The sequence below is a fragment of the Ptychodera flava genome, chromosome 11, assembly GCF_041260155.1.
Source record: "Ptychodera flava strain L36383 chromosome 11, AS_Pfla_20210202, whole genome shotgun sequence".
Taxonomy (NCBI): Eukaryota; Metazoa; Hemichordata; class Enteropneusta; family Ptychoderidae; genus Ptychodera; species Ptychodera flava.
Window position 1 is genome coordinate 1,107,621 of NC_091938.1, and position 72,089 is coordinate 1,179,709.

The window sequence follows — 72,089 nt, forward strand, 5'->3', positions numbered from 1 at the left end:
GAAGTGACAATGCTGTCAAAATTTCTTTATAACTTTATCTCAATAAGACAATTCCTCATTTAATAGTCATCTTACAAGTATAAATCGTCTAGGTTTCTGCCAAAAGATACCGGATACGTGATTATGATTTTCTTTGTATTCTGCCTTTTTGACTCATAGTCTACAAGGCAACAACGACCATGCGCATTACAGATGACAACAATGGAATTTAACAAATTTTGTAAGTGATTTTCTTCAACGTTGGATGAAATGCTTTCACACACGTCAAAATCGTAGAAGCACGAATTGCAAGGAAATGCTTTCCTTTTCCAATTTCGCCTTAAAACTCTACCGTTCACGGATGGCAAACCACTTACAATACAATTAAGAAACATTATTAAGTAATGTTGTGTTCAGAGGCTTACATTATGATGGTTAATCTGGCCCAGTGACCATATCAACTGAGAGAAACACATTTGCTTGGTTCATGAAGAAATTACTAGAGGATACACACAGAAGGGCCATCCTTTACCTCTGATGAGAGGTAAGACTAAGACAACGTTGACGTACCCGGCTTAAAGAGAAACGTGTCGAATCAAAGAAATAAATGAGACCAATTAGATAATTAGCCGCAAATGTAGCCCATTGGCAAATCTTTCACATTTGCCCTGCCCACACGTAAGTTATTCATTTATTCATTAAATTAAATCGCGAGCATTATATTGGATAAAATTTTAATATCCTTGTCATTTGCTGATCGGACTTTATGTACAGCTGCAAATATGACTCCTACTGGTATATTAACAAAGGTGTTCATAATGACTATGTGTATGTATGAATGTACGCACTCTCTCAATCAGGGTAAGTTGTATCATATTTCTCAAGCACGTTTTCCTTGTATTTCATTAAATTAAATTAATAATAATAATAATAACACTTTATTACCATATGTATAAAAACGAAAATACAATGGAATTCTGAGTGGATCTGCAGAGCTCAGGCTAGAAATAAAACAACAAATAACATAATATCACACAGACAAGTTAAAAAAGACACCAAAAGTAACACAAAAAGCTGACGCAGAGTTCACGTAGATGAACACCAAGACGTACAAAATCACGAGAGCTCGCAGAACCATGTCGCCATGTGCCGGCGCCATAATGATATTTAAACGGTGTTATGTTTATCTTTAAAATGTGTTACTTTATTACAACATAAAATAGTGAATGTTGATTAGTTTTTCCGTCTCTCTCATCGGACTCCGATCTTTGAACTAGAGGAGGAAAGGTTTCGAGTAAGTTGTGATTTTGCACTTGATCAGAATTGCAGTAAAATGTTACACACAGTTAGGCCTAAGCTGCCGGGGCAATTATCCGACGACTCCATGGAAGCATTTTTTCTATTGAGATACAGTGAGAAGTTAGTCCTATTTAGGCGACAAAACTATGGGTAACTTTATCAAGTTAAATTTGAACTGTTTTGAACAATTTCACATATTGCATTTTTCTGCTCACATGTCGATAGTATTCAATTTTCTGGAACGTACAAAATTTGTTCAGTGAGTGTATGAATTCCTTCCAGTCAATTTTCATACGACCGTATGATACTTTACAGAAGTTTCTTTCATCAAAACTGTTTATAAAATATGAAGTTCCCTGTACCTTTATCAAAAGCGATCTGCACGAAAAAGAAACACTTAACCAACGATGACCAGTTTAAATTTGAAAACAACGGAAAAGCCTGAGTGCGCGACATTTTCACCGGTCAACATCAGTCCGAATTTTAAGAAAAAAAATCAAAGTAGAGGGCGTAATTATTTTTTCAGGTAAAAAAATTAGTAATATGCCAGCGACAACGGGAGAAACCAATAAACCTGACAACATTCTAAATGCGACTATGATTCAGAAAATAAATGTTCTCAGTCGTCACTTTCTTTTCAAAGTCAAGAGAAGAGTATAACATTTCAGTAATGATTTTTATTTTCACAGGTTATTCTACTCTAGACTTCCTATTTAAATTATTGAATTGTGCAAATACTGAAACTACTTCATTTAAACTCGAAAAACTTACGCGACTTCATTGTTATAATTGCATTTGAATTCTTATACGATTATAATTACTGAACAGGCATTCGACGTTCATATACCATGCATATATACTTTGATAATTTTCATTCCAGATAATAATGTCCTTGAATTAAAAAGCACAAAGACCAACATCAGTGTTTCTGTACATTTTCCTGATATGTCTGCTTTAACTGCCTGCATTTGGGTGAAGAGTGGAGAGACGAGAAGCGCAGGGGCGCTGGTATCCTATGCAGTCGCTGAATCCCATAATCAGTTCCTGATGTTCTATGAAAATGACATTTTCAAAACTTTTATCAAGGGTTCGGATTATTCATATGGTGCATATACATTACATGATGGTTCATGGCATCATGTTTGTACAACATGGTCATCAAATTATGGAAGACTGGTATTTTATCATAATGGATCTATCGCAAAGGAAACAAATTCTGTTAAGGCTGGGGAGATGGTACGAGGTGGAGGAGTCCTAGTTCTTGGACAAGATCAGGACAGCGTAGGAGGAGGCTTCCAGGAACACCAAGCTTTCATTGGTAATTTGACAGACTTCAACATGTGGTCAACAGCACTGAATGCCAGTCAGATTGCTAGAGTCACATCAGATTGTTCCATCGGTGGAGATGTGTTCACTTGGAATGTTGCTTATCTTCAGATAGAGGGTGACGTCTCCCAGACAAACACCAGTGGCTGTGGTAAGTAGCTTATTTCTTGCTCTGGTTCGTATGATAATGCCGTCATCATAAGACATTGAATGTTAACACAATCTCTTGTCTACCCTCTTATCTTCGAGAAAAGGACTATAAACATGAATGGTGATACTAATGCACTACTCAATTTTACGTATTAAACGCCCTATGATCGAAAACTATAGTATAGTTTTCTGTTTTTAGTTTGTGTGTGTGAACAATGTATTTCCTAGTACAATTTTTCTATATTTTACGTCTATGGGCCAAAAGCCTGATTTAAATGAATAAAATAAATAAATAAAGCATTGCTAGTTTGATTAGTTTTGCTAAAACGTGACGTCCTCACACAACAGACATGATTACCAGTTTACAATCCATTCACGTGGAAATGACAGCAAATTATTTTAGCCTTTAATCGCCCGCAAACAACTGAAACACAAAATATTATCACAGCGTTTATTTCACTATCTTCTCAGGATTTGTTTTGAGTCCATTTATTAAATAAACAACGAACTGTTTTGTTGAGATTTTTGCAATATGTTGTGGTATAGCTCACCTGTTTTTACTATTTCGGCTGTTGTTTGATAAAGTAGAACATTTAAATCCTTTCCTGCCCTCCTGATCGACAGATTATAGATATGGCTTTCTTTTTTTGTGCAAGTTGAAATGAGAGATAAAGTATAGGGGACAAAGTCGGCCATTTTTCATGAATTTTGTTTGATACAAGATACTACTTATATTGTTTGACATGTTGAAAGATACTGAATGAACTGGTAACCATGCATATATTCGACCCCGGTTTTAGACACGATAAGCGAAACCATCATTCATTTTCGTGATGTTTTCATTGAATTTGTGTCTAAAACTAGCGCAGTGTATCGTGTTTCTCTTGGATAAAGGGTAATTACGCATTGCTTCAACGTATTTATCTTCGTTCGAGTAAGAACAAACTAATGATCGATTGTCTTGTCGAATTGAAGATGAGTGCTAGCACTGTCATTATAAAGTGGAGAGAATTTTAAATACGTACACCGATCAAATGCATGAGCCAAGAATTTCGTCAACTTAAAAATGTAGTTCACTGACACAGTGTTCGGTTTGAATCTCTGAATGTTGTGATGATATCCATACGCCAAGGGAAGTTGTCAATCTTTTAATGTGTCTACGTGAGCGGGCCAGGTGAAACTCGTGCACGGCAAGACAGTCGATCAGTCAATGTCTGTATCAAGTCGACTTTTGAATAATGTCGAAGCTAGATGTAAATATAGAAGTTCGCCCAGGCTAATTAAAAAAAACCAATAAAACAAAATAATTGAATGTTTATGACACAGACTTTGTCGTATTTGTTCCAGTCGACCACAAAGTTGCAGCCAAGTTGCAATACGTGCGAAACCCAATGTTTACTGTATTCACATTTAGGCAAAATGTGACCGGTGGTATGTTATTTGGAAAGAAAGAAATAATGCGAGATTGCTTTCCTTTTTTAAATATATAGTCTCTCAATCCTATATTGTTTCAGCTGCATTATCATTGTCGTCATCTAAAACCATGTTAATCGCATGACCGTGACGAGTTAGCCGGCTGAGCTTACGGTCCAGACATGTTCTTGCAGGGGTTACACGATTAGGCTGTCGGGTCAAGGCAGTCTATCTTCCATACGAGTAACTCAAACGATAATACAAAAAACAGAATCCGAACTAATTTCGGAATTCCAAAGTCCGAAAAATAACACCACTCTTCCTTGTATGCATTAAGTGTATGTTTGTAGGAGGTTTACAAATATGACACTATATTTAAATTTGTAACCCCAGAATTGGGCCACGTCGTTCCAAAAGCATGTGATCAGCGTAAAATTCAGCTGAACTTTCTGGGGATCACATTAATCTGTCAAAAATGAGCAGATTTTTTTCAGCTGTTTTTCCACGGCTGAAAAATTCTGGCGAATATATCTTTGTTAACAGAACAATCGGCTTGGTTTTTAGATATCATGTGAAAAATCAGCTGCATATCTTGTTTTTAGACAAAAATTTAGCTGATTTTTAGAAATTATTAGAACATTCCATTCAGCTGAAAATGTCAGCTGATTTGCAAAAATTCAGCTGATTTTTTACTGAATTACTGTGCTTTTCTAAAAATTCAGTTTAACTTTATACTGAACAATGTGTTCCTCCAAAAAATCAGTTGAATTTCTTACTGAGTATGAATTTTAAAATGGCATTTTTGGGTTGTTAAATATCTTAACTGGAAAGTTATGGTACAATTATATTCAGTATATTATATTTACATTAATGTCTGGTGAGAAAATTTGACATTAAAAGAAAATTCCGAAATGTGTTCGAAGATTCCGAAATTAGTTCGGAACGCGTTAAAGGCAATTTAGTTAGCAAGTTGAATACCCTTGATGAGATTTTTATTATGACCGATCATGCTGTACTTATGAACGTGCAAGAAATAGCCACGACTGTGTTGTTGCTTTAGAAAGAGCTTTACGGGGTCCTATAGCCACTAAAACGTTTCCACTCAAGAACATTGGTAGCAAAGACCCTTATGGTATGAACATAGGCGGCCCAGACGTTATTAATATTATTGAGTTTTCACACTGTTTTCTCTATAAGTTCCTCTCCTATTCTTCATGCTCTGACTGATCGGAGTAAACAAAATAAATGATTATATAACATAACCTAGCCTCTTGACTCTTTATTTATTTTACACCCCATTACAAGGACGCTTATCTCTTCATATAGACATCTTTTAATTAATGAGTCACACAACTAACTATATAGGTGGGTTTACACGTGTATTTTTTTAAACCTGAGGGAATCTGATTAGTTTCTCTGTAAATATTCCTTATCAGCGATCTAAGCGATCTCACGTTTACACGTCATGCACAAGGTATAAATTTAGTTCGGGTCAAGCGACCTCAGCGATATCTGGGCTAGAGAACAATCGCGTGCTTGCAATGGCGCACCCACACATCGTGCAGCTGCTGTCTACGCTCTTTTTGTGTTCTGTCAACCAATCGAGACGCCTTCGACGAAGAAATTTACTAGGAGAGAATATTGATGGCCTCGCCCCGTCTGATGTCGGTATCTATTTCATGTTAAGATCAGACTAGTACTCTTATACGGAAAAATGAGACAATCAAAGTTCCGGCCAATGTAACACTAGTAACAGGGGATGTAATTCCATGTACACGAATACACCACGTAATGAGGCAATTGAATCAGTCGACAGAGCATTAAATCAGGAAAGATCATCAAACAATTACATAATCAAGCAACCACCAACGAAGTACATGATAGCTCCGCTAGAAATAATCTTAAAAAATAAGACATTTGAATTAAACGATGAATTATACCGGCAAATATGGGAATGCTCGATAGCATCTCCTCGATGGGATCGCCTTCTTCGCCAGAAATTGCAGATATTACATTTCACGAGACAGAAATGAGAATAACACAGAAACACAAACAACAAATACCGACCTGGCTGAGGTTCAGGGACGATGTTTTTCTGATTTTATCAGAACACAACACGAACTCAATGAATTAATATGAAACATCAACAAAATGCATCCTACTTTCAAATTTTCGTTCGAAAGCTCCTCTCAAGAAATCACATATTTAGACCTGACTATCTACAAAGGTCGTTGATACAACAAAGAGATATTCTCGACATCAAGACACACACAAAGCCAACAGATACGTTCCAATTCTTACAAAGAAACTCATGCCATCCTGCAACAACATTCAATGGTCTGATCAAAGGTGAAACATTACCATACATCAGAACACGTAACAACGAAACCGATTTTACACAGAAAGTCACACAATTTAGTGAAAAAAAATTTTGTGAAAAATTACAAGACCGACAATATAAAAAAATGAAATAGAACGCATTATCAGAGAGACAGATCATAAAAACAGGAAAAGACTGCTTGAACAACAAAAAGAAAGAAATAACGCCACCAACAATACAGTAGTCTTCATAACAACGTATAGTCCCTACATCGAAACAACAAAAATCAAGCAAGCCCTGACAGAAAACCGGAGTGAACGTGAAAAAGACGAAACACTAAAAAAACTGTTCCAAAACCAACCAATAATCGCATATAGAAGGAACAGAAATATAGGCGACACACTTATAAGCGCCAGACTTCACAAAAACTACAATAGCTCAAACTCAGGTTCACACGAACCTACACAAACACAACGAGATCAAACAGAAGACATTCTAGCTTACCTACTTGAACAACAAACGTAAGTGGAACAACATATTACCAAATAAAAACAATCAACCATTCAACACGTCTCACCAATCAAAAACGAATTTTAAGTGACTGATGAAGAAAACTATGCATGTTTTCGAAGCTTAGCGCCAAAGGATCGCAGTGTCACAGTAGTCTCTCCGCTCCAGTGCGGATTAACACAAGACACGTAGATTACGGGTACGTCTCGCCATGGCTAAGCAACACTTTACATGAAACAGCCAAACATGATTTACACTTATATTATACACAATATCATACACAAAGCGCAAACAACCCAAATATGAACGATGTGTGGAGTTGCTTTCCCTTTACTACCAGTTGCTTTCCCTTTACTACCTACAACTCATCGTAAAATGGCATAGTTTTTCTAGCTCTGCCATCACGACGGTTGTTGTCGGACACGGACTTGAACTGAGCTCGCAACCGTTTGATTTTGTTGTGGCATTGTTCGGCTGTCCTCTCGAGTCCCTTCTCCCTGACTTCATACACTTGCCGATCCCTCGACGTGCCGTCTTTCATACGGATGACGTTTTCGTCTCTCCAGATTGAAATTAGTAGCCTGATCTCTTCCTGTGACCAATTGTTGCCGCGATCGCGAGAGCTTCTTACTTGAACCATGGAGGTACTTTCTACCTCCATGCTTGAACACCGTCCATTGCGGTAATGACCGCAAGCCCGAAGGCAGGATATAGTTCGGCGTTCAGTTTGGTGTTCTGGTCACACATGTAAATACTTAGTAGGCCATTGTTTAGTACGGAGCACCGAGCCTGGACCAGCCCTCCGACACCGAATTAATTTAGTTCTTCGTTAGTTCGGTGTTGTCTGTTCACAGGTTCAACTGACACAGGTTTAAAGTTATTCCGATGTCAACTCCGGACTAACTCACACGTGTAAACCCCCCCCTATGCTAACCCGTGGACTTATCAGGGATTTTATGGGTTTGTCAACATTGCGAAAGATAGGAAAAGTTCCTTTTCATTTACATCTCTATCTTTCGCCATGTTGACCAACCCATAAAATCCCTGATAAGTCCACGGATTAGCATAATTAGTTGTGTTGACTTATTAATTACAAGATGTGTATATGAGAGATAAACGTCCTTGTAATGGAGGGTAAAATAAATAAAGAGTCAAGAGGCTAGGTAAGGTTATATAGTCATTTATTTTATTCACTCCGATCAGTCAAAGCATGAAGAAAAGGAGAGGAGACTATAGAGAAATCAGTGAGAAAAACTCAATAATATTAACAACCTCAACCAAATTTTGAATTCACAAAGACGAATTAAGAAAACTTTCTTGCATACTAGGGTACTATTCAATCGACAAAGAGTGCCAAAGAATCTTAATTTGCATAGATCTAAATATGCTTCAATGGAATATAAACCAAGCGTGCTTAGAGCAATGTCTGACGAAGTTCTCGTGGGCAAACCTTGTATCAACTTTGCTGCATAACGTTGACATCTTTCAAGCATTAGAAGTTCTGTGTCGGAGATGGTCCAAAGTTCACATGTATGAAAAACTGCCGGAATACACATCCTTTTCCAAACATCTGCGCTGATAATAGGAATGAGACCGTTTGGGCCGATACCGAGCTACGAAGAGATTTGATGATTGCTCTAGCTTTTTTACAGGCAGTAACAGTTCTCTCCATTGAAGATAAAGAGCTGGTCAATTTCATGCCAACGATTGTAATGGAGTCCGTTTCGGTGACTGCTGTATTGTTCAGGAGTAAGGTTGAATGGGTTTGCCTAGATTTGCGCTCAACGTTCGATTCTCCAAAAACAATTAAGCTGCATTTGCTTGTGGAAAGTTTTAGTCTCCATAGTGAGCAGAATTCACTGACACAATCTACATGTTTTTGACAGCTAGACAGGGTAGGTGCAAGAATTGATATGTCATCTGCTAGTGCGGGTGCACCAGCAAACGATGATCCAACAAAGCAGCCAATTTCATTAGATTCTAGTTCGTTAAATAAATCGTTAATATAAACAAGGAAGAGCACTGTAGAAAGTACACTTCCCTGTCTGATTCCCTGAAATATAGCAAAATCTTTCGAAGTATATCTGCCAATGGCGATTCGGCAATTTTGGCCGTGGAACATTGTGCGTAGGAACCTCCAAAGTTTTGAATTTATGCCCAGTCTATAAAGTTTCGTAAAAAGTCCATTCCACCAAATTGTGTCAAAGGCTTTGTGTATATCTAAGCTGCACATGAAGACTTTATTACGACGTTCAATGTGATAGTTGATAGTCTCTTGGATGCCGAAAGCCGTTGTGACGTTGCTTTGCCCTGGTTGAAATCCCGCTTGGAGTGGGTGAGGGATGTGAAAACTGGATAGCCATGGCTGTAGGCGTTGAAAAATACACAGTTCGAAGAGTTTTTGTAGAGATGGCAGTAAAGAAATACCTCAGATTGTTAACATTTAATTTGTCTTTGTTGCCACCTTTAAATACTGGTACTAGGTATGCTGATTTAAAGGCATATGGAGAATACTCTACATCAACCATTGCATTAAATAAATGCGTAAGACAATTGATGAGAACTGGCCCACCAAATATAATATGCTCATAAGTGATTGAATCTGGACCACCAGCTTTTTTGCGTTTTAATTTCCTTACGGCACACGAGATTTCTTCGTCAGTGAAAGGAGTAGACACAATCTGTTCCCGATTCAAATAACTCTCGGTAACTAGTAAGTTAATGTTGAGTGAGAAAAACTCAATAATATTAACAACCTCTGGGCCGCCTGTGGTGTGACGCCTGCGCATGTGATAAAACCACGAAAATGTTGCTTCGTCGATAAGATGTTTTAAGAAAATATTATCGTGCGAGTGAACAACAATCGGTCACATTCATGTTACACTTTATACTTCTTCAAGGTTGTCTTCAAGTTAATGTTGAGTGAGAAAAACTCAATAATATTAACAACCTCTGGGCCGCCTGTGGTGTGACGCCTGCGCATGTGATAAAACCACGAAAATGTTGCTTCGTCGATAAGATGTTTTAAGAAAATATTATCGTGCGAGTGAACAACAATCGGTCGCATTCATGTTACACTTTATACTTCTTCAAGGTTGTCTTCAGTAAATGCTGACCGTTTTAACGTGGGCGAGCTTCCATCTTTTGGAAGAGATACAAACCCTATAGCATCTTTTGCAACGAAGAAGACATCATAGCACACTTTTCAACAATTAGATATTATTCCCTAATATTTTTCTTCGTTCTGCGAAGGAAAATACGAGTGACGTAATGACAGTGTCACCACGAGTCGAAGACGAGTGGTGACACGGTCATTACGTCACGAGTATTTTCCGAGCTGAATGAAGAAAAATATTAGGGAATAATATACTTATCACATGCGCAAGCCAATAATTCGTTATTTTTTGCGAAATAAAATAAGTTTTCCATGACGATTCCGCGTTTAAACTTTTGAACTACTTTAGGAATAAATATCAGTTCGCCGTGCACAAATTGTCAATCATTTCCAGTCCGAAGGTCCGTCGTGTGCATTTGCGCTCACGTTCGTTCATGTGTGGATCAAATGACAGCTCTCAGTCTACATGTAGGCTACCTTCCGCAAAGTTATACTCTATTTCAAAGATAACATAGTCCTAGAAATTTATCACAGACGAAGATACGCTATTTTTCGGGAACAAATATGGACTGAATCTCGACAGCGCGAACACTGTAAACGTCGCGCCTGACCCTGTTTGCAATGCGTACGGAACCCACGGTATACACGACCAGCTTCGAGTTCGTTATTTCCGCAAATTATTCACGTAATTCCTTCGGAATATACAGGCGGTACCCTCTTGTGTTTACATTGTTCGGATTAGTAATGTCATAGTCTGTGAAAATATCGATTTCATTACATGACTTTTGATCGTGGGAGAAACATCCGCCACCAAGTTGTTTGTTTACATATTTACGAGCACACTGAAGATCGACAAAAAAAAGGTCCGACGCACCAAAATTGATGACATAGACGCGGGTTGTCATGACGTAGAACGACCAGAGAATAAATCCCGTATTTTTTGTTTGGAGACGACAAACTTGGCTTGTGCATGTGATAAACGCATGTTATCTCAGCAATTAGTTTAGTTTATCACAGTTCGTTCTTTGGTATCCTGTGTATCTATCTAATATCACAACAATACAAAATTATACCTATTATAGTGAATATAGATCATAACTACAGGTTATTTCTGCACAGTACATTACATTACATTACATTACATTACAGTACAGCCATTATAGTACAGTACAGTACGGTACAGTACAGTACATTACACTACATTACAGTACAGCCATCACAGTACAGTTCAGTACGGTACAGTACAGTACAGTACAGTACAGCACAGTACAGTACAGTACAGTACAGTACAATACAATACAGTACAGTGCAGTACAGTGCAGTGCAGTACAGCGCAGCGCAGCGCGGTACAGCACAGCACAGCACAGCACAGTACAGTACAGTACAGTACAGTACAGTACAGTACAGTACAGTACAGCACAGCACAGCACAGCACAGCACAGCACAGCACAGCACAGTACAGTACAGTACAGTACACCAAGTACAGTACAGTACAGTACAGTACAGTACAGTACAGTACAGTACAGTACAGTACAGTACAGTACAATACAGTACAGTGCAGTACAGCGCAGCGCAGCGCAGCACAGCGCAGCACAGCACAGCACAGCACAGTACAGTACAGTACAGTACAGTACAGTACATTACAGTACAGTACATTACAGTACAGTACAGTACAGTCCAGTGCAGTGCAGCGCAGCACAGCACAGCACAGCACAGCACAGCACAGCGCAGTGCAGTGCAGTGCAGTGAAGTGCAGTGCAGTGCAGCGCAGCACAGCACAGCACAGTACAGTACAGCACAATACAGTACAGTACAGTACAGTACAGTACAGTACAGTACAGTACAGTACAGTACAGTACAGTACAGTACAGTACAGTACAGTACAGTATCAGTATCAGTACAGTATCAGTACAGTACAGTACAGTACACCAAGTACAGTACAGTACAGTATCAGTATCAGTACAGTACAGTACAGTACAGTACAGTACAGTACAGTACAGTACAGTGCAGTGCAGTGCAGTGCAGTGCAGTACAGTACAGTACAGTACAGTACAGTACAGTACAGTACAGTACAGTAGAGTAGAGTACAGTATCAGTACATTACAGTTCAGTACAGTACAGTACAGTACAGTACGAATATATCGTGTTCCTTTTTATGCCGAATCTTCACAACGGTTTCTACGTATGTGCAATCTTTCAGACGCAGTGCTCTTATTCGCGCCATTGATTTCCTAATCACTTTTCTTTGTTATATATACGTGTCAGCCTTGCCAATCTTCTAAACTTGGAAGATTCAGTGTCCGTGAAAGAAACATCACTAAATTTGATATAACGATCCGATTCCACACATTTTCATCGTGCATGACCTTCACCTGATTACTGTAATGAACTTTGTAGTGTACTCTCTTCATGGCAGATTTTTTTTATTTACAGGTAAAAGACAAATGTTCACATTTTTAAAGAATGTATCCGCTACATCATATGCACAGTTCATTGGTTCGATTCCCGACATGTCCGACATGTCCATGTGTCTTTGGGTCAGGATACCAGACCCGGAAGTGGGACATATCTACACATTTGTGTCCTATGCTATTAAAACCAACGGAAACGAAATTACCATGGAAAATCCGTACAAGAGAGATGGAACTGATACGTTCAGGTTGCTTGCTACGATAGCCAAGAGAATGTATTGGTATGTAGAAGATGTTGGTTTCGAGGACTGGACATTTTGGTGTTTTACTCTGAATTTTACAGGGGACAAATACTTGCTCTATCTCAACGGACATAAAATCAAACAGGAATCAGAACATGAGAAGAGTAAAAACGTCAACAAAAGAGTTCAAGGCGGTGGAATTCTGATTCTGGGTCAAGATCAAGACAGCCTTGGAGGAGGCTTCCAGGACAGCCAAGCCTTTCAAGGACATTTAACTGAATTTAACTTGTGGAATCAATTTGTCGACGAACGAGAAATACAGTTACTGATGTGTGGCCTTGAATACCATTCTGCGATTGTATCGTGGGCGTACTCACGTTTCCAATTATTTGAGATTCAGAAAATTTCGGATACAACACGTAAGTTCTCTTCATTTTCGTACCTCATCGGGCTTTCAATGTTTGCAATGAAAAACCATGATTTTAAGTAAAATGAAAGAAACCCGACGTACACAACAATATGTTAGCAAATACTACGCATAGTGTGTAAACCAATAATAACATTAGCTTACTATGACTCGACCCAATAGGAAAAGTAAAATATTTTCAACAGGATACAACTGGTATTTTCATTTGCTACATCGTGATGATTAATTCTACAATATTCATCAGCGGAAAGTATAACGAGAGAGTTTGGCAAATAGCACACGATTAACAACATGTAAGGATGTAAGAGGAATGCTCGTATCATCCAAGCATTTAACAAATATCCAAAAATGTAATACTAAACTTATTTGTAAGAAATTTGACCTGATATGTTAAGAACACTAAACTAGGCATATCATTCTACCAAATGACAAATTTGCCCAGCAACCATGGCCAAGCTCTCTGCCACTACAAACATTTTGATTTTTCGGTGAAGGTAAAGATGTCAGTACATTTGTCCAACAAAGAACCAAAAAACCCAGATGATTGTGCTTTCGGCAACTACGTGTGATCTTGCCCTGAGCAACCGATAATTTTGGAATTAACATGGAGTAACATGATCATTATTGTTTGGGTGATTACACGAACCAAATAAAATAGAACACAAATATGGCTAGAAAAAGTATGACTATACCCTTAACAACCAACATGATTCTTGCATTGTGGGCCAAAGAATAATGCTGACGATGCTTAATGTCCTGAAACTTATAACTGTCTTTAAATTTCACTATCTGATTGAACTCATTTGTTTCAACATGTTTCCGGCCGCAAGTAAGCCGAGAATTAGTGAAAATTTATGCCACGTTATCTGTCGGACAAAATAAACTTTTGTAAAATAAGATATATGATGCTTTCATCGTGAAAAAACGTGGACACATTTTTGTCGTCAAGAATACAAGTACGTCAGTTAACAGATTAGCCAATTAAAGTCATCTAGTGTGTCAATAGTCGCTAGTTTTTTGTTCATCTCCTTTGTTTTTAAACGATACTTTTCTGTCATTGAGTATACGGATACTGCTTATGCCTTCTTAGGACCTGTCAATTTACAATAAATGAGTAGGAAAATAAAATATGAAACATGAAGAAAAGATTAACACAAAATACATTTTCAATATTCTTAATGGAGTAAAGATGGTTATTGGATCAAAATATATACGAAAAAAATACATCGAATTAGTAATGATAAATTGTTGAATATGATACGTAGAGTATTCAGTTTTGTCTTTGACTACTACTGTTTTCAGCTAATACTTGTACGAAAAATGTTTCCTAGATTCTATTCGGAAACTGTTCGTACTCTAGATTCCAAGCAATATAAACAGATAGACTACCAAATACTTCTTCCATCGGCTCTTGAGCGGAGTAAACAAGTGCAATTCTGTGATACTGAACGTTCGGGGCATGTCATTATGCTCAGTGGAATCGTATTATCGTGTAGTGCTCTGCGATACGGAGAAAACAATTGAGATCATTGTTATCGCGTTATTTTACAACATTATCTAAGTTAAAATGCCATGAAAGAGAATTAAATAATGAACGTCAGAGAGAGATAGAAAATCAATTTAATATTTTTTGCATTTTGTTGAGGCGATGTTTCAGTCTATGGCAGGTAAAATCTTTTACGCAGCTGTGTATAAACAACGTATACATGCACAAGTATTCAGTGATAAAAATTGCTTCTTTCTTATCCCTAGACTACATCATCAATGATAGTAACTGAGTAAAAATTTAATCGTTCGCCTCGATTTAAGTTATGGTTTATGACTAAATTGACGACCGCGACGACAATTATGTCTTCTTAATCACATACAATCACCATAGCGACAGCCCGTAATGTTTCTGAACATGAAAGATTGCCGGGCATCGCGAAAATGTTTTGAGCTCATTCTGATATAATCGATATTATTTTTAAACGGATGCCATTCATTTATTGGAAGATTGCCTATATATTTTAATCTAGGTGAGAAGAACATCGCCATTAAACCTGGAGTGGTAGTATCTTCTAAGGGAGTCAACAACACGGAACACTTTGTTGATGGAGATAAGGACACATGTTGTCTCACACAACATCAAGGGAAATGGACAGTAACTGTCAAGTTAGGGCAAATTTTCTATGCTATACGCTATGTTGCTGTGTTAATAACATCACAAGACGACGCAGGTGGGTCATTTATTGTAAACTGTCACATCCATGTAGGGATATTCTTGGTCTTTTCCCTTGTAAAGAAAATGTTATTTCAACAGAAGATAGTTCATACTCATTTGATATGGATGACAGATCAGTTTGCAAAATTGTATGAGCCGGTTCACGATATTAGTTGCCGTCTTCACGATCACACACTTTTTCGCAACAAACTACCAATGGCACACCATAAGATGCTGAATGAAGTAAACACATTGAATTGTTCGGCACTATCGACACTCGTCAAAGGTGAGGGCGCTCTACAAGTGACATCACTAACAACGAGGGCGTTTTTTTGCAGGCCGCGCACAAGAATAAATGGGAACAGGTTGTCACATGGCCATGGCCAAATTGCCCTCTACACAAACAGCTATTTAACCCCAGAACGTTAACAATTTCTGCCCGAAATCAGCTCGCTGTGACGACAAATGACCATATATCAAAATCGAGGTTACCCTGTGTCAGTTACTTTCAATGTCGGGCGATCACTTTTGTTCAGACATCGTACCGGATGCCGGGACCGGATGATACTCTATTGCTCAGACTCGGTCGGTTCTATTTCACCAAAAGTAATTTTTATAGTAGTTGGTTGGATCGTGCAATTAAGTGATTAATGTACATTGCAAACTTATAAGAAATCGTCTCTAAAATCTTGCCACGTATATTGTTTTTACATGGAAATGCTGTGTTCGGCTCACAGATCAACTGACACGCTCCACAAACCAAAAGTTGAATGGCGGATACACGATAAGACATGTCTTCGCAGCGTGCTGTTGTTTATCAAAGTAAACTATTAACAGAGATGCACACCGAACAGTCTATCTGAATAAATAAATTCAAAAAACGGCACTATTTTTCTAAATGCGAGGGAAGAATTCACTTGATGATGAAGTAAAGTCAATTCTGCTGTACAATAGTTCGTTTTATTCTCTCTTCTCAGTTACAAACGCAGTGATAAGAGTCAAAGGGAAAACGCCTGAAATGTCCAATTGTGATGACGGAAGACAGGATGCATTTGGCACTGGGTATTTTATATCTCACTGTAATACAATCGGCCAGAAAATCAAGATTACATCCAAAGGACCTGTTCGACTATGTGATCTGATTGTCGTAGGGGGTAAGCTTACAATTTGACCGAGTTTAATTTGACATGGATTCATAAGCGAAATTAAGGCATTTATTTTTGTTGTAAATAATTCATTCGTTTAACAATGAAGCCATAAATTCTAACTTTGCCAAAAAATGACGGAAGCTTTTTGATTAGCAGAAATGCTACCTCATATTTTGTATTCTTACCCAATGTCGCCCGTTCCTGTGTCATATCAGCATGAGTGCCATTTGTGCTGCGTCCGAACACAAGACGAAGTCGAGTGTCTGACGCAGCACAAATGACGTGAATGCTTATGAGAATGCTGATACGACAACAGGCAATATTGGGTAATAATCGATTGATCATATGCCCCTGTCCAGAATTTCACAAATGATAGGAACACCCTTAAATTTGGTGGAATTTACTTTTATTTTTCTACGCGCAAACATATATAAATAATTTGTGCAAACCGGCTTCATTCATAAACTGGAGGACTCTTTCCACAGAAGTCAACGCCGAGCGCGACAATTCTTCCGTATCTCGATGAACACCGTAAGGAAAGCATGGGAAGAACGTGTCATGGTTCAAGATATCATTACCATCTGTACCAATCCAAAGTCTCCTCGGTTTCAATACTCTCCCTGTTTCGATTGCGCTCAATCGTCGTTAGCATATGTAGCAGAGAGAGAGGTGGCTATCTTTTTGTGTACACTGCGAACTGCCATGTAAAAGTGCAGCGTGCTGGACGTCACAATCATGCCATGTGCCCATTGCCTGTTCGTTGCGTGCCATTAAAACAGCAGAATGTTGCTAAAGCTTGTCTAAAAAGGACAGGAACTTCAATACAATAACAATGGGATAACATTACTCATTTGGGTGTCCTGTTAATATCATGAGGAAATCGAAAATTAATGATAATAATACTGCTATTCATTTCTGAAAAACGTAGTGGTGCGAGCTCCATGTTTATCATCAAACAAATAAATAATTTTAATGCCTTGCTGAGACTATTTCCGTTATTGACGGTAAACAATGATCATTGAAATGAAAATGAGTTCAAAGATAATATGCACTCCTTAGCGGGCGGCGTTATTTTGTGTTACATTTATGTTTAGACCCTGTAAATTCCTGTGAGCCATCAGCAGAAGTTGTAACAAACACAACTTCACCAGATGAAGGTTATGGCGAGGTGTGGTGGGATTTAGTGCCAGTACCAGAGAACAGGGAGTTGAAGTTACTGGATATTGTGCAGTGTGACTATCCGCTTGGAAGTCATTTCAAAATTGGCAAGACACTTATAACATGCACATCAAATACCACCAATGTTACAGCAGCATACGGGTGCTCCTTTGACGTTATTGTGATAGGTAAGTGATGATGATTCATAACTAAATTACGTTGCGCAAGGGGCTAATATATTGTGCAAAGGACTAATGTAGGAGGAGTGAGAAAGTACAAGAGAAAGTCACATAGCGGTATGTAAGTAAAGTAGGCATGTGTAATATCAAATTCATGTGAATGAGTATTCAACATGTTTTGGGAGCTTTCATTCTGTACGAGAGGCGGCGATGGGTTGATTTTACGAAATGGAGAGGTCAAATTCAATGGACAGTTTTGAGGGGATTGTATTTGGCACAGGATAACATTCACGTGGTTGTCATATCATCCGTCCGTGTCGTTGATTTTGTAAATTTGTGGGGGGGGGGGATCTAATTTTCGCCCATATATTTCTCAGAAAAGGTCTTTATTGTTAAACGTCCATGAAAGGGAATTCTTTAAATTTGCGGTGACAAGCATAAATGCATCCTTGGAGCGCCACCACTGGTCGTCAAGTGCTTTATTTATGCTGAATTTTAAGTTATCCAAATTAATTTGAACGCATAGTAGTTTATATAGTTAAGTATACTACGTAGATAGTCACACGTAAGATACAGTTACAGCATTGACATTGCCCATTAACAGAACAATATTGCGGGCATACCACTATTACGATAGGATTCTACTGTTATAATTTTCTTGTTGATTGTCTCAATGGAATGATATAAGAAGGTCATACTTTTTATACAGGGGTGTCAACTTTTACATTTAACGCGCATCTCAATTCTACCTTTCCCTCTCCGTGGAAAAGATGGTTTCATCACACACGTGCACTGGACGATTTTTCGTAATTTACGTACTTGTATTTACTTGTATTATATCAGGATGTGTCTGTGACATACAGACTGTATGAAACGAATTGATCATCATGTTTAGAAACTGATCGAAGATCTCTAGGATAATTTTAGATTGTGTTTATTTTATCATTATTTCTTCATTTGCTCTTTTGTTTAAGTATTTGTTTACCGTCTTAAATGTAATCGTTAAATGCTAGATATGGAAAATCCGAAGATCATCTCACCTTGTTGTGACATGGAAGTGAAGTTACCTGCTAAAAAGATGGACTGCGTTAATACAACTTGGCAAGAGCCTACAGCAACAGACAACTCGGGTGCCATTTTCCAAAACAAGACCCATGAACCAGGACATTGCTTTACCCTTGGTACAACGGAAGTGACGTATGAATTTTGGGACCCGTCAGACAATAGAGTGACTTGTTCGTTCAATGTTACCGTTAGAGGTAATTGGAGGATACTTTTAACATGTTATCATCGGAAAGCTTAAATGATGTAGAAGATCCTAAGATGCTCTAATGGCTTCAATACAGACCTAATCCCGACATGACAAGTAATAATGAAATGGCTTCAATACAGACCTAATCCCGACATGACAAGTAATAATGAAAATTGAACGTTAATATATTTTAGACTTTTTTATATCGTGAATTACGTTTATATCTTACAGAGACAATATTGATTTGAGAGTACAATAATACCATGGAAATCTCGTTGATGGAGTTTAGCATAGACATGAACTTTGTTTACTGTATTCATTCTTCACTTTGGAAATATTTTTGCCTATGCCTAGATTGCAGGTATTCGACTGGTGTCTATTTATCTCACTTTCTGTCCTTTGATAGGAAATTGCCCTGTGCAGCTCAAGCGTGCTAATGCTGTACTTAATGGAATCATTCTGCACGGTGAATCTTTGCGTATAACATGTCGGCGTGGTAAGAAACCACACAGAAGCCCAATAGTTAAATGCAACGACGGAGTTTTAGATGCAATGCCTGTCTGTGTTGGTAAGTAATGAGCATTTGAAATGATCGTTGCTGGTGTGTTCTGCGCAGGTGACATAATTCTGTTGATAAAACTCATCCGTTCAGTTTGTCACCACCCAAGATTTGTGTTCTTTATTAGTAATTTCATTAATGAGCTATCGATCTTTACTTCTTGTAGTACCATGGACCCCCCCCCCCCCAGCCCCTCATGGTCCATCCAGGGGTACTCCCAATATTGTCGGGGTTGTGCTGCTAGAGTTATTGCAATTATTGAGTCATTACATGTATGGGATATTTCTAGTCAAATTAGAGCCCAAGTTTTGAGTTTCAACGGCCGTATGAAATCAAATTGCCTAAAAAGTTGCTGATCTAGGGTGGCTTTTGGCATCAAATCGTACAAATTCCTCAGAGTTAAATGGCACCAGGCCACAGTCGCTCGTGGGCTTCAAGTCTGCTCTTCACTTACTTTCTAATAGGTCGTGGCTGTAGGCATCCTTACAGTAGCGATCTACTTGAATTTACGCACAAAGTAGATTTGCAACAAGCCCTAGACCCATGACACAATATATGCATGACCCCATTTCAGATGTTGATGAATGCTCCAATGGTGAACATGACTGTGACATCGCTAACGGGGCAGAGTACTGTGAAAATACCATCGGAGGCTATGAATGCAAATGTATGACACGTTACAAAAGGATGAAAGGAAGATGCCTACCAAAGATTTCAAGCGAGGAGACGACCAGTGGTTCCGAATGTACCAATGGTAAATAGCAATTATGCTGTCCACTACATTTCCGTTTGATCATGTAGTTCCACGACAAAGTCTATGTGTGACATGATTGATGAAAGACAAAAAAAAATTGAATCAGTAATTGAGACATAATTGGTCATGTATTTCTGAGGTCTGGTGGTATTGCTAATGAAATTTATAGCAGCGAAATGCAATTTCTTCAACCTCCTTCCTATTTCAATGGGTCATTTTACTGGTCAACTAGTTCCAGTATGTTTAATATTCGTTACACATGACTCTACATATACCTTAATAACGTCACGTGTGCATTATGCATTATGTTATGTTGCATTCAAGCAGTCCACTACTATTCTCACATTCCTGGCCGCTGGGAGTGTGGGATCGACAGTGTGGGAAAAAATCGATCCCACACACTCAGCAACCGTCCCACACTATGCAGTATATATTACACGAGCTCTGATTGAATGATAGACTGCCTTTCGTTCAACGCGCAAAATATCATCCAATGGCACGATGAGTAACACATGGAGTAAACAAAGTAAGCAGGTCATTGTACGGGGCAGACGACAGCATTGTAACGATATTAGATCATGTTGTACGTCCTTGGTGACAGACTCACAAAAACGGCCGAATTTTCCAAATAACTGGTGGACATAGGACACTTGGAACATATAGCAATTTTTGTCGGACATCTTGTCTGTAGCAGAAGTTGAAGTATCAGCAGTGGAACAAGCCACGGAGTTGGCGTTAGTGACACGGAATACTAAGCTTAGATGGCCACGAAGTAGGATAGTCGCTGATACAGATAAGCATTCAATGTCTCCGGTGTGAATTTAAAGCATTTTGTGGTCATGTGAGAAAAAGAATCTCACACACCAAGGACCTAGGATCAGATTTCTCACACTCGTTGGACAAAATATCCCCAACTCGTGTGAGAAATCTGATCCCATGTCTTTGGGGGTGTGAGATTCTATTATTCCCTATTTGTGTTGTTAAGGTAGCAACATACCAAATAGACACTTTCAGATTTTTATTTTTTTCTCAGTTATAAAAGTTCCAAACCCCAATAAAGTATATATATTTTTGAAAGCACTGATATTAGTACATCCGACCGTGCATGCGCTGAGTTATAATTTGCATAATAGTCACCTGACAAGCGTTTTGCTCAACCTTCCAAATATCAGTTTTTCCCTCCCTTAAGCGCACACGCTGCAAGATTTCTGGTTGAAATGTGCGCACTTACAACACTTGGTAATATCCTTCTAGGATTTCCTTTGTACGCCTTTGTTTTTTTTTATGCACTATTGAAGGTGTTAGATTAAGGTGCTGTTCAAGGAATTGTAATTTTCCCGCCATATAATTTAAATGGAGACTCGGAGAAAAAATCGCAGACACGGATTTTAAGGGTATTGCTAAGGCTTGTCAATTCATAAATTTCAACCGGAAATCTGGCAGGGTGTTCGCTAAAGGGAGGAAAAACGAAATTTTGGAAAGTTCAGCAAAACGCTTGTCACGTGCTATTATGCAAATAATAACTGTAAATTGTGCATGATCGGATTACCCAATATCAGGGATTTTAGAAAATATATACTTTATTGGGGTTTGGGACTTCTATAACCGAGAAAAAATAAAAATAATAAAGTGTCTATTTTGCATGTGGCTACATTAAGTATGTTCAGATCAGCAGTTCTCTTTCCATTTAAAAAGGGAAACAGATGTATCTCCGTGGAAACTAACGAGTTTATTTTTACATGCATACTGGACGGTCCCTAAAAGGGTGATTTACATTGACAATAAATCAATCGTGGGTTATTCAAACAAATATTGTAAACATATACTGAATTTTATTCTGTACAATGATTCACTCTTCGAAAAAAAAACTGTGTTAAAGTACTCAATGTGTTCTCTTTGCATGGCTGATATTTGTATTTCAAATAATTTATAGTGATAAAGAGAAGAGTATTCTTTTCAAGAACAAATAAAGATGTCAAAATTGAAAGCCATGTGTGGTTCTCCCGTCGCCCACAATCAGATGCTACATATGTCGTGTGAGCCTGAGTTCAACAAAAATTTGACACACAGTTTGAAATATCCGAACTTGTGTTATTGTTAGAAGTTACTCAATCTAATATATCCACAAGTACATGAATCAACTTTTCGTTGTTACTCTTAAATTCAACTTTATTTTTGGTGATAACTCTTGATATTTACGCCTTACGATTAACTTCTGACATTAACATCCAGATTTAATACCCTCAATCACAAGCTTTTCACAACCATCGTAAAAATCAAATGCAAAGATGAAACTCCAACGAGTCATGGTATGGAATATTCTCTAGTGTTTTCTTTGTTGGAACTTTATGCTCACCAGTCTTTCAATATGTAAATAATACTTTATAAACATATTTTGACAGGAGATTCACAGATATACTGTCCACAGCACACGGACCAACTTGGTGTTTTCTGGCCAAAAACCGTAGCTGGCTGTACTACGGACTGGCAGCGTTGTCCGAATGGTACACAAGGTGGGTGTGTTTTTGAAAATAATCACATATCAACATGGACGACAGTTTTCGTGACGATCATTATAAGGGGATAGATTTTTTTTTCAAAAATCAACAATAAAGAGTATCAGCTACATACAGTTTGCTGTTTACAAGAGATGACCATTTTTCTCTGCATTCACATTTTTAGGTTAAATTATTTCTATTCTTGTATCCTGCCATCTAAAGATCAATTCGAGATACTAACAAACCCAAATAAATGTACAATAGGAAATGTGAAGTTGGAACTGTAGTAGTGCTACATTGTTGACATACATTTAGTTGTGACATCACTGTTTTCTAGGACTCTTTCGGCGGAAATGTGATACCTTTGGTCATTGGATGCCAGCTGAATCAGAATATTGTCAATCCGACGTCTTGGCAGGAATTTCACACAAGGTAAATCTTATTCTGATTAAGATAATATGCACCTCGGAAGTGAAAGATTTAAAGTTTTGCTCAAACTTCCTCAATGAAACTTTAGACTATTCTCTTACCAAATCAAGACTAAAAAATCAAGGGTCAAAGTGCAAACTTTGGTATAGAGAGACAAATTACCTAAGATTTCCCAACATTTGAAATTCAAAATGGCCGCCATCCCTGTGTGAACTTTACATGGGAAAAGTAAAATTTTCGATTTCCAAAATACTAAGACGCTGAAAACTTTTGTTACAGTTATACCAAAAGCTTTAAAATGAGCCCCCCCCCACAAGTGGTAGGTCAGAAAAGACTTATGAAAGTTTGCGAGTCCGAATATCTGTCCCGAGGCGCGTTCTACCTTAAAGCTCCGTAAGCTGTATCTTTTGGCTATTCAGAACTTTTGTTTTGCGGTTTCCCTACACTTTCTGCATTGAATCCCTAAACTGTAATGTAATGCTAAGTATTTAGCATATCAACACAACCTATATGAGTATAATCTCCATTGTTATTGTTGAAAATTGTATTCAAGTCCGGACTAGAATTCATTTGTAAACAATAAACAATGATCACTACACACATAAAAGCTGTATTGACAAAAAAAATACTCGAAATTTCAGCATGAAAAATGGATTAGGGTAAGACACGGTAGTAGATATACTGAAGCAGAATACTGAAAAACTTGCCACAAGTTACAGCTTAATAATCTTATGCTGGAATTTCTGTCAACGTCTGGTCTCGTTAAAGTTGTAACATACCTTATAATGATGAAGTGAATAATTATGACGAGACGTTGACCAGAAATTCCAGCATGCATTTATGAATCGATTCGAAGACACTTTATTTATAGCTTTAGTACCGTTGATAACATTTCAGTGAAATGTTGATTCTTATCCAACAGAGTCAGAATATCACGTCAATTTCAGAAGCGATTGAACTGCTGCGCGCAGTCGCAAAGTTCTTATCAAGCCCGAACGTAACACTTAGCGGTGATTTGCTGGTAGCTGTAGACGTACTGCACAATGTTGAAGACAGCGATCCACTGGCAATGAGTGGCATATCTGCGAGGAAGGACGAATATACGGAGGTGAGCAACAGCACACTGTGCACATTTCTTTTCAGTACCCGTCAAAACACAGTGCTTAACCTTAAACTTGAATCGTCAATTTCAGCATACAAGTATTCCGGATGGTACTTCCAGATAAAATTTCGATACTTGGGAAGGGTGCAATATTTCACGAAAAGAGGCTTGATGTACATTACTTGCTTCTTACTGAGACAACACTTAAACAGAGCGATGCAGATTGCTCAGCTATACCCATGATTGCCGAAATTTTCTCTTGTCAATAGTTTTCAAAACATATGTTTCTGCAATAAGTCAATTTTCTTTTCCATAGAATCACCGTAATATCAATATAACCCTATTATTTAATTACCTCATTCTTGTTTGACCAGGAATACGTGAAAGTTGCAAACCGTCTGCTGGACGCTGACATGGAAAATCACTGGCGAGCTGTTCATCAGGTAAGACATAAATGCCAGTCACAGCAGCTGGGAAGGTGCCTGTTAAGAGAGTAAGTTGGGTAGTTAGATGGTTTGTTAATTTCAACAGAAAAGCACGACTTTCGCAGTTGAAAGTTTCATGCAATGATTACAATCGTCAGTTGAATACATTGGGTTCGATAGGGCTGATTGGACCTCAACATATATGTTGAATGACTTGCGAGCAAATTTTGAAAATTCATTTACCCTTATTGTTGTTGGTATTAATTCATCACTTTGATAGATCGGTATGAGGCAGCTTACTATAATACCCACGTAATGTCTTACTGAATTTCGAGTTTCCCCGTTTTCAAGCAAATAATTTCCATTATTCACGACACGAAATGTTCAATGCGGTACATACATTAAAGATGTACGGTCAAGCAGGTCACAGTTACGTGGAGTGCATTCCTTGAGTACGAACAGGAGGCAGAAAAACACAGCGCAGCGAGTTGAGCGATTGAGGAAGGCGAAATTTTCTTTACATGCGCGCTCATCTTGTTTACAAAAGTACCATCATGTATAAATAAGTTAGCTCTCAGGGCACTTATGTAGCACAGTCACATGTAAAACCTTTGCGAAATTCTGTAATAGTTTTGGTGCGGATGCCAAATATACCGTCACAGCTTCGTTTAACTTGATTCTACATCTGCTACGCTCCATTATTGAAAATTCCAAACCGTTGTCACGCTAAGCATACAAGCAGACTGACAGTGGTGCAAGGGTCGTGAAAGTGACCAAATATTGTCGTCTTTCCTGACATGTCCTGTCCGGTGAAAGGTTCACTTAATTAACATTAACTGACGTAAAAGCTCCCCATACCAAATTTTCACAAATTTAGATTGATAAATAAACGATCTTAATTGGTTTCCAAAGTTAAAAGTGACGTCTGAACAACTTATTTTTTATCATAGAGCAATTTGCCATGCAGATGTAGAATGGTATATTTGCTCTTCTGATGCCTGTTATCAGTGCAAGGAACTTAAAGTCATCGAACACTGTGGAATCTGCTGGACAATATTTTGTTACACTGCTTCGTAATTTCCTTAAAAGTACGTAGGCTGAGGTAACTTCTCTCGATTTGGAAAATTCAATGGATTCCTACTTAATTGACTTCAGTATGTTATTGTTTCTCAGACACAAGAATTAAGAAAGGGATCCGTCAGGGTGTTCGACGCGCTTCAGAAATTTGCTGACAGCATGAATAATCACTTACAAATGGAAGACACTGGCGTTTACCTGAATTATGAAAACATAGGTAAAGTAAAGGAAATTTTCAGTTTTGCTAATTCGAAGAATTTTACATTTGTCCAATGACCAGATTGTTTTATAGATGTTAACAAACAAGGAACTTCAGGAAATATCTGAGCAATCCATTTTCTTGTGATGTTTCATTTCTTTGGAAATTGCAGTATCCAATGAAGCTATTGTTTCAAATAGTAAACAACCTAGGGATATGCGCTGTTTCAATAAATGTGTTCGCATATCTTTTCACCATTATAGAGAATTCAATTTTTATTTTCACCTGCCGTAGAGTACCAAGCCTTGACAACGAACATGATGGTTATGAAAATGAAATCATTGACGTTTACTGGATCAAAGAGACAAAAGAGAAGTACCGGAGAATCAAAGGAGGTACTAAATACTAAGTTAACAGTTAACCAAGATGTCCTCAGAGGCAGATCAGGTAAGCAATATAATGCTTTAATAAATGGCCAATCAAACTGTTCATTTTTACACCATCATCATCACCATCGTCATCGTTTTCGCGTCGTCGTCGTCATCATCATCATTATCATCATCGTCGTTGTCGTCGTCGTTGTCGTCATCATCATCATCATCATTATCATCATCATCATCATCGTCGTCGTCGTCGTCGTCAACGTCCTCACTACAGGCGTAAATATCATACCGATAATTACAATCATCGTCGTTATAGTTAGTATTGACGCTATTATCACCGTCTAGTTTTCCATCACTTTCGTCTTGGAGCGCTACAGGTGTGCATTCTACCAATGGCCCGTCCCTTTCAGTTAGCTATATGGCCGCATAAATTTATTTATTCTCGCAATCTTATCCTGACCATTATTAGTATTATTAGTATTTATGCAATGTTTTGAAAGACAATCACATCCACAAAACTTTTAAGAAATATCTTTGCAGCCCTCCTATTGAAACTGCATTTTGATAATAATTGTTTAGAGATTTTACAGGTGAACACTGTTCAAGATATACTTCAAGATATAGAGAAAAATGATTTAATTTCCCATCCCTTTATTTGATGCATAGCAAAAATTATATGACGTCAAAAATACATTCATATGTTCAAAGTACAATAATCGAGTGATAAAACTTAAACTGTTCGTTTGCAAAATAAAGTAATTAAATAAATAAATAAATTAAAAACTGTTTTCGATTAGCAAAATCCAAAACTTTATTGAATGAGAAACACATTGAATGATCATAATCTCACGCAAAAGAAATTATTGTTAAATTTCAAGAAGTCAGGTACGTTTACGTGGTCTATATTTCTTGTACAGATGTTTCACTCATCATTGCGTATGTATATCATAACCCTGGTGACATTCTCCCCGTCAAGAAGAAACGGTAAGTCTATACCTAGCTTTATAAAACAAACTCAAGTAAAAAATTCGGATGATGTGACGATACTTTTTGAGCCAAAATGCAAAGTGACAACGGAAACGAATGCATTTGGCTTTTGCATACCTTTGCTCTAGGAAATGTACGATAATTTGATTTTTATTGAATGTAAGCATTATATCTTCTCTTATCTCCACCTTGCAGGTCCCCGAGTGATGAGATTGTGAAGTCAATCACTGCCACTAAGAAATTACAAAAGGTTAACAGTCCTGTTGTCGCTGTGAAGATGTACAGTGGAAACAGCGTCTATCAATATCCAGAGTCAGTAATTCTTAAATTCCCTCACAAGGAGGTATGTCACACTTCGATCAATGGCTCACTGTCCGGCTATTGTTACGTTGTACTAAAAAATAATTCGTCGAACACTTTGAGATGAGAATCACCTTACTTTGAATACCTGGGACACTATAAGATGCGTGCATATGCCGATTTGCTCAACTTCTTGCATGTTCATCATCTTTACCGACAATGTAAAGGAAGCAGCAGTGAATTTTATGTGCTATCTTTTCGTAATAACATGGCGGTCTGAGCTGTATTTATCCCATCTGATCTATCAAATAGCTCTTAAGTTACAAATGTTGTGATACTTTGTATTGCATTGTCATTTTTGCTTACCTGTTGTTAATTTTATGACAATATAATTATTTTTTCTCTCAGCCTGGGTATGGTCCAAAGTGTGTGGCAATGCAGTTCAATAAAGCTTCAGGGTGAGTATGTTCGCAATCATTCTGCCTAACACAACACAGCACCCTTCAGTCGGTCAACTCAAAGTACTCGCTAGACACAATTATTACTAATTAATTAATTAATTAATCTATTAACCGTACACAGGTTTCCGGCCTTAGGTAATATGGCGGAAGTGGAAGCATGCATGGTCCATCGTAAAAGAGGGCCAGAAAAGCCGTATACGTTCCATGAATGTGTTATCATATACCTCATCAGGCTGAAAAAAATCATTTGAGTGATATAATTGTTTCAGAACTAATTTAAGTTGGCTTGAAAGAGGAAATTGTAAGCGAGAATTTATCGTATAGTGAGAGTATTTCTGGTTTTTGGAGCCTCTTTACTTTTGCACGAATGTGGAGCTCATTCATTCAAATGATTGGCTCTGCAATATGTGGCAGCTAGCTGTGCGCGACCATGTCACCAAGTCACCCGTACGTCCCCATGGACTTGTATATGTATATGTATAGACGGACAACTAGCATTTGTTTTTGCATTATGAGTGTGTTTAAATGAACAGCATAATTTGTAAAAAAAAAGTTTTTTACCGACAAATTCTGCAATCCACTGAATATATCACGCTATTCTTTTTGAAATAAACAAAAAGTAAATCCGTTACTGGTCGCGTTTATCCAAATTGGGGCAGCCGAGCCAGGGCATAATACGTGGGAGAGTGCATTGTTCATAGCGTTTCGTGAGTGAACGATACGAGGGATATGGTGATACATTTAAAATATGTTTGATACATTTGGCATGCTACGTGATCAGCTTTTTGTCTTGTTTGTGTACTCTCTGTTTCTTGCCTTTAACAGAAGTCGTGAAATGATGACTTGCGTAAGTTATGTGAAATGGTTTCGAAATAAAATGCTTTCGTATCACAGTTAATTGGCACTACAAAATGTCACTATAACGTGTGTTCCATTGACGCTTGACATTTTTGAAATATTCCTTGGTTTGTTATGTGACGTCTTTCTTGAACACTTTCTTAATCATTACCACACTCTGGAATTAATTGCAATATCTCACTTTTACTTCATGATAAACCTTCACGTTAATTCTTATAGGATTTGGAAAACCCGCGAATGTTTGCTCCTTAAGTCAGAATCTGGTAAAAACTACACATCTTGTAAGTGTCCTCAGCCAACTATTGCAGCAGTTGTCATGACAATGGGAACCAGGTCACAGGTCAGTTCTCTCTCTCTCTCTCTCTCTCTCTCTCTCTCTCTCTCTCTCTCTCTCTCTCTCTCTCTATATATATCTCAAAAGCTACTCTAAACGGTATGTGTGTACACAAGTACCAAGTACACAGTTTTATACTAGATATAAGTCATAGATTTCATACACAGACACAACGCTGTCATTTGAAGTTGGCGTGATTCACACTTTTGGAAAGTCATTGGTACATTTAGTAATTCTCGAGAGGTCTTACAGATTAAGGAAAAAGTGAAGTAATTTTAGAACTTGCAGTAATTATAGAACTTTTACCATTGTGTATAGTCCATTAAAGATCAATAGCGACTGATCAGGCACAAACTCGTCACGAACTCGTAATGAGTCACGTAACGGTGCCGATTACTTCGATGAAATACGACCGTAGATTAATTGATGCATTTTGTGTTTAATGTCAACTAGTATTACGTGTTCTACTCCCTAGAGCATGTTGACGTACAGCATTCATCTTGCATTTCAGTCAGTAGAAGTGAAAACTCAATTATTCCTGTTTTACAAGTGAATTCTTGTCGAGACCAGAATTCGAACAACGATTATAGTGCATTTTTATACGTATAGACGCTGTGTTAACAAGCCAAGTGGTAGGTGATTCAACATGCTTTGGGAAGTAGAACAAGAACTTGCAATGACATACAAAGTCAAAATTAGTCAAAACATCTTCGAAAGTTACAACTACCGGCCTTTTAACCAATGGCTTTCTTATTTGGCAGATTGTGTATCCCAACGTTCAGTAGCTATGGTCTTCTAAATATTCTGTTCATTTGCATATTTACAGCCATTTCTCGTCGCCGCAAGAGACGTCATAATCACAATCACAAACGGCCTGTCATTTCTGCTGATATTAATCACTGCTGTATTCATCATTTTATCAAGGTAAGGTTCTTCCACAATAGGATTAATGATGCAAGAAAAAATGAGCAGATATTGAAGAACAATGAATTAAAAATCACCCTTATATCATCATGATTTGCATTTAACTTTAAGCCTTCTTTTCAGTGTCATGTCAGCCATATAGTAAAGCTGTACTTTATCCCTTCATATTTTCAATACCAGGTTGGACACAGAACAATACTATGTGATCAGACATTATACCATGGCCTTTCTGCCGATGCCTTTCCTCATTTTCCTTGGAGGACTAACAAGCGATAGCATGGTTAGTCGAGATGTTTCCGTATTTTGCGCATCCTTAGTCTTTTCGAGATATGTCTTTTTAAGACTTTCATCGTGAGATTCATGCAGATTTTCATACTCTCGTAAAAGTACCAACATTACATACTTTTATTGTAAGTTTAAAACTAGCTCTCGGCATACATCGTACAGAATTACGGTATTTGATGGATTTTTATAAACTTTTAAACTGTCACTTGATCTGCTTTTATGATTCACACGAATACTACGCATTCAGGTCTTAATTTACTCCATATTTACCACCACCGATGTAAACACACCTCCGTTTCTTTAAATAGGTCAAGAATGTCTCCACTGCTGTGATTCAATACTCATTTCTCAGTACCACTGCGTGGACCCTGAATCTATCCATTGAGGCCTACAGACGACTGGCTTGCTTTATTCATACCAGCAAGCATGGGAAGTGAGTGTCAAATTTCAATTCAATTGAATTTTAAACGATCGTTTCTAAACTTATTTTTTTGAAAAACCGTGACGTTGACATGGGTATAGTGTAACCTCCCTAGAATGAAAGAGCAATGTCGAAGAGATGAAAAGTGTTACAGTGCAAAGGACTACACAATTCATTTGTTTTTGAATGCATCGCTTTGATGCAACTATAATTACACAGAGTTTTCTTCTTCATAAACTTTGAAATCATAAATATTTTTAATTATCAGATTTGCATACACGTTGAATGGATGGATCCTGCCTTTGGTCGTTGTGTTGCTGTCACTGTGGTGTAAATTTGAAATCTATCGTGACAGGCACAGGTATCTTAACACTCTACTTTTGATTATCAACATGCTTTTATTTCCTTGAATGCAAACAGATTCTTGATGAGAGGCTGGTAGATGTTATCAAAAGTGTACCACCATATTGAATTTGCGTAAAGAAAATTATATTTTGTACTGAAAGTAATATCTTTAATTAGAAATAGTCTGGTCATGAAATGAAATGAATTCTTCTCGTTGGAGATTGCTCAAACATTAGATGTTTCTCCCGTTCAAAGTGAAATTACAATTTAAAATTTCATCTACATCTAATCGGCATCCGAAGCGGTCATTCTTTGCGTTTCATCCATGTCAACCAACAAATCCATGAGAAAGCAGATTGTTTCAGTGAAGGAATATTTTATACATGGTACAGGGCTGTTCTATTGAATCACCGTCTACAAAATTGCATTGCTGTATTGCGATAGTCACAATAATTATGGTTATTAATTCTGGCAAAAACAAAAACAAAAAACAAAAAACAAAACAAAACAAAACACATCATGGCATTCTCGCTGCTCGCACTTCAATATTTCTTCAATCTAATTATAACGCGAATTACAATTTTTAATGAAATAATGTTTATCTTATGACATTGCAGTCTATGGTTTCCGTTGGCTCCTGTTATTGTAGTGCCCTGTGTCCTTGTCGTGGCAACAATGAATCTGGTAATTTATGACAAAATGTTAACATCCGTACAGCTGAGCATGCTCTCTTAAAGTTTGTACGTCTGTTCAAGAGGTGGATGCATTATGCAACAGACGGACAAATGAATGAATGAACAGATGAAGAGATTGATGGTTGGTTGCTGTGTTTGACGGATCATGTGAAAGATGAATGGAAGATGGGTGTTTGAATGGTGGGACAAATTGATTGATTGAACTAAAATTGCTTTAATGTAGAAGGCATCAAAAGCATTTCCATCCATGTCCTAATATCATCTCAGGAGCAGACCCTACAAAATTTGACTTTACAATACTCTGGGCAAAGTTGTGAACTAACAAACTACCCATTTCGCCATGTACTCTGCAATCCTTCTAAAATTAGATTAACCAAGAGTATCACACACCTTCCTAACACTGACCAAATCCAAGTGACTATCACGTCTTCATACATAATACCAATTTGAAAGGAACAACTCTTTTACTTTCCAGACCAGTGTCGTATTGCTTGTACTCACAAAGCGGCAGTTCGACAGCGAACGGCGCCTTGGATATTATGAATTCGAAGAGTGGCAGAAATTCTGGTAGGTTGATTTCTTTTATCTTACTCACGAAATCTGGGTTCTTTGACAGGGCGCATCGGAACCCCTAGTAATCCCCCTTCCGAAAAACTACTTCTACTCAAACACGAAACCTCAAATTATCAAAGGTAAAGCCTTGCTAAGGAATTGTGATAGTTGGCGCTCCAATACAGTGAACTTTGCGTATAACACCACATTTCATAAAAAACTTAATTATCATAAAACAAACCAACTATTTCTCATCTTTTCATCGTAGATGTTGCAAAAAATAATCTTCTTAAACTTTTAATTGCAGATTGAAACATGTGCGCATGATTCCTTTCGTGATACTTAGTGAATGCAATGCTGACTGAATATCACTTACAGTATTTAAGAAAATAAATATCACTTGTACTTTCCTTGAAATTAGGGGAGATCTTCGAGCCATAATGTTGATGTTGCCTGTTACGGCGTTGACTTGGCTGGTAGGAACATTTGCTATCGACACTACGGATCTGACTTCCGGATATGTCTTTGCTGGATTTTCGTTTAGTTTGGTATGTCACTACATTTTATGTAATTTCATAAGAACGCCGCTTTTGAGATTTTGATGTTTCTAATCTAGGATTATAGTAATAAACTACGTTTACTGGAGTTTAAACGAACCTGAATTCGAGGCTGAGACGAGGCCACGTCGTGGATTCATCATTATTGACTTCGACCCGTGAATCCTCCCCCTTGAACCACAAGTTCCTGGTTTTTCCGTCTTTTAGTCTTGTATGTCGGCAAATATTATGCACCGCCAGTCAGTATTGTAAAGACGTTGTGGACCTTGACCCTCCCAAGATGTCTGTCTGTCTGTACTAATATTAGTGGTGTAAGCAAAATTTAAATTTTAAATTCTTGCGATAAGTATTTGTAGAGAGGAAGTCGGTTATTTGTAATTCAATTAAAACAGCTTTAAAAGTCTTTACTACCATTTATCATTAAAAGTCTTCACTGGCACTCATCAATATTTCCAGTTATACCACTCTCCGCCTCGTGCCCATTGTTCTAACCATGCTCTCTAATTTCCATAACCGAATATTTTATTATATACGGCCATCTGGCTTTCTTTTGTTTAAAAAGTGTCCGATTTACAAGTTCTTTTGTTTCAAAGTGTCCGATTTACTAGTAAATCGGACAGTTCTTTTGTTAAAAACTGTCCGGTTTACTAGTAAATCGGACACTTTTAAACAAAAGAACTTGTAAAATGGACACTTTTTAAACAAAAGAAAGTCACGTGGCGACGAGTAAAAATAACAAATGCGAGACATTATACCATAAGAAATTTATTTCACGATTAAGTAAAGAGTAAAGACACTTTAAAAGAATCACCGGACTGAATTAATTTTGCACGACTGTACATCTCAAAATCAATTACAGGTCACCGTGAAATAACGGTATTGATTGCAAATATCACTTCTGTGTTAAGGTTATTGTTATCACGATCATTCGAAGCTGAAATTTAAGATTTCAAAGTCAGTTATCAAACACTGAATGTAGAGGTTTCAGTCGCCTTTGGTAAAGTTAAATCTAGCTATAGGCAAACACAAAACGCGTCAATGTTTTCCTGCCAAAGTTTCAACTTGCACTGCACTAAAATTACAAATAAAAACTTTCGGCGCGCAAACAAGGCTCTAAAACTCGGCAAATTCGTGGTATAACACGGTCAGCGAACTCGTAGTCGGCGGTTTACGAAATTTAACGGTACAGTTTGCCATAAAACTCCTCGGCGCTGCGGGCCTCGGAGTTTTACTGGCAAACTGTACCGTTAAATTCCGTAAACCGCCTCCTACTCGTCCGCTTACCTATAGTAAAATGATTAAGCCAAAACATCAGCGACAAAGTGATGAAGCAAAAATATTAGTGACCGTTTTTGTTATAACCTAAAGAAGTTTTAAAACAGTAAATAAGGGAGCATTTTCTTGAAGATTTTAGATATATTACGATATCACTGTCTTCCAATGCTATCTCTATAAGTCGTGACGGTAAAAAAATTCCAGGACATTTCCATTATTGTATATGAATTGCAGTGGACAAACAGTCAGATGCATGGTACCCAGTACAAAGTAGTCATTTTACACTGTACATCTGCGGTTAAGAATTCATGAATATCCTTGAATGAGTAGCTGTCAAATGGCGATTATTTATGGCTTTTTAATTTTATGCTTCTAATTGTTATTCTTCATGAAGTTTCGCGCTTCCGTGTAGACTTAAAGTTACTCGCCCAATACTTTGTAATTTGCATATAACCATACATGATAACAGAGACGTGTCAGCCATGTTTACCCCTAGAACATCTATGTAACCACTCTATACAGCATTTCTTACGCAGTTGTTTTTGGATTACATAGCCAACTAACAGAAATGCGTAATCGGCTAGGAGAGATACATGTGACAGAATTCCTTGAAATCGCAAAAGTACATCCTTACTATTTTGTATGTCTCTAATTTTAGGGATCCCAGATATTTTTGACGTTGTTTGCAACTAATGTCGAGGTAAGATTCCACAGTAATATTTTGTCACAGCAAAATCGATGTCAGTTAAACGCAAGGAAATTAAAATATGTTTCTTCTATTAATGCAGTTTCTGCACGCGCGCGAGAGAGCTGACGAATTCGAATTAACCATAAGATATAGGCTTATAGATTCCAGGGTAGAAGGATTATTAAATAATTGCTGTGGTACGTCCATACATATGGAACATTGAAAACGATCATAGGCAAACGTGTGTCCAATTGAAGAATGCCATTAGCTGTATCTTCTTGCGATTTTTCCGTTAGTTTTGATTGAAATGATCACTGGCTCATGTTGAATAGCCTGTCAAATAACAGAGAATCGCATGTTATTCGGAAACATTACGTGCCCTACAACTAAATAACATGTGATTTTACAACGAAAATTTCAATTTTTGTCCGGACAGAAATACAAACTCTGTTGACACGCGGATTGCAACGTAGGCATTCTTCTGCACCTGCGCGAGCCATTTACAGCAATTTCAAAATAAATATTTATTACTTATGCCCAGCACTAACGTCGTAGTCCATTGTCCGAGCACGTTGCGTAGCCAGATATCTGGCAATCCTCGACGCAATGTTGTTTTGATCCCGCAATAAACGTGAACTTGTACATCTGGCGTGATCGCAGCGTCACCATATCTGCCTTCTCCCCAGCACGCTGAGCATGCCAGACGTCAAAAAATGAGCTCGGAAGGGCAACACGTTTGAACAAAAATTAGCAGTTTTATGTGGCTGTAACATCACTAATCATGTTTGTTTCTTCGTAAAACAACATTTTGCAACAAATATGAGCCTCCAACTTGGAATTTTCCGAGGTAAAAAATGGTCAAAAGTTACAAATAATGGCCCTTTAAGAAAGTCATAAGTCGTTCCTTCTGTTCCTCAGACAAAATCAATTGATATTATTGCGTAATTTAAAAGAAAAGTATGCCATTCACTTGCAGTCTCGTCACATTCGTTTAATTATGGAATCACAGTACTGGCTTTGGAAATACTCTTCACAGAGAATGAGTTAAAACTAGGTATTCTTATGAAAGAAGAAAATATCAGTTTTCAAAGTGGAACATACATGTTGCCCAATAATAAAATAAATTAAATTAGATATTCCATCTGCTTAGGTTTTGGTTGCTGTTCGGGTTCGCTTTGGAGACGACGACGATGAAAAAGAAGCTCTGAAGGAGTACAAACAGACGGAACACGATAGAATTGATGCAAGAAGATCCATACAGGCGGAACGTATGGAGATACTTAAGGAGAAACGACAAGAAGAAATTAAACAGAAAAAGAGAAAGGATTTAATGGAAAACCTGTTTCTTGGGGTGAGTCTTCATTAATAAACACAACCAAAGGTACTTTTCAGTGAAACGAAAAGCCACCTGCTGCATCATGTCGGGTACGAACTCTGGTCACATCCATAGGTTATGGACTATCAGACAACTAAAAACTTATTTGTATTATTTCAGTGCAACCTCAACGTAAGCAGCATTTATGGTTTATAACTATCAATTAGGTGGGCGACTTTTTATATGTTAGTACGTGTCTCCATTCCTTTTTCGTCTCTTCTTACACGACACTTATATTCTAAAGCCGATAATTACAAATAATTTACGTAAAATTCAAGCTTAACAGTCGGCTTTTCCTGTTTTCTCTACAGGGAAAGAAGACAAAATGATAGCTCCGCTAAAGTTGAAAAAACCTGCTTACTGTAGATGTTATAAACTACTCGAAGTTGAACACTACATAGGATGTATGCACATACTGTCGCATGTAATTTTACATTGTTGAAAGTAGAAAATTAATTCAGCTAATTCGTCACTTTAATCAAAAGTATGCAGATCATATAAATGAACATCTTTTTTGAAACCTTGATGTACTTAAAGGCACATGAGCTGTAACTTTTTGCATTATTTCCATGATTTTACATTCAAATTAGAATTAGTTCATGTGTATTAACTAACTGATGGGTGTGCAAAGACGTGTTATTGGCCACGTACTCAAATCGCACGTGTAACTTTGAACGAGTCAAATAATAAAACGGTGCCGCACCAGATTATGGCGGCGCCCATGGCTTGAGTTCGCAAGAGTACACATAAAGTGTGAGTTGCGCATGCGCATTAGATTCCTCACAAAAAATGGCGTCTCACAGTGGAAACGTACGCCCGGTCATATCGGATTCTGACAAGGAATGGAGACAACAGCGCAGTAATGCGTCTAAACGCCTTAGCAAACTAGACATCGAAAACCAGATCGGGAGATGGCTTCAGTTAGAGGAAAAAACAGGGCTTGCAAATCCCGATTTGGCGGAGGAGTTAATTGATTGGTAAGTATAGGACCGGACAGCGAGTGACTGTACACAATATACCGTGTCGAATAGTGCGTGCGAGTGCTTGACGCACCATGGGTTGTCAAAGAAGGTCACGTTTTAGCCTTTGAAAGATCGACTTTTGACTCTCCAAATGCTAGGAAACACCATAGCTTAAATAGAAATCACAACAAAATCTCATACTCGCGTACGGTAAGCTTTTACAACACAGTGAGTTACGTACTGAATCGTTTCACACATCTTGTCGCAGTTACAACAAGAATCGAAGTAAACAGTCACTGTCCTCCCCGGACCAAGCGACTGCTATTGCTACTATTTTTAATACCGCCAGTTCTAAGCGCATGTTACGAGTTGGCAAACATCGGCTCTCGTAACATGTGGTGACAGGTGCAGCTAACGGAGCTACAGCAATATTTGAGGGCAGGGGAACTATTAATTTTGCTTGGGTAGGGGACATATTTTTAGCTGGCAGGGGAGCAAATTTTATTTTTATTGTCGGGCAGGGCAGATATCGGTTGGTTGTCCCGGGGACAGGGCTTTGCGAAAAACGAGGAGAGGGGGAGCTACTTTTAAAACGGGGACGGGAAGTTGAGCCATTATGTTTTAAGGGGAAATTTTTTCACAGGGCTGGGGAAAATCAACAGTTTTTCATCACAGGGTAGGGTAGCTCCATGTCTGCAGGGAAATGGAATGACGAAATTTAGGGGGAATTTTTTGCAGGGCAGGGGAAATAGGCAAGTTTTTTCCGCCACAGGGCAGGGGAGCTTCAAAATTGACAGTGGGGAGGGGAAACAGGCAAAAATAAGTGGGGAGAGGGTAAAAATGAAGTTTGAGTGCGGGAGAGCAAGTCGAAAAATTTTCAGTGACAGGGCAAATTATGAACAACTAATTAATTACTCTCATGACTTAAAATTAGTCAGTTCACATTACTTGTAATGCACAATATATCTTGTCATAGTGTTACGTGCAGAGAAAACGAACAAAAGGGTGAACTCAGCAGTTAACGTTTAAACAAAATTTATTACAAAAATAAACTAATTGCTAAGTCAGGGATAGAGTACAAGCTTTAAGAGTGTACAGACTACTTATCTCAGCTGGGACGGCAAAGCTCCAGTCTCAGAGTTGTAACAGTCAGTTGGATGAATGAACAGTCCTTGCAGGCTTGCAGCTGCACAAAGTCCACAGTATAAATCCAGCGTTGACAGTGAAGGTCTTGAAAAGTCTTGAGAATGACTACTACTGGAGTTTAGTAACACACAAGAGACACGATCCCAAAAAGTCTGACTGGAAGCTGTGCACGTCCCTTTTATAAAGGCATATAAGAACAATCTAGAACTTTTATTGACATTCTAATTACTGTTCTAAAATTATCTCCCTTACACAACTAATCAACTTTCCAGAACATTCCAACATGACTAATTGAATTCAAGGTTGTGAGGTCATTAAGGGCAGTGACCTTGAGAATGTTCTAGACTAATTGAACTCAGGTCATGATGAGTGTGGGGGAAATGACCTACATGACACACCCCCTCTTCAAAAAAGAAAATTTTTCAAAGAAAAATCTTTCTTCTACAAATGTAATCTTAAAAGTGTTAACAACAATAAGCTCTAAATACGAGAGAGACAGTCTGCAATTAAATTGTCTCTGCCTTTGATATTCTAATGTCAAGATTAAACTCCTGTAACATTAAACTCCATCTTAGCAATCTCTAATTTTTGCCTTTAAATTTCTGCAGAAAAACAAGAGGGTTGTGATCAATATAAACCACTATTGGCTGATTTGAAGAAGTAACATAAACTTCAAAATGCTGTAAAGCTAATATCAAAGATAAACACTCTTTTTCAATTGTAGAGTAGTTTCTCTGGGATTTGTTAAATTTGCGTGAAAAATAGCAAACAGGATGATCTACACCATGACTATCCTCTTGCAATAAAACAGCACCAGCAGCCGTATCACTAGCGTCCACAGCTAATTTGAATGGCAAAGTGAAATCTGGTGCAGACAACACTGGAGCACTTTGCAGTATGGCTTTAAGTGTATCAAATGCCTGTTGGCATTGCTCTGACCAAACGAACTTTACTTTCTTTTAAGTAAGTTAGTCAAAGGCTCAGTAATTGTGGAGAAATTTGGACAGAATTTTCTGTAGTAACCAGCCATACCGAGAAAGCGCATCAGTTGTCGTTTGCAGTTTGGTATGGGAAAACTTGAAATGGCACTGATTTTGGCATCAACAGGTTTTACCTCACCCTGTCCTACAGTATGTCCAAGGTAAGTTACCCTTGCCCAACCAAACTCAGATTTGGCAAGGTTGACAGTCAACATTGCTTTGCTCAGTCTCTCAAAGAACTTCCGCATGAGCTTGATGTGTTCCTCCCAGGTGTCACTATACAGAATGACGTCGTCAACGTAAGCTGCACACCCGTCTAGCCCGGATATGACGTCGTTGATCATCCGTTGGAACGTTGCCGGAGAGTTCTTCATTCCAAATGGCATCACCCTGTACTGGAACAATCCGTCTGGTGTAACAAAGGCGGATATTTCACGAGCACGATCTGTCAGAGGGACTTGCCAAAATCCCTTCAGTAGGTCAAATTTTGTCACATACTTGGCTTTTCCCACTCGGTCGATGCAGTCATCAATCCTCGGGATTGGGAAAGTGTCTGTCTTTGTTAAAGTGTTGACCTTCCTAAAGTCCGTGCACATACGATAACTGTGATCTGATTTGGGAACAAGTATGCACGGCGAACTCCAGTTACTTTTACTGGGTTCAATAAAGTCATTGTCCAGCAGGTATTTGACTTCTTCCTGGAGATATTTCGCTTTTGTTGGATTCAGTCTGTATGGATGTTGTTTTACAGGCTTACTGTCCCCAACATCAACATCGTGATAGATGACGTTCGTCCTCGTTGGAACATCTTGAAATAGGTGTTTATGTTCGTGGAGCAGTTCTTTCACCTGTTGTTGTTGTTCTGGCTGGAGGTGTGCCAACTTTGTAGACTCCAGCTTCTCCAGGATTTCTGAGTTCTGAAGCTTGACCGAGCCCAGCTTTGAGTTTAGAGTATTTTCACTCAAGTCAGTTTCAGTATCACTATCTTCATAATGGTTTGAACTGACTGCACTGACAGGCTGAGTTATAGTAGGATTATCCCTATCAAAATATGGCTTAAGCATATTTATGTGACATAGCTGTTTTTGTTTTCGCCTGTCAGGTGTTGTTATGATGTAATTTAAATCACTCAATTTCTTATCAATTAGATATGGCCCAAAGTAACGAGCATGGAGTGGTTTGCCAGGAATTGGAAGTAGAACAAGAACTTTTTGACCGGGTTCAAACTTCCGTTTTGAGGTGTTTTTATCGTATTTGGTTTTCATTGACTGCTGAGATGACTCAAGATTTTCTCTGGCTAATTCACATGCTTTAGAGAGTTTTGTACGAAAATCTGACACATATTGCAAAATATTCAGACAATCATCATCGTCTGATAGGAATTTCTCTTTAACGAGCTTAAGTGGGCCACGGACTGTATGTCCAAATACAAGCTCAAATGGGCTAAAACCAAGAGACTCCTGAATTGACTCTCTAACAGCAAAGAGCAGAAAATGAATTCCTTCATCCCACTGCTTCTCTGTGTCAAAACAGTAGGTCGTAATCATGTTTTTCAAAGTTTGATGAAATCGCTCAAGAGCACCCTGACTTTCTGGATGATAGGCGGAGGACCTATACTGTTTAATGCCTAGCTGATCCATTACTTGTTGAAAAATACCAGACATAAAGTTGGAGCCTTGATCGGACTGGACACATTTAGGGAGGCCAAATAAAGTGAAAAATTTGACTAAAGCTCTCACTATAGTCTTTGTCTTTATGTTTCTCAGTGGTATGGCTTCTGGGAACCGGGTTGATGTACACATAATTGTCAACATATACTCATTTCCTGATCTTGTTTTTGGTAGGGGCCCAACACAGTCTATTAGTATCCTACTAAATGGTTCTTGAAATGCAGGAATTGGCTGTAAAGGGGCCTTTGGAATGGTCTGATTTGGCTTTCCTACCATTTGACATGTGTGACAAGTTTTACAGAAATGTGCTACATCCTGCCTGAGATTAGGCCAATAAAAGTGACTGAGAATTTTATGATAAGTTTTCCTGACTCCTAAGTGACCAGCCCAGGGGGTTTCATGGGCCAGGCGCAATATTTCAGCACGATAGGGCTTTGGAACCACAATTTGATGTTTTATAGCCCAATCGTCATCAACCAAAACATCTGGAGGTCTCCATTTATGCATGAGAATACCAGATTTTGTATAATAGGAAACAGAGCTATCTGAAGTTTTACCTTCATCATCTACCCTGTCAAACAAAGACAAAATATCTGGGTCTTTGTGTTGTTCTGCAATGAGATTTGATCTAGAAAATGTCTGACTTTGGTCAGCAGAAGTTTTACTGGAAGTTTCAAATCCACGAGGGATAACGGAATGATCCGTGTCAAACACCTGACTGAGAAAGGTGTCATTTAAGTCAACATCTGTGACATTATTTTTGAGAGTATTTTGATTCTCGGAAGTTTTCTTTGACATGGCTCGAGTAATGGCACATGAAGGAAATAAATCGGGTATCTCTTGTTCAATTGGCTCTGGATCCTGATCTAAAGTAGGATTATCAGTCACAAGTGGATTAGTAATGACCTTGTCCCCAGCAAGGTCGTTTCCAAGAAGAAGGTGAATCCCTTCAAAAGGCAAAAAAGGCCTAATACCTAAAGTCACAGGTCCAGAAACAAAGTCCGAAGACAAATAGACATTATGGAGAGGAACAGGAATAAGTCATTGCAATCTACCCCCTTAATAAGAACTTTAGAACCTGAAAATGACTTTTCAGAAAACGGCAGGGTATCTGCCAACAAAAGAGACTGGAAGCCCCGGTATCTCTTAAAATTTTGACAGGGTAGCGGAAGAGAAATCACTAGAAAGTGATATAAAACCATCATGAATAAATGGTTCGAAAATACCCATAATGCTATCTTGAGAAGAATTGACCTTGACCTCATTAATTGGGGATAAGAGGGGTTTAACCTCAGAAAATGTGTTGCACACATTATTAGACTCTAATTGAGTTGATGAAGAAATAAAGCCGGTTGGCTTAGATCCACTTTGACCACTTTGACCTTCACGTTTTCTTTTCAATTTGAAACACTCTGACATTAAATGGCCGTCCTTTCTTACAATAATTACAAGAAAGTGTACCAAACTGTTTGTCAGAAGGAGATTGAGACTTGGGATCTGATGATGTGGGAGTGTTACTTGAACTCTGTGAACTGTTGTCATTTGATTTCCTACTCTCCTTTGAGAAATTCTTGGATGAAAAGGGGGAGTTAAATTTACCTGCATTGTTTCTGTATGAAAAGGACTGGGATGGTTTGCTGAGAAATGAAGATTTGTGGGTCAATGAATAATCATCAGCCAAACGTGCAGCAACCTCTAATGTATCTGCCTTTTGTTCATTGATAAATGTTTTGATGTCACTCCGGATGCACCTTTTAAATTCCTCAATCAAAACGAGCTGTCGTAATTTGTCATAATTCTGACTGACCTTTTCAGAAGAGCACCAACGATCAAACAGTTGTTCTTTTGTTCGAGCAAATTCAACATAAGTTTGATCCTTCACCTTCTCACAATCCCTAAATTTCTGACGGTAAGCTTCAGGCACCAACTCATAGCCCTTGAGAATTAATTCCTTCACAGATCATAATCCGAAGCCTGCTCTACTGACAACTGAATGTAAATTTCTCTGGCTTTACCCACCAAAGCACTCTGCAAAAGCATAGACCAGGACTCCTTAGGCCAATCCAGACTCTGAGCAATTTTCTCAAAATGAAGGAAATATTTATCAACATCCTTTTCTTGGAAAGGGGAACTAACCTGAAATGCTTAGTGATGTCAAAACTGTCTGAAGGAAGAATTTTCCTGACTTTCTAAGCTCTAAACGTCTCATTTCTAACTGCAGTCGGTGTTCTGCTAATTCTCTTTCCTTTTCTTTTTCCTCTCTTTCTTTCTCCCTTTGTCTTTCTTCCATTTGCAATTTTTTCTTTCATTTCCAATTCCCTCTCTTTCTGTCTTTCTTCCATTTCTAATCTTTCCTGCCTATCTTTCTCTCTCTGTCTTTCTTCCATTTGTAATTGCATTTGTATTTTTCTTTTTCTAATGCCTGTCTCTCTTTTTCCATTTGTAATTCTAGTTTCTTGATCTCCAAATTTGTCTGCATTTCTAATTCTAATTTTCTTTGTTCAAAGGTAGACTCGGGCTCATAATCTTTCAAGGTGGATTCCTCAAATTGGCCTAAATTAACTAAATGTTTTACAATGTGGTACTGTATTTCCCGCTTGCGCATAGATCTTTTGACATCTACTTTAAGGAAATTGGCCAGTGCTATGAGGTTGTCTTTTTTGAGGGAATCAAATGCGTCCTGATCAAGGTCATCCATAAATTCGTCTGGCTTGAATTCCGCCATGATTGAATTTTGCTGAGTTCACAGTATACAGTAGTTTTGAAAAGGCTAGCAAAATGTTGTCAAACGGCTCAAAATATTCGTATCCCGGACGAGCCCCCAATTTTGTTACGTGCAGAGAAAACGAACAAAAGGGTGAACTCAGCAGTTAACGTTTAAACAAAATTTATTACGAAAATAAAACTAATTGCTAAGTCAGGGATAGAGTACAAGCTTTAAAAGTGTACAGACTACTTATCTCAGCTGGGACGGCAAAGCTCCAGTCTCAGAGTTGTAACAGTCAGTTGGATGAATGAACAGTCCTTGCAGGCTTGCAGCTGCACAAAGTCCACAGTATAAATCCAGCGTTGACAGTGAAGGTCTTGAAAAGTCTTGAGAATGACTACTACTGGAGTTTAGTAACACACAAGAGACACGATCCCAAAAAGTCTGACTGGAAGCTGTGCACGTCCCTTTTATAAAGGCATATAAGAACAATCTAGAACTTTTATTGACATTCTAATTACTGTTCTAAAATTATCTCCCTTACACAACTAATCAACTTTCCAGAACATTCCAAACATGACTAATTGAATTCAAGGTTGTGAGGTCATCAAGGGCAGTGACCTTGAGAATGTTCTAGACTAATTGAACTCAGGTCATGATGAGTGTGGGGTAAATGACCTACATGACAATAGTAATGACCCCTTTAAAAGTGCATTGTTAATTGGCTGCACCTGTGTTGAGCCAGTACAGCAAGAAATTTCGTGCACATCATCAGTTTCATCTGGTCATGGGAAATAAATTATCCTGTTGTGTAACCTTTCTGTATAAATTGTCCGAACTATGGATACATCTTTGCTTAATGAGTCAGAAAATACTTGTTAGTAGTAGCACAGACACTAAAAAAGAGGGTCTATGGTAGTAGGAAGTGACGATTTAAGATTTGTATTCAACATGATTCAATTAAGGTGTAACTATCGATCCTTTCAAGCAAAGTAAAAATTCCATTTGCTTTACAAGTGTATCTGTCTTGAGCAAAATATAATGTAATCATATTTGTAAAGTAACACTTTCTCACAGTAAGTGAGGCTACCCACAATTCCCCTTGATTTGTTCACTCAGATATTTTTTTGCTAAAGGCTTTTTCAATTTTATCAGTTTCTTAACAATTTTTAACTTGCAATTTAAGTTCAGGATTATTTGTTAAAACTATGTTCCAAAATTATTGATTATGTTTAAAATTCAAGAATAAATTGAATGAGAAGTCGATGTTTGGAGGTGCTAAAAATTGCACGCTTGTCAAGATAAAGTTATCAGCAACTAAGATGGTCTCATCATACCACCTGTCAGACATGCAAATTTCCTTTGTTACGAACATTAAAAAAAATCAATATCCTTTCTTTTACCAACACAGATGCAACTTATTCCCTTAGTTTCCTTGAAAATATTGTGTATGACTGTCAAAAATCTATGTCGACAAAATTACAAAATTGCTATCTCCTCCACGGAAAGGGGTTGATCTTGTCATTATTCACAGGGAGAAATCAGAAAATTATGATTATCAGAACTATGTTGCCAGAATTTTAAAATATGGACTGAGTTGTTCTCTGTACAGAAGAAATTTGCTTCAGTTCAGTTAGTGATCTCCGTGTGTACAGATCATGGAGAATTGTGGGTAGCCTCACTTACTGTGTTTCTGTTTATCCATGGGACACTCAAAACTCATGATTGTAGACTTACTTCAGCCATTCGCTCATGGTGACAAGCAAAAAACTGATAATGCCAGATGTTTAGATTGTTCAGCCTTTTTCTTCAACTTTCATCACACAAGTCTGCTAACATTTTATTCCTTTCAGTTTCAGGTTTTGCAAACTACCGTGCAATGTTGTGAATTGAATGGTGTCTTCAGTATGCTGTAGCTGCCAAGTTGTGATGTATAGAAAGTACTCTATATGGATACATTTACCATCTTCCCTTTTATTAGAGATGTAAACTTTCTTAAAAAGCATGACAATTTTATACATTTTAAAACGTTACCTTTTCTTCAACACATCGTCACTGTTTTCAATCTTAAAAAAGCTTTCACCTTTTTTTACAGTAAATGAGACAGTAAGCATGCAAGATAAAACATTCAAAATAAGAAAAAAATTCATGTAAAATTAGGGTAAATCCCTTTCAGGTCTAACCCCTATTTATAGGCTGAATTTGGGTACTTTACTGGGAACTCAGGCAGGAAATAAATAAAAAAATTAGGACAATGATTGCACTGAATGTCTTGTCACATTGAGGAATGTCTGTCCCCAGGACTGGCAAAATCCTGGTTATTGGACGAGTGTCTCTGTAAATACATGACATGTATGCAAATAAACGTGTACAACAATAAGTGTACATATAAAACTTTGCGTGAAAAATTCACATCAGTTGCTTCGTAGACATGAAGATAGCCATTGATGAATTTGATGGAAGCAGATATTCAAATTTGTACATGAAATGAGAAATGTGGCACACCAATACACATCACCATGAAAGGGTGATACAGTTGTTTGGCCAAAGCCAACTGTACTCCACAACTACTTGACACACAACAGTTACCAATACAATGGATGGTACGGTAAACATGATATGTTGAGGTCAACAAATTAAAACAGTACAGTTCATGAGACTTCCCCCTGGTATATATACATACACCACACAATAAATTCCCACAATTTGGTTTGATTTCTACACACAACATTAGAATTTTTGTAACTTTTTCAGTTCTGCCTGAAAGCAATAAGGCAAACCCTCTAGACAAATGCCATACTTTTGGTGAGCAATTTATGACAAACTGAAGAGGTCATTCTCTTAGATAGAAAAGTCAGCATGTAAATTTCTTTTGTCTTTCTGGTGGATGGGGAAACAATATCCTTTTGTATCATGAAACAGGTGCAACTAGTCTCCCTACTTTCAATCACATTCTGTATGGCTGAGGACACAATCAGTGGAAATTTATGAAAATACTATCTCCTCTCTCAATCAAGCATAATTTTCTGAGTCATTTAAAATGGCAATTTAGAAGAATGGTGTCCTTAAAAGTACATTTTCAGAATTAAAGAAACCAGTCTGTGAATTTGTGTACACAGGGGAGACTTTGTAGATTTCACTGAAGAGTCTCTGAGTGTATAAATCATGATTAACATGTATAGGAAATATCAAGTACTGTGCCAAATGGGAGGTAACCAAGCTGCTGTGTTTGGGTTAAATGAGCTATATATCTTGTTATCATTTTGTCACAATTATGCAATTCAGCACCATTTTACAAGTGGTATAGCCACAAACTGATTACATCAAATCACTGTACACAAGACACAGACGCCCTGAAAGTTATGGCACTGTGTATCATGTATGGCAGTTTTGACGTCATTAATTAGTGGCTATATCACTTGTAAAATGATGCCTGCAATTCCCTTTATGCAAAACGTGTTGGAATGAACCCTGTATATTGACCAAACTGATCAGGATATTTATCTCTTATTGCCCAAACACAGCAACCTGGTATCACTCTAGTTTCCTGCGCCAGGTTTCCCATGCTCCCACAAAATAAATTGCTGGTATGCAGCATGCCTGTTGCACTTGTGGTAGTCATCAAAGTCATTGGTGGCCATCATATCCATCCGATAGGCTCTAGCAACTGCAAGGACTCCTTCGTCAAGGCAGATAACTCTGAAATCATGAAAAATATTATATTTGTTTCAATATGTATTGCTTTTGAGTATATTTGCCATTATTGGATAAATTCTCATTGATCTCTACTCTCTTTCCCAAAGTTCTGAGTTTGGTACTAGTTTGCTTGTCTCAAAAATATTTTTGGAAGAACAGTAACACTGTTACAGTATCTATGCTGATCTTCTGAGAGGTGTTCTTCCTTTGAAATACCAAATGAGGATTTTTATATACACATGTAACAGTCTCGTCTTACATTTTAGGATTCCTCTGTGACCATGCCAGTGCATTCTCAACACTCAAGAGCATTACGTATCCAAAAGTCATTACATAAATAATTTGCCCAGCACACATGGCTTTCCATCTCAGTCAGTTGGTATTCATCACATTTAGAACAATTATTACATATGCATCAAGACTGTTTACCAGATCTGATCTAAACGCAAAGGATGACTTGCAGTTGATTGGATTTATTGCATTAAATTGACAATTCAGCCCATAAATGATCATGGATAGGGACAATATGGTTAAAGTAGGAATTCCCTAATAACTTGTACGATGATTTTCTTTAGAAATTTCATGGCAAACTGTCTGCTTGTTTGCATTCAGTTCATAAACATGCTGACTAGCAATCTGGAGATACAGAGCCCAGGCACCTCCCCACAACATTTTCTCTAAGCAAGGGTTGGCATCTGCCGACAGTTTTGACGGACACATCAATCCTGACTGCTTTGTGCAGGTCCAGGATGGGATCCTCCAGCCTGTTCAGATAGGACTGCAAAGTCAAATATTAAACTTATGTCCCTCTCAACCACCTGCAACAGAAGATCATGCTTCTGTTCTGGTGTCATTTTCTGCAGCATCTCCTGAAAAGAAGATGATATTATTGCGATGGCTATATGCTGATGTCAATCTGTATGCCCCATTATCACGGTGTGTATACAAAGCAAAATTTTACTTACATGAAGAGTACTTTTCCGTTGCTGCACATCTCGCAATGCCTCATCTGCTCTTGTCACAAGCCTTCCCCATCTAGCCCCTCTTCCTCTGCATCCCTGTCCTCACCCTCTCCCTGTGCCTCTCCCTCTACCCCTGTCTCCCTCTTCTTGCTTGGGATTCAGTTATTACAGAACTATCAGTAGAATCGGTCGGTGATGTCTGCAAAATGAAAGAATCAGAAAAATTACAAAGGAGATTCAAATGTAGATATACTGCACTCTGCCGGTCACTGATCAGTGTTGAGTTTTTCTTTGTTACCATCTTCTCTTCTAAACAAAGCCAAGTAAGTAGTCGACACTTTACTTTAATTCTTGACCATAACATGGCAAGTAAACTGTGGGTTAACTCTTGGTGGAAATTAAGATGTGTAAAGTCAGACTAAAAATTTGGAAGGAAATATGCTTTTGATGCATAACATATATATTTGACATTTTCAAAGCCACTGCATAAAAGGACCACCTTTGTCATTTATGTTGTATCATAGACCCTAGAGAAATCCACTGAAAATGTGTTGTTTACCCTTCAAATTTCCCAGCAAATTGTACTTCAATCAAAAGCCATGGCGAAAATACAAATCACAATAAAAACAGCTGTTTGTCCTTGTTTTGGTATCACCATAGCGACGTTATAATGCGCTTTTTCCATGCTCAAAGTTCATCGCTTTGAAAAGAAAATTTCTAAAACGAGTTGGCATAAGTTTACAGCTGTACTACACATCACACAGCCGCCTTGTACCTTTCTTTCTACCTCCATGGTTGTAATGCTACCGTAATCATCACGAAGCTTGCTAAACTCGTCCTCTCAAACATAGAAGTAGGATCGGGGCCGTATGTCTCAACAGTTCGATTAGAGCTGACTAAAAACACACGAAAGGCATTGTTAAACTCAAGGTTATTCACACAATAATTCCGAATCTATGTGAAGTAAGTAACCCGTTTGCAAAATGACTCGGAAATTGACAGTGTTCAGAAATAAGATCGACTGCATTTGGTCAATGCCGCTCATGGTTCACGCATCATGCGCATGGCTCACTCAAGCCAAATATTATCGAATACCGTATTATACGTTCGTAATTACAAAACCCGAACGGCGTATCGCTAACTGAAAACCATTCTGGTAAATCCAGATTCAAAACGAATTACTAGTTCTGGAAATCCATGCGAAACAACGAACCACAACGAGACTCTAGCGTACGCGATGGGCAGCTACCCGTACGCTTGGTAACTGGTCGTTTCGGCACCAAGTCGTTTCGGCCCAAGTCGTTTCGGCCCCGCAATTTCCGGCCCAAAGTCATTTCGGCACCGCAACCCAAGACGTTTCGGCATCCCTGTTTCGATTTGTTTTCAAACTATTTAGTAATTGACTGACCAGTCATATTCGTAAGTGTGACCTTTGCGTTCTGACCAGTACTTTTCTATGCATTTGTGTGACATTTGCCGTGCAATTTTGGCACCGCTTTCAAACATTTGCCGCGTCGGCGGCTATTGCTATCGATAAACTGGTATCACAGATTTGAAAATGATATGAAGATTTTGCCTTACGGTCTCTTACTATCTCCGAAGTGAAGCATGATGTACATGAATGTTATTTGACACTACTTTTTAGTGCTTGGATGTGCAACATTACGCTCCAGCACTAGTTCCCTCAGATAGCCCTTAGCAGTGCCGAAACGTCTTGGGTTGCGGTGCCGAAACGACTTGGGGCCTGAAATCGGGAGGCCAAAACGTCTTGGGCCGAAACGACTTGGTGCCGAAACGTCTATTATCATATACCTAGATTCACGTACCCATGTAAACAATTAGTCCAGTCATTTTAGGCCAAAAAAAGGGGGTAACCCACCACAAAGAATTTATTTTTTCACCATTCATCTCAGAAAAACCCATATAAAAACATATCAAAAGTCTTTCAAAATCCACGGAGTGGAAAACCGCTTAATTTGCATAAATCCAAAATGGCCGCCCCGGTATTATAGTTTCAACGTTTTTGGCCACTTACTGCCCAATATTGGTCCGATTTTAATAATTTTTTTTTATTTCCATATACCTTGTACATTCCCTTCATATTTTAGACATTTATCCATCGTTATTATTTACAAAACAGGAACATGAGTCCGAATTTTACTGTAAAACAAAAACTATCCTCACACACTATGTCTTGTAATCAATACTTGTTTTATTTTATATGATACAAATGTCTGTAATGTGAAATAAATAAATAAATAGATAAATAGATAGATAAATAGATAGATAAATAGATACATAAATAAATACATAAATAAATAAATAAATAAGAAAGAAAGAAAGACAAAATTATTCATCAGTTGTTGTTCGTCTTTGCTAGTAAAGGGAAAGCAACTCCACCTCATATTTGGGTTGTTTGCGTTTTGTGTATGATATTGTGTATAATATAAGTGTATACGGCTAGTTTTCAATCGGATTCGAACCCACAACATACGGCATCATATCATGTTTGGCTGTTTTGTGTAAAATGTTGCTCAACCATGGCGAGACGTACCCGTAATCTACGTGTCCTGTGTTTATCCGCACTGGAGCGAGAGATTGCTCTGACACTACGATACTTTGGCGCTACGTTTCGAAAACGGAGTTTTCTGGGGTACACACCTGGAGATAGGTTCAGATTAGGGAGAGACAGAATGGCCGGAGACAGCTTTGTATTGTGTCTTAGTATGACGAAGTTCAAAGATAAAAAAGGAATAAACATAAACACATAAACAAGAATCATAGAATGACAAAAATAACGAAAAGTCACAATAGAACAAAATTGAGCACTGCATCAAACAACTCAGATTCATTAAGAACCTATCGACACACAAACTCACCAACATTGAAATCAACGTACTTAGCAAAGGCTTAAAATTCATTCCCACAACAAATCGTCCTAACAGAATCCACCTGTTAGGGGACATAAAATATACATTCCGAAAATGAGACTCCGATATATCATGAGACACAGACCGTGCAACACCCAGTCAAAATGAACTCGAAATGGATCCCACATACAACCGAGAACACAAAACTAGAAAATTATTTGGAAGCAACAAAATTGGCTATTGTTAACACACCTATTCGAAACACACAAAAAAACAACATGACACGTGCAGAACAAATAGTGTTCAAAACGCTATCAAAAAACAAGAAGATAACCATCAAACCGTTTGATAAAGGACGGGGGACAGCAATTTTAAATACTGATGATTACATAAGAGAATGTCAACTTAACGATCAACAATACTACACAAAATTGGCAACAGATGACACAAAAAATACAATAGAAGACATACCGGTACACAATCTCATAACAGAAATGTACAATGAGAAACACATTGACCATCACACATATGAATATTTGAATCAATTTGGTACCTTCTACCGAAAATACACAAAGTGCCGCCACCAGGAGCTATGTTCGTAGTACGGCCAATCATAAGTGGATGCTCCAGTCCAACATTTCACATATCAGAATTCATTGACCATTTTCTCAAACAAATTGTCAAGAAAGAACCAACATACATCAAAGACAACAGACTTTATACGGAAAATTGAGACAATCAAAGTTCTGGCCAAAGCGACACTAGTAACACTGGATGTAATTTCCATGTACACGAATACACCATATGATGAGGTAATTGAATCAATCGGCAGAGCATTAAATCAGGAAAGATCATCAAACAGTTAAAGAAACAACTGAGAGTAGGAACTCAGCTTCATATCTTGATCTGTTCCTACAAGTTGGTACTAATGGGCTACACACCAAGCTGTATGACAAAAGGGATGATTTTGATTTTGAAATCATAAATTATCCCCATTATCAAGTAATATTCCATCTGCACCTGCTTATGGTGTGTATGTGTCCCAACTTCTCAGATATTGTAGGGCTTGTGATTCCTACGCGGATTTTCAAATGAGACACAGCTTATTAGTACCAAAACTAGTGAGACAGGGATATACATCGAAAGACTCGTGAGGACTTTCAAAAAGTTCTACGGTCGATATTATGACATTGTGGCCAAATATGACACCTCGGTCACTCAAATGATTAGCGACAGCATTCCCGGCTTTGACTTATAACAGTGATTCATATACTGTATCACTTCATACAATATTAAACAATTTTGGGACCAATCCTGACGGGTGTAGCATGCTAGCAGGGTACGCTTACCCATTCCGGACACCTGGTACCACCACTAACTATCAGTGGTTCAGGATGGTCCTACTTAAATTTGTAAATCTCAAATGTCCCATGGACCTGGTAATGTATTACCTTGAATGAAAATGATTATTGGAACAGTTTAATGTCATATTACATAATCAAGCAACCACCAACGAAACATATGATAGCTCTGCTAGAAGTAATCTTAAAAAAACCCAACACATTCGAATTCAACGATGAATTCTACTGGTAAATATGAGGATGCTCGATGGGGTCCCCGTCTTCTCAAGAAATAGCAGATATTACATTTCATGAGACAGAAACGAGAATAATACAGAAACACAAACAACAAATATCGACCTGGCTGAGGTTCAGGGACGATGTTTTTTCTGATTTTCATCGGAACACAGCAAGAACTCAATGAATTCTTATCAAACATCAACAAAATGCATCCTACTTTCAATTTTTCGTTTGAAAGCTCCTCTCAAGAAATCACATATTTAGACTTATCTACACAGGTCGTCGATACAACAAAGAGAATATTCTCGACATCAACACACACACAAAGCCAACAGATACATTTCAATTCTTACAAAGAAACTTATGCCATCCGGCAGCAACATTCAAAGGTCTGATCAAAGGTGAATCATTTCGATACATCAGAACATGTAACAAAGAAATCGATTTTACACAAAAAGTCACACAATTTAGTGAAAAATTACAAAACCGACAATACAAAAAAATGAAATAGAAAGCATTATCATAGAGACAGATCATAAAAGCACAAAAGACTGCTTGAACAACAAAAAGAAAGAATTAACGCCACCAACAATACCAACATATATAGCCCGTACATAGAAACGACAAAAATCAAGAAAGCCCTGACAGAAAACTGGAGTGAACTTGAAAAAGACGAAACACTAACAAACTGTTCCAAAACCAACCTATAATCGCATATATTTATTAGAAGGAACAGAAATATAGATGACACACTTATAAGCGCCAGACTTCACAAAAACTACAATAGCTCAAACTCAGGGTCACACAAACCTACATGTACACAAACACAACGAAATCAAACTGTAGACATTCTACCTGAACAACAAACGTAAGTGGAACATATTACCAAATTAAGAAATCTAACAAACGATCAATTGGTCTCATCAATCAAAAATGAATTTTAAGTGGCTGATGAAGAAAACTCTGTTTTCGAAACGTAGCGCCAAAGGATCGTAGTGTCACAGCAATCTCTCCGCGCCAGTGCGGATTAACACAGGACACGTAGATTACGGGTACGTCTCGCCATGGCTAAGCAACAATTTACATAAAACAGCCAAACATGATATACACTAAGTCTTATATTATACACAATATCATTCACAAAACGCAAACAACCCAAATATGAACGATGTGTGGAGTTGCTTTCCCTTTACTACCAATACTATTTAATTCCCATGTGATCTGTACACCTTCCAGGAGACTTTAAACCCCCTCCCTTTGCTCGGCTCTCCGCGCTGGCACACTTTGTCAATTCAGGCGAGGCTGTTTATCTACAATTTCGGTTAAATACACAGCATTTGGGAAACTGGTAATTTTACAATTACCAGCTAGTATTGAACCTCATGTTGAGTTTCACAACTATGGTGACAACCAGTGTACCCTGGTAACACAATATCAACACACTAGATATAAATAGACTTCAAACCAGGTTGACTGTGTTTGATATGAATAACCGCCCACTTTTATAGGACGAATGTTCTAAAAAATGCGTAAGTTCCGCCGGTGGCTTTAAATGTGAAATAGGAATAGTTTATTGGCAAATTAACAACCAAAAACAAAATGGATACATATTCTGTATTAGTTATACTGAGATTGCTTTCAATTTTATTATATATTTCACACAATATACGTTAGCATCTTGCAAAATTAGACCAGCATTGATTGGAAGGTGAAGTGTGTTTGTGTACCATTGTTTTACCCTGAAATTCAGACTTGTGTGCCTGTTTTATTAATAACTACAATTGGAAATGCCCTAAAAATGTCGGAAATTAGAAGAGAATGTACAATTTGTAAGGAAATAAAAAAAATATTCTCCAAATCGGACTGATATCGCGCAATATGTGGTCATAAGTGTTGATTCCTTAATACCGGGGGCGGCCATTTTGGATTTATGCAAATTAGGCATTGTTCCACTCCTTGTGTATTTATTTATTTACTTATTTACTTATTTATTTATTTATTTATTTAACATTACAGACATTTGCACCTTATAAAATCATGAAACAAGTATTGATTAGAAGACATACATGTAGTGTGTGAGAATACCATTGTTTTACAATTATGTTCCTGTTATGTAAATAAAAACAATTTAATTTTTGTAAACATGTCTAAAATATGATAAAAATGTACAAGGTCCATGGAAATAAAAAAAACATTACCAAAATCGGACCAATATTGGGCTGTAAGTGGCCAAAAGCATTGAACCTATAATACCGGGGCGGCCATTTTGGATTTATGCAAATTAGGCACTTTTCCACTCCTTGGATTTTGGAAGACTTTTGATATGTTTTTCTATGGGTTTTTCTGAGGTGAGTAGTGAAAAAATAAATTCTGTTGCAATTTGTGGTGGGTCATTTCATATTTTGACTGGACTAAATGGGAAAAGGCGCTCTTACAGGTGTGTAATAAGTTGCCGTATCACGCCCAGGCACACTTTGCCCAAATAAGGTAGTGTGCGCGCTTTTTCGAACTTTTTCGTTGTCGTTGCTACGCGCGTTGCTATCCACGTACATTCCATTCGAAAGCACGTCAGCGCGAGATTCGAACCCGTTTCTATGCGCTTCAATCGTAGTTTTGAAGCAAATTGTAGACAGTTCGAATCTTATTTCGATCAGAATTGGTTTAAAACAAGTGCTTGATAGTCTCCTCTCAATGTTTTGCTGAGAAAGTGTATTTTAACGAGCAGGATCAACTACTCATCTGTGCTCATTCTGTTGTGACATTGGCGTTCGCATAGAACAAGCTCGTGACGCGTTCCACAACAGAACAAATGACAACATCGTACATATTAATCCGCAAAGTTGCGTGGCTCATGTTTTTTTTTAATTTACGCCCATAACTTTAACAAAATTTTATTGATAAATACTGAAACATATCACAACCGTTCAATAAGGTATATGATAAAACCTTTACGGCCCAGATACGGGTTTTGCGGACCTCGGTCGTACGGCGTACGGGCCCTCGCACGCTCGGGCCCTTCCGCCGTACAACCTCGGTCCGCAAAACCCGTATCAGGGCCGTAAAGATTAGTAACCGTACGCTTTACCGGACTGCGACCAGCGGCCGCCTGGCCGAGCCAAATTCACAAACAAGCTCTAGTTCCTTGTCATTTCAATCGCATCGTTTATGCCTACAACTGTTGTAACACCCTCTTTGTTCAAATGAAACATCGAACTGGAGAACAATCAGCATTAAATACTAGGTTTGAGGGGGCAGAAAACACGTGAGTTTGTTTACAAAATAGGCATAAGCTAAGTTACATTACCTCATGTGCGGACTCCATTGTTGTCGAGTTGCGAATGGGGTCACGCTCCCACATCGCGCAGTATCACACAGTAAGATCCCGCTCTCGTCCTCCGTGTGACGTTGCATTTGCTGTGTTCTTTGTCACGTGACTGCTTTTGAGAAATGGCGGTACATTTAAAATGAGGCGATATCGCGAGAATTTCCTTGCGTTCTGTGTCGTTTGTGACTGTCCTAGTATGTTAGTTGAAGGGTATATCGCTTAAGTGCAAGAATTCAATCAACCTTCGAGACGTTTGGGGGTTATTTTAGGGTAAATAAAATGTTAAAAGTTACAGCTTACGGGCCTTTAATGTTCTGCTTTAAAGTGTGAGTCCTGCCACATTTTGAGACTTTTTCGTTTGACTTGGGGCGTATACTCTAGTTCTGGTTGTCAATGAAATTGGTATTAATAAAACAAACATTTACACACACACTGAAGCTTATTTGAGCGGTTTTTAGACGGTTCTATTATGTTATTTCGACGAAAACACGGGAAAAGTTGCACTTTTCGATTTCAATCATGGCGACATTTTCCGGAAATTGCCGAGCTCGCCCCGTTTTGGCGTAAGTAGCTGTGACGTCACTAATGGAACGGGTGGTGGTGACTTCGTGCATTGACTATGGAGATAGTGATAATTTCATGAGTGAAAGCAGTGCAACTGAGAATGTCATCGTCACAGAAGATATGACAAAGCTGTTCAGAATTTACAGGCCTGCAAATTTTAACAGTCGGAACCTTAACTTAAACGAGAACAAGAGCGGAACTCTTGTTGACCGTCGCGTCAGTGACAAGCCCACCGTGACCACAGTCAAACACACCAGTGCACTACTGTACACACAACCGCAAGCTACCAAAATATAAATATAAGTCTGGAGTTGCCATCCCACCTTATTATTACTTCTCAACACAAATTGCCTCGTTAAAATCTGTATATAAAAATTTGAATTACGCCATGACGCTTGTAGATAAATGTAGTAGAGATCAAGTTGAAAATTGTCCACCGTTCATAACACACATCTTTCCTATCAACAGCTGGAAGTGGAACAGGTCGAGGGTCATGTTAGCATAAACACCAAAGGTAGTATTCTCGCCGCAAAATCTTCAGTTTGGCGTTATAAAACCTCACATGAACATTGGCACTTTTAAAAATATGTGACCGTAAAGACATGTCTAGCCAAATTCTCGGGAAGAGATAAATTAAAATTGACATGATGTAAATATCGGGCATACTGGCACCTGAGGCCGGGCGGCTCAGCTGGCCATTTCTGACGGAGTGATCAGCTGCACTTCCGCAGGTTTTTTTCTTGATGAATTGTCAGCGATATAAAGCACAACGTTGATTGTTTCATGACTGCGAAATTCTCAAAGAAGCTAAAATATTAGCTTCTTTCCATTTTGAATATCCCATTCGGTTTACAGTAATAAAACACATGCTCAAGTACTGGCATAGACTGGTTTGACCGATGACATTTTACTTAAGTCTGCATACATATCATCGAGGTTTAATTCAAAATGGTCTGATTTTGTGTATAACATTTTGAATTCTTACAGTGAAAGTAATGTATGGACTTCCGTATGTAATATCAATTCCACAGTAAGTGTTGTTGTTGATAATTTATGTAAGAGTTATCATCAGACTTGGCTCAGAAATTTGCATAATGATTCACGAAACCCGGGTTCAGGAAAAAATAAACTCAGAACATATAGAGAATTTAAAACTTCTTTTCACTTTGAAAATTATTTATTGGATATAAGAAATTTTACTTATAGGAAATGGCTTACAAAACTTCGAATCTCTGATCACAACTTACAAATTGAATTAGGTCGGAGATCAAACCCAAAAGTCCCTGCAAATGAGAGATTTTGTAAGTATTGTAAATCTTCAGTAGAGGATGAATTCCATTATGTAATGATCTGTCCAAAATATAGCACTTACAGAGAGATGTTATTTTCCTCAATAACTATGTGCAGTCCTGGTTTCGTTGACTTAGACCAGAAAGAGAAGTTCATTTACATCTTTAGTCAGTCAGATAAATTACCCCTTGTTAAGTATATTTCAAGTACCTTACTTTCTCCCCCAGCAGCAGCTACAACCAGTGTTTGTTAATCCTTGTATTGTTGAACTGTAAAGGTATTTTTGCCTTACCACACTTCTTAAGTGTGTTGTTGCGCAATAAACATTATTATTATTATTATTATTTTAGGGGAGACTTAGTCGAGCAGAAGGGAACAGATGACGACAACGCGACTTCTTCGCTACACGTTGTGTCACTTTTACTGGCAGCGCCGTGCTGTACAACCTATCGTTCAGTCTCGCTAAGAGTCAGTCAATCAATACGTAAACTTTCTAGGAATATAAAATTAGATATCTCCTAACGCTACTAATTATAGAGTCACACATGCATGAGATCTAGTACTTGTATTCATTTATTTATTTACAATCACTTTCGTAAAGCATCTGAATCGGCGATCAGTCTTGGGGATGTAAACACGGCCATACTTCTCCGCGGCCCCCGCATCCTTGACATGTTTTGGGCAACCTGTCGCAGTCTTGCTGCTGTTCTCGCTCTCAGGTATCCACAGTTGATGATGATACACGCGAACGCTTTCTAGTGACAATGGTCGTACTGGTACGGCATTGCGATTACGTAATCGATGTAGTAACTCCAGGAATTAAAGTCTATCTTACCGTACATCTGGCTTCCGAAACCGTGTTTATTCGACGCGAAGTCACGGCACTCGAAAATGTGCACCGCAGAAAACGCTTGTCTGAATGCCTCTTTTCCGACCCTTTCTTGTAATTTTGGCAAATGCGGCTAATACGGCATCCTACAATGCAATAAACTGACAATGGCTGCGGTTACTTCAGCCACCAAAGGCGTAACTTCTCACCATGTTGAAGCCACAGCGGTAAGCATTCGCTATGGCCGAGGTGAACACACTCACTCGTACATTCTATTAGTTACGTCATTTCCGGTGGCAATGCCCGCGAATTCCGAAACGACCCGAATGGCAGCTAACTTCAAAGTCGCACAACATATTGCATTTTTATAATATTTAACCGCGTCGTTTCATTGGGATGATGCATTTATTTGATAAAGTAGGGGTGGCAAAATCATATAGCATGGCTCATTTTAAGCAAAATTAACTTTGAATTTATGCGGGACATACACTTTAAATTCCCGAAATGTTCATAATAACTATTTGACCTTGTACCGATGAATTTTACAGTATGTCATGAGCTATCAGAGCGTATGTATTTCTAACTTTAAGAAATACGTTTTATCCTTACAACGTAATTAAGTCGAAAGTAGTTAACAAAAATTGCAAAGTGCGTATTTGTATGTGAATTATTTTGATATCATAAAGACATAATTATATGCTACCAACTGAATCATTATAATTTACTGTACCTCGAAAAGCACTATACGCCCTCAGTGTTTTGATGGGCACCATAATGTACTGTTATCTGTATGCCTTGTCGTTCATGATTTGATGGTTTTAAGTCATGTAAACATCTTTTATACAAATAACGTTGACGTCCTTTTTCTATAAATCCAACCTTTACTTATATGTCAGACACGTATTCTTCCGATATTCAAATATGTCACTTATACAATCCATTGTTGAACCTGAATCACAAGTATGTGAAGTTTATGAATATATCAATTGAATTTTATTTATCCTTTTCTAACGTTAAATATTGTGATTTTGGCTATATTATTCTTATTTTATAACGAATGCTTGCACAACAAGATGATCAAAGTTTGGCGTGTTCAATTAAATAGTTTGCGTTGATAAGAAATGCAGAAAACTTTAGTAAATCATTTGCACACCTGAGATTCAGAAAGATGTACAAACGGAGCAAATATCGCAACCATGAGATGAAGAAAATTCCATTCCTAGAATACTTTAAATAAATGCACTTTCTCGTGGCGATAAATTTCACTGCAGAGTTTGCAGCGAGTACAAGGTTAGTTTATCATACTCAGGCTCTGCTGCTCTTTTGTCGACGGTTTTTAAAGAGAGTTTAGCACTCTAGTCTGTCGCACACTATTTGAACACTCAAATTTATCAATTTCTCACAATTTTGGTTACAATAAAACTACACGTACTAGCTGTATAGAGTAACAGTAATCACAATCTCAAAGTAAAACATTGAAATGATGCGACCAAGTTAGATATCTTGGGCTTCAAGAGAAGATTCAACAATATTTACACAATTCCCAACCAGGCTTCACTTCTTACCATATGCTAAAAAGATAATACAGCCAACACTGCAATATTTTGGAAATGTTAAACAAATTATTATTCATTTCCTGCTGAAACTAAATAAATATCTATCTGAATATTTGCTTTGTGTCAGTGTTAGTTTCACTTCGTAAATATTCTGTTTGAATATTTTGATGTGTGTGAAATGATGAAATGATGTAGGGTTCTTTAGGGTTGATTTCTCATTTGGTATTTACAAGATGTGCAAAGTCATGGTTTTATATGTCCACAATGCAGGGGATTACGGGATGTAGTGCTTACGTCACAAATCGGTCCTGTGGCCATAGACGGAGAACAAAAGATATTCTGTAAATGATTACAAACGACCTCAAAAGAGCGATAAAACTGCAGCAAGTGAAAATGAATACAGTAAAATATTAGCAGACCAGCGGGAGATAAAATACTTGTTAAAAAGGTGAAGGATAAAACTGCAAAAAGTTAAAAAAATACAGTTAAATACTGACCGACCAGGGGAAATAAAACACTTGCAAATCGCAGAGAATAAAAACACAGACGTTACTGATGCAACCCTTCGCCAGTACTAAAACTCGCTGGAGAAACGTGAAACATAAGAAATTAAAACAGCAAACCAAACAAGAGAACATTCCTGCTGGTGCCAGAGTTCAACTTTAAAAATTGTGGCCTGTTGGAGTTTATGGCAAGTATAGTTGGTGGTGGAAATAATAGCAGACACTGCCATGTCAGACCGATCGCGGCGGGGTGGTATACAGAAATGTTTGCCACCGGTTATGCAAGCTTGCTGTCGGTCACGGTGCGAAGGTGTTCAGCAAAGCGATCGCCTTGGCGACGCTTTGTTTCGCCAATATATATAACATGCTGCAGCGTTTGCATTTGATACAGTAAATGATATTAGCCGACGTGCATGTAAACACGCCGGAAACATTGACTTTACCACGCAGGCCCTGAATGAAATTGGTAGTAAAAGTATGCGGGCAGGTGTTACACACTCGACGGCCACATGGTGATGTTCCATTGCGCAGTCGCGATTAGGTAAACTGGAACGTAAGAGCCGGTCTTTGATATTCGAGTCACATCCAAATGCTATGATGGAAGGTGCAGAAAAATCATGCTGTGTGTTTAGGGAGTTAGTTAAGATGGTAAACTCCTCAAAGATGCTTTTGCGGATTCTATGGTTAAAAGGATGGTATGTTAACACAAGAGGAATGCGATCGCCTTGAGAACGGGTGGTTGACATTAACGCATCCTCCTGTGTTAGTGGTTCGATGCGCTGTTTGCCTTTGTCCATTACAGAGCGGGGATAACCCCGAGCCGACATCCAACTGCTTATAGTGTCTAACTGCTGCTCAAAGTCATTTTGGTCAGAGCAAATGCGCCGAGCGCGTAGAAACTTTGAAAATGGAATGGATTCCTTGCACCGACGGGGCGAGGTGAGCTGCATAGAACACACGCATGAGATTCTGTGGATTTATAATGTATGGATATAGACAGCGAGTCCCCATTGATAGATTCTGATATGTCAAGAAATACCACCGATGTGTCTTAAAGGGCCATTATTTGTAACTTTTGACCATTTTTTACCTCGGAAAATTCCATGTTGGAGGCTCATATTTGTTGCAAAATGTTGTTTTACGAAGAAACAAACATGATTAGTGATGTTATAGCCACATAAAACTGCTAATTTTTGTTCAAACGTGTTTCCCTTCCGAACTCATTTGTTGACGTCTGTCATGCTCAGCGTGCTGGGGAGAACACAGATATGGTGACGCCGCGATCACGCCAGATGTACAAGTTCACGTTTATTGCGGGATCAAAACAACATTGCGTCGAGGATTGCCAGACATCTGGCTACGCAACGTGCTCGGACAATGGACTACGACGTATCTGCTGGGCATAAGTAATGAATATTTATTTTGAAATTGCTGTAAATGGCTCGCGCAGGTGCAGAAGAATGCCTACGTTGCAATCCGCGTGTCAACAGAGTTTGTATTTCTGTCCGGACAAAAATTGAAATTTTCGTTGTAAAATCACATGTTATTTAGTTGTAGGGCACGTAATGTTTCCGAATAATATGCGATTCTCTGTTATTTGACAGGCTATTCAACATGAGCCAGTGATCATTTCAATCAAAAATAACGGAAAAATCGCAAGAAGATACAGCTAATGGAACTTTAAACAGTGAAGTAAATTCCAGTGCAGGGTGAAAATGTGAAACGAATTCAATAAAATTGTCCAATTCAGTGCGTGAACAAGATGCTGCTCCAAAGCAGTCATCAATATGCCGTTTAAAGAGCTCGGGAATGTGACCGGTATATGAGTGTATTATCTGTTGTTCTATATACTAACAAATAAACAAGCGTAAGAAGGTCCCATACGTGTACCCATGGCAACATCGCGAACTTGTGTGTAAAATTCACTATTACAGGTGAAGCACGTTAAAGTCCGCACTAATTCAGCTGATCGAATTACCACGTTTGTGGGTGGATCCATAACGTCGCGTCGGTCAAGAAAATATGCGAGTGCCTGGAGACCATCCTTATGAGGGATGGAAGTATAGAGGGCCTTAACATCAAGTGTAAATATATATCAATGGGTACTGACAAAAATGGGTGCTGACGAAAATATTATCGAGAAATGTTGAAATGAGTTCGGTAGAGCAGGAACATGCCGAAACAATGGGGAGCCAGGAATTCCTGTTTTATGAATTTTGGGTAATACGTAAAAGCAAGATGTGCAGGAATACGAGATGATCAAGGATTTTGCATTATCGAGCAGAAGGTTATCGTGAACTAGGTCACTGATAGTACGTTTGACGATATTTTTGTGTTTATTAGTGATGTCGGTGTCGAGATGTATATAGGGGGAAGTGTCAGAAAGCTGCCTTTGTGCCTCAGCAATATTAAAATATTTACGCCATACTACCACAGCACATCGGTGCGAGATAAATCGCGCAGAGCCTTTTATTCAGCTTAAGAGATATTGTGTGCTTTTTATTTATTGGTATTGTTGATCAAGCGATTAATTCTGTGTTGACAAATGTTAATGTAGAGATCGAGTGTGGGATTACGTCCTGAAGGGAGAGTCTAAAAAGACTCGCGTTTGATGGTGGTAGAGTATGGGTTTGGTCCATTGTCGGAACCATTAACTGCTGAATCATCAGTAGTATCTAAGTGACGTTCATGAAAAAATTCCTTCAAGACTAAACGAAGAAAGAAAGAATGCACATCCTGACGTGAAGTGAATTCGTCGGTTGAGTTACGTGGAGGAATGAATTTCACCGCTTTGGAAAAAACAGAATGTTCAGGATCAGAAAGGGGCAGGTCGGGTGGAATGCGACTGCGCAACTGGAACATCGCCATCGAGTGTGTAACACCTGCCCGTGTACTTTTACTACCAATTTCATTCACGGCCCGCGTGGTAGAGTCAATGTTTCCGGCGAGTTGCATGCACGTCAGCTAATAGTATTTACTGCATCAAATGCAAACGCTGTAGCATGTAATATATTGGCGAAACAAAGCGTTGCCAAGGCGATCGCTTTGCTGGACACCTTCGCACCGTGACCGACAACAAGCTTGCATACCCGGTGGCCAAACATTTCTGTACCGCGGTCGGTCTGACATGGCAGTGTCTGCTATTATTTCCACCACCGACTCCACTAGTCATAAATTCGAACAGGCCACAATTTTTAAACTTGGAACTCTGGCACCAGCCGGAATGAATGCATTGCATATTTTAATTCGATGGGTCGTTCTCTTGTTTGATTGGCTATTTTATTTTGTTTTGTTTCCACGCTTCTCCAGCGATTTTTACTACTGACGAAGGGTTGCACCCGAAACGTCTGTGTGTTTTTATTCTCTGCGATTTGCAAGTGTTTTATTTCCCGCTGGTCGGTCAGTATTTTATTTTTTTTTATATCTTGTTGCACTTTTTATCTTCTGCCTTTTAACAAGTATTTTATCCCTCCCGCTGGTCGGTTAATATTTTACTGTATTCTGTAAATGCGTGTCCAAATTGAATGACGTCACAGCTCGTGCCTATTGTAGCCTCCACATGCATAATCTGTTGATGTCATTGCTCAAATTTTTTCAGAAATTTCATGCCGTTTAATTCATCTTCGGTCACGTCGCATTTGCTTATGGATAACGAAAGGCAGACATGACTTAAAAAACCTACTGCTATTCTGATACTAAAAAAATAATATTCCACCAGCTAAGGTTTTGGCTGCTGTTTTGACTCGCTTTGAAGACGATGACGATGAAAAAGAAGCATTGATAGAGTACAAACAGACGGAACACAATAGAATTTATGCGAGAAAATCCATACGGAAGGAATATATGGACGTAATTGAGGCAAAAGTAAGAGATGAAGCTCAATAAGACATTCAAAACCTTTCGTGCAAATTAAATCAACAAGATGAAAACAACTCAGTTCTTCACATAAATCACCGCCGTTTAACAACGACAAGAAAACATGTCAACCACCCGTAACTTTCAATAAAAAGTTCATTAATGAAAAAAACGACTGCCTCACTTGGATGCCGTGCAATATGTTCTTTTCAAACAAAATGGTTAATAGAGGTCGTAAACTGCAAACGAGGTCATTTGAGACATTGTAGTGGATATGAAACCCCTCTGGGAACAATTAGCATATTTGGCGGAAAATAATCACCGAGCGGAACGAGATGATGACAATATTGCATATAATATGCTAGTTTTCCCCAGAAAGGTATCATATGCACTACCGAATATCCGCATGCGAGCGCATCGTTTTAAGCCCAATAATTTGATAACACTTTGCTACAAGTGAGCGTCTCAATTTTAAATGTTAAGAGGCTCATTCACTCTTTCTATATAACGTCTGTCCGAATCGTGTCAAACCTCGTGCAAACTCTTTTCTACAGTAAATGACTAAAAATGCGGAACTTCAAGACTTTTACTGTAAACACCCCCAACAATTAAAGTGGAAAAAGATAACAGATTTATATAGTAAGAAATTGGGACAATGTTTCACAAGACTACAGGATATAACAAAAATGTTCAACGGCTAGATGAAAAATGGCGTTCATATATCTAGTCAGTCTGGTATGATGACAGTTCTACTTTGAGGAATTATTGTAAGTTCTATAAACATACACATCGGCTGAATTTACAATTGTTGACAAGTTGTGTGACCAACAACAACTGCGAAAGGCGTCAGAGTTGATATCAGACGCAAAGCATTGTGGGAGGTATAGTATTTGACATCAAAGAGTCTTTACATTTCCGTATTTCCTCCTGCAAAACTGTCATGGCTACAACTACGAATGACTTCCTTCATTTGGATGACCACGTAGCTTTATTATTATCCGAGGTGGCACACCAGACCCGTTAAACAACTTTATCGTGGTTGATCGTACACAGCGGTTAGTGTACATTACATTCAATTGTTTTTCACCATTTCACAGTATAAATAGTGACGCAGGAAGGGGTGTTCGCGTACCAAAACGTTTTGTTACCTGTGTTAAGTTAGCAATTTGGCACCAAAAGAAACATTAGTTATTTCTATTAAGTGCAATGAAGTACTTTAAAATGACCCATGCGATTTTTTGACTCCACGTCGTCCTACAAATTTCCCATGATGATTTTTGTAGTTTTCAAAAGTGATAATGCAATGAATTCTCTTCCCTGGTCATCTCTTTGCAAAATTAAACTCCCCTTGTATAAATCTCAAAAACCCTCCCGTCATCTACGACGAAACAAAAACTCCACATTATAAAATCAAACCAAACTGCAGAACAAACACGACAAAGAAAAATATAAAGACAAGTAATAAAGCAACCAATTTACAGGGATAAATTCAATAAAAGAAGTATAATGCGTAAATGAACATCGTGGATCATAAATTAACCAGTTCCTGCTCAGTATCCTCATGGTAACCTTTTTATGGAACATTGCACCCTACTTGCAACTTGTTCTCGTGGAGTAATTGCACGTTGGTCGCAAAATCATGATTTTGCTGTACCCTTCAAAACATGACCATAACAACTGTTGCATCCCTATATTTTTTCTGTTAAAACTCAATTTCGTATTCTAGTAGGGATCCTAAGGCTTTTGACAAATATAGGCTGATTATCCTGTGGGGTGCACTTAAATTTTCTCTCCTGGTGATGAATCAAACTTTCCTTCAACATAGGTATCATGATTGCTGGAGAAGACATGAATAGAGTGAGGATACTACAATAAGGGGTTGCCAATTTGATTTCGAAGGGGGGGGGGAGCTGGAAGCAAATAGGTATGGAACTTTTTTACCCATCCTTGCATCAAAATTTGTTTTCAAGAGGTTGCTTCAAAGTAAATTTTTCTTTTGACTAGTAGAGTCACAGCAATATTTTTCAAAATATAAAATCATTAAATCAAAATTAAGCCGTTTTTAGCATTTCAAAATTAAGCCTTTTTTAGCATTTAATTTTTATTTTTTGTAAACATTAGAAACTCATTACCATAACAATTACATTAATTCTTATGAAAATTAGCCGCTACTGTACCACGTCTCCTGGGGAGATCACTGAAGCAAGTATACCTTTTGTTGTCGCGTTGTTTGTGTAGCATAGTTTGACTTTTTGGTATGCTAGTTATTTGTTGTTGTAAAGGTCCGTTTGTTTGTTGTTTCGTGGGTGTTCTTGCAATATGTTTCATTATCATACATATAAAGTAAACGTTCATGTACTGAGTTGACGTTCGTGTGTATTACTTGAGTTGAATTCTGTTTTCTTTTATTACACCTGTTGTTTTGGTCGGCCACTTACCAGGCTAGGACAAGGGCTTAGTATTTTTTTAACATTGTGAATGCATAATAGATAGACCTCATATACGTTGCTTACTTTTGAGCTGATATCTTTCAATGCTTATTTTTCATCGTGTTTTTTGTCATTTTCTTTAGTTTTCTTTTAAAACAATCTTCTCTGTAGCCGCTTGCCTGGTGGCTTTTAAAACTGGTTTAGAAATATACAAGGATGTTCTCTTTCAGTTTTATTTGAATCAATTCAAAATTAGTCATTTTGGTCAAAATAAAAATAATTCTCAGAATCTGCTTATGCTCTTTCCTTGAAATCTGGTTTTATTGGGATGTTCTTGTTATGGAGTTCAAAAATTATAATAAAATTATCAGTATCACTCATTTTTGGCAATTTTCATCATTTTAGTAAACATTTTATTCTCAGATACCACTGTTTTAATTGGAAAACGAGTTTAAAGTTAATATCTAATAGCTAGACATCAGCGGACTGTTAGGAAAGTGTTTCTCAGAAATTTACATGTTTTGTTCATTTTTTCTAATTTAAAAGTAGTTAAACATTTCAATTAAAACGTTTTTAAAATGTTTGAGTACAACACAGATAATTGTTCATTTATTCTTTGATACTTTTTTACGAAGGATTTATTTAAATACAGAAATATATATTATTTTGATCCTATCAGGAAGTTTGCAAATCTTATCCTTTACATTTCCAGTCATTGTTTAAAGTACACCACCAAGGCAATGTCAACAAATGCGACTGAAGACTTGAGTTAAAGCAATTACACATCCAATGAATATCACAAATCATACATATTTACTGAGACATGAATGGCAGATTAATATTCTTTCCTTCATCATGAATGTCTGATCAGATGGCATACAGCATGACATTGACATTCACAAGTTGTTTTGTCTCTTAGTAAAAATTGAGACAAAATGTTAAACTTTAATAGATATATATCTATTAATAAAGAGTTACCGCTTTATCGGATATTTATTTGTTGATTGGTTTCAATCTCTTTACTAGACTTGACAAACATTCTCACGTTTATTCTAACGTTAATTCTAGCAATGGCAGCATCGCATTAATAACACACTGCAGTTGGGGAGTGCAGCAGCAGAATACAAGTACACATACGATCACTCTCACAAATAATGGTGCCCTTGTGCATTATTTACTAAAAGAAAACAATTGTATTGTACATACTAAATATAGATTCCAGACTAATTTATTCATCTACTGGCTTAATGTTTTCTTCTGCGGCGTGTTTTCACTGTTTCCTACATGTAAATATTACATGTCACAGCTGGGTGGATTCTTTTAATTTGAGGCAGTAAAATCACTCAACCACCGTGACTGTAAACAGTCAGTATTAATATATCTACTCAATTCAATGCATTATTTTGACAATTTGAACAGTATGTCTAGAGCTATCTATTTATCGAAAAAGGTGTAAATTGGTACTTTAGTTTGACAAATTATTACTGCATTATGCATTGGTATTAGAAGACAAGACTATTGAGTATGCATGCAATATATCTCCATGGTAACAACAAACTACTGAAATATTAGTTTTCATGACTACTTGAGCCAATTCAATGACGTCACATGATCACCCATGACACATCGGCTGTTCTGTGCTGTTCACTACGAATGCATACCACTGTATATCAGTAAGCATGGAAACATGTATCTTCACAGATTATGATGATTATGGTTACTTTAATTATAGTCACCATCTTGATTCGAGCTAAATTTACGTTCACATGGAAGTCTATAAGTTCACCTTAGCAAATGATGATACAGTTTCAGGTCTCTGCATGTTGCTATGTGGAATGGTGAATGAATGTTGTTCTGCCTCACATTTGCCATTGTGGTCAAGATAAACTTGCAATTTTTAGCGCTGTCTGTTTCTCTCGAAGAACAACTCTGCAGGAGTCAAGTTTTCACTAAAATAGATCACGTTGCCCGTCATATGCAGCTGTACTTCACCACAATCGCATCAGTGTCTTCCTTTGCTTGTACTTGAATCAAAAAGACTTCTAAATTATTTCTACGCGTGTACTGTTATAGATCACTGAGTTCGATATTAGTTCAAGTGAGTTGATCTTATTTATCTCTTCAAGTTGGTTTCTATTTCTTATACTCGATCCATGACATGACATGACATGACATGACATGACATTACATTACATTACATTGCACTCCATGGCATTTCATTCTCTGTAAACATCGCCACATCGATATTTATGATACATATTGAAGCAACATCTCTTTGGAATACGGTGTTTCCAGTTGGTTTCGAACTCACAACCTACGGTATGCAGTCACCTAGTGGAGCACAACAGACAGAACCGCCGGCAAATCCCTACTCCAAAGAAGAGCGATTCTATAACTGAGCTGAGTTGTTACATTTTTGTGACTGCGACCTCTCCACACGTTGTAGAGTTCAGAAGCACTCACGCCCGTACACTCAGTATCACATATAACACACAAACTTTATCGAAGCAATTGATATATCGATTAAACTGGGCGAAAAACAGTCTTTGGACAATTCTGTCCACCATCAAAGCTATCAACCCAGGGCAGAAACTACCATGTTTACAATCGGGTTCGAACTCACAACAGAGGGTGACAAGTCACCTATACTAGCGGAGAAGCAACAGGCAGAACGGATCGGCTGAATCTCCACTCTCAAAAAGAGTGGTCCAATAACCAGGCTAATCAAACATTTCGTCATCAACTTTTTTCTTGTTTCATTGCAAGGTAAATTAACGAATACAATGAAAAACTATAATTATTTGTTTTTGTCAAGGGATATATGTTTACTCAGTTATATTAAAATTATTGAGTATGATTTGTCTATAAAACCACTGGGCAAAATTAAGCGCAAATTTAATCCAACCTCAAATCAATCATCGCCCACGTGACAACTGTCAGTTTGAAAATTTCAGAAATGTCATTCCAAATATAATTATTGTTAAAATCGACTACGTGTTATTCGTTGTAGTGACTTTACAAGTAACTGTAACGATGGCTCCCATCGGAGTTCTCATGAAGATACTTATATTGATTATTTTTGCTTTTAAGTGCACACATTGTCAAAGTCAAGGTAAGTACTTTGAACTTTCTGACAGCATATTATGCCATAGATCTATTCGAATCATAATGTGTTTTCCTGTCAAATGTGCTCGATGAAATATCCTAAATAGTACAAGACTGAAAGAGTACTTTATCAAATTCCAATCCATTTTATCCGACGTTTTAGAGTTTCCGATGCATGAGGAACGAGCTGCTGGTAGATATGGCATTATGTCTATTTATTTATTTATCTATTTATTTATTTATTTGCTTTTTATTTAACACTCTATCCGCGATTTCAAAGAGCGCGTGAGATGCTGAAAGAACACTGCCCAGGAAATACAAGGTGAAATAGAACGGAAGAAATGATACAACGGAATATTTTCTCTCATGAATTTTTCAAACTGTGCTTTGAAATTATTTACATTGAGAGCAGATTTCAAAGCACCCGGTAAATGACTCCCTGGTAGACGATAATTAAAACTTCGTTTACGTGTAGATAGAATTTCTTTTGTAATAATACAATTCATTTTCTGAACATAAATTTTCAGTGAATTCTGATGAATTTTTCTTTGCGAAGTCAGGTATGGTATTTGATACTTAATATGGGACAATGACAATGTTTACTTCTTATAGAGGTTTCGTTTGACAGGTCTCGACGACGTGCAAAATATGTTGCTGATGAAGAATATTTGGATTGTGAACGTCGAGATGGTGGTTGCATTTGTGCTTTTACCACCAGTAACTTATTTCTGGTTGGTAAAAAAATTGGAATTTATCTTCACAGAGCTGCCATGGAAATACATGTGTGACATTTTAAATTTAATCTTATAAAGTTGGGGAAAAAAGTCATGGCAGCCAATTTGATGCTAGGTAAAATCTGACATATTTTCTTCCTCGTCCACGCCATTGGCATGCTGCGCAAGGCAACTGTTGCTCTTTATCACCCTGTGCGCCATCTTCAAATTTTCGGTCATCTTTTTCAGTTTACTATTACTTTATATTTTTTGGAAATCAGTTCTCTATGAAACTTTTATGTATGATAGGATCTCGCAATCTTACCTCTCCTTTCCTTTGTGTAGAAATTAAATTTATTGTTGCCCTTCAGCAAAATTAAGTAACGGTTAGCTTGAAACTGCTTTGGTAAAATGGATAAGGTGTCACGAAATATGTGGAATTTATATCTACCAACATAAACTTCATTTTTCAAATCAGCTGTTTACGAATTCAATTGTCCAGGTAGTATTGGTTAAATGATAGAGAAAAAATAGATTAATCAAAAAACCAAAACTGATACATTCTTTCTTTCTTTCTTTCTTTTTAAGTTATTAAGAATAAAAATGAAAATCGGCGCAGTACGTAATTAGTTGAGATTATTTCTTTTCCACTTTTTATTTTCTCATTGAAACACCTAGCGATTTTTACGCAAAACAGTCCGTGAATACAAAAGTTTTTTTTGGTAATGGTAA

At 37.9% G+C, this 72,089-nt stretch overlaps 3 protein-coding genes and 3 long non-coding RNA genes across 6 annotated transcripts; all 6 read left to right on the forward strand.

The window, feature by feature from the left end:
• The first annotated feature begins 12,622 nt into the window (after positions 1-12,622).
• LOC139143303 (neuronal pentraxin-2-like) lies at positions 12,623-13,255 on the forward strand. The gene has a single exon (XM_070713530.1). It carries the CDS (start codon positions 12,623-12,625, stop codon positions 13,253-13,255), a length of 633 nt encoding a protein of 210 aa, XP_070569631.1.
• Positions 13,256-20,234: 6,979 nt separating this feature from the next.
• LOC139143336 (uncharacterized) lies at positions 20,235-28,307 on the forward strand. The gene is made up of 10 exons (XM_070713571.1): positions 20,235-20,445; positions 22,848-22,958; positions 23,281-23,375; positions 24,295-24,480; positions 24,849-24,917; positions 26,073-26,193; positions 26,470-26,622; positions 27,476-27,542; positions 27,741-27,888; positions 28,254-28,307. The coding sequence occupies exons 1-10, from the start codon at positions 20,235-20,237 to the stop codon at positions 28,305-28,307; spliced, it is 1,215 nt and encodes a 404-aa protein (XP_070569672.1).
• Positions 28,308-29,390: 1,083 nt separating this feature from the next.
• On the forward strand, positions 29,391-30,688 carry LOC139144589 (uncharacterized). Its single transcript, XR_011554814.1, has 3 exons — positions 29,391-29,504; positions 30,325-30,422; positions 30,603-30,688. It is a non-coding gene; the product is annotated as an uncharacterized lncRNA (long non-coding RNA).
• A 332-nt stretch (positions 30,689-31,020) lies between these two features.
• On the forward strand, positions 31,021-32,157 carry LOC139144590 (uncharacterized). Its single transcript, XR_011554815.1, has 3 exons — positions 31,021-31,140; positions 31,397-31,489; positions 32,091-32,157. It is a non-coding gene; the product is annotated as an uncharacterized lncRNA (long non-coding RNA).
• A 323-nt stretch (positions 32,158-32,480) lies between these two features.
• LOC139143353 (uncharacterized) lies at positions 32,481-36,944 on the forward strand. The gene is made up of 5 exons (XM_070713595.1): positions 32,481-32,735; positions 33,142-33,268; positions 35,211-35,252; positions 36,391-36,591; positions 36,927-36,944. Exons 2-5 carry the CDS (start codon positions 33,161-33,163, stop codon positions 36,942-36,944), a joined length of 369 nt encoding a protein of 122 aa, XP_070569696.1. The 5' UTR covers positions 32,481-32,735; positions 33,142-33,160.
• Positions 36,945-37,425: 481 nt separating this feature from the next.
• Positions 37,426-46,474, forward strand: LOC139143230 (uncharacterized). The gene is made up of 2 exons (XR_011554559.1): positions 37,426-37,592; positions 45,934-46,474. It is a non-coding gene; the product is annotated as an uncharacterized lncRNA (long non-coding RNA).
• The last annotated feature ends 25,615 nt before the right edge of the window (positions 46,475-72,089 follow it).

What these genes read in the sequence shown, in the direction of transcription:
- LOC139143303 (XM_070713530.1), top strand. Translation starts at nt 12,623, where the DNA reads ATGTCCGACATGTCCATGTGTCTTTGGGTCAGGATACCAGACCCGGAA.
- LOC139143336 (XM_070713571.1), top strand. Translation starts at nt 20,235, where the DNA reads ATGACACAATATATGCATGACCCCATTTCAGATGTTGATGAATGCTCC. An exon ending in GGAAGGACGAATATACGGAG is followed by an intron (nt 24,481 to 24,848) that starts GTGAGCAACAGC and finishes TTGTTTGACCAG; the next exon opens with GAATACGTGAAAGTTGCAAA. An exon ending in CTCCCCGTCAAGAAGAAACG is followed by an intron (nt 27,543 to 27,740) that starts GTAAGTCTATAC and finishes TCCACCTTGCAG; the next exon opens with GTCCCCGAGTGATGAGATTG.
- LOC139143353 (XM_070713595.1), top strand. Translation starts at nt 33,161, where the DNA reads ATGTTGATGTTGCCTGTTACGGCGTTGACTTGGCTGGTAGGAACATTT. An exon ending in CTGGATTTTCGTTTAGTTTG is followed by an intron (nt 33,269 to 35,210) that starts GTATGTCACTAC and finishes CTCTAATTTTAG; the next exon opens with GGATCCCAGATATTTTTGAC. An exon ending in TGTTTGCAACTAATGTCGAG is followed by an intron (nt 35,253 to 36,390) that starts GTAAGATTCCAC and finishes CCATCTGCTTAG; the next exon opens with GTTTTGGTTGCTGTTCGGGT.